At 39.1% G+C, this 72,089-nt stretch overlaps 3 protein-coding genes across 4 annotated transcripts in view; 2 read left to right on the top strand and 1 right to left on the bottom strand.

Annotated features, from left to right (window-relative positions):
• usp10 (ubiquitin specific peptidase 10) overlaps positions 1 to 19,318 on the top strand; it is a 26,154-nt gene extending 6,836 nt beyond the window's left edge. Inside the window, exons 2-15 of one of the 2 annotated variants that reach the window (XM_057335224.1) lie at positions 1,234 to 1,302; positions 1,745 to 1,790; positions 2,119 to 2,178; positions 4,542 to 5,711; positions 7,784 to 7,875; positions 7,988 to 8,097; positions 8,312 to 8,370; positions 10,207 to 10,310; positions 10,917 to 11,016; positions 11,146 to 11,326; positions 12,668 to 12,833; positions 13,678 to 13,822; positions 14,423 to 14,488; positions 16,034 to 19,318. In XM_057335224.1, the coding sequence (XP_057191207.1) occupies positions 1,234 to 1,302; positions 1,745 to 1,790; positions 2,119 to 2,178; positions 4,542 to 5,711; positions 7,784 to 7,875; positions 7,988 to 8,097; positions 8,312 to 8,370; positions 10,207 to 10,310; positions 10,917 to 11,016; positions 11,146 to 11,326; positions 12,668 to 12,833; positions 13,678 to 13,822; positions 14,423 to 14,488; positions 16,034 to 16,221 (2,556 nt within the window). In that variant the 3' untranslated portion in view covers positions 16,222 to 19,318. The remainder of the gene's footprint in view (positions 1 to 1,233; positions 1,303 to 1,744; positions 1,791 to 2,118; positions 2,179 to 4,541; positions 5,712 to 7,783; positions 7,876 to 7,987; positions 8,098 to 8,311; positions 8,371 to 10,206; positions 10,311 to 10,916; positions 11,017 to 11,145; positions 11,327 to 12,667; positions 12,834 to 13,677; positions 13,823 to 14,422; positions 14,489 to 16,033) is intronic. The other variant, XM_057335225.1, reaches the window with a different exon arrangement.
• A 7,009-nt stretch (positions 19,319 to 26,327) lies between these two features.
• Positions 26,328 to 42,956, top strand: crispld2 (cysteine-rich secretory protein LCCL domain containing 2). Its single transcript, XM_057339033.1, has 15 exons — positions 26,328 to 26,497; positions 29,436 to 29,770; positions 31,548 to 31,666; positions 32,198 to 32,312; positions 34,530 to 34,645; positions 35,216 to 35,316; positions 35,396 to 35,548; positions 36,217 to 36,277; positions 36,368 to 36,434; positions 36,518 to 36,648; positions 36,736 to 36,779; positions 37,249 to 37,321; positions 37,397 to 37,472; positions 39,816 to 39,946; positions 41,494 to 42,956. The coding sequence occupies exons 2-15, from the start codon at positions 29,522 to 29,524 to the stop codon at positions 41,543 to 41,545; spliced, it is 1,488 nt and encodes a 495-aa protein (XP_057195016.1). The 5' UTR covers positions 26,328 to 26,497; positions 29,436 to 29,521; the 3' UTR covers positions 41,546 to 42,956.
• Positions 42,957 to 58,706: 15,750 nt separating this feature from the next.
• The window catches only part of hnf4b (hepatic nuclear factor 4, beta), a 16,859-nt gene continuing 3,476 nt past the window's right edge, over positions 58,707 to 72,089 (bottom strand). Inside the window, exons 4-10 of the mRNA XM_057337597.1 lie at positions 70,865 to 70,968; positions 69,973 to 70,122; positions 69,777 to 69,864; positions 69,526 to 69,678; positions 68,797 to 69,060; positions 59,111 to 59,230; positions 58,707 to 58,834 (exon numbers count right to left, since the gene is read on the bottom strand). Coding sequence (XP_057193580.1) covers positions 58,707 to 58,834; positions 59,111 to 59,230; positions 68,797 to 69,060; positions 69,526 to 69,678; positions 69,777 to 69,864; positions 69,973 to 70,122; positions 70,865 to 70,968 — 1,007 coding nt within the window. The remainder of the gene's footprint in view (positions 58,835 to 59,110; positions 59,231 to 68,796; positions 69,061 to 69,525; positions 69,679 to 69,776; positions 69,865 to 69,972; positions 70,123 to 70,864; positions 70,969 to 72,089) is intronic.

The following is a 72,089-nucleotide window of genomic DNA, read 5'->3' as shown; positions in this document are numbered from 1 at the left end:
CCATGATTACATTAAAATCACAATTTTCTTTTAAGTAGTTTTAATTTAAGTACTGTATTAAAGGTAAAAAACATTTAAAAAAATGTGTTTATGAAATACTAGAGTATGAGTTATGCTCTGTATTTTTGGGGGGTATAATGGTATTTCGTAGTACGATATTTCGCGATGCAAAAATGTTACGATGCGCATCGTAGAGAGATGGGGATATTTCACGATATGATGTTTAATTCTATTCGTTCAGAGGTCAAGACGCTACCTACTTTATGCCAGCGCGTCACGTGTACTTCTCACATATGCGGAAGAGAGAAGTCTCTGGGAGAAGGGGAAGCACAAGACACAATCTGTGTCTCCACGTGGTTTACGAAGCATCTTATTTTCCTTCACAATCGCCGGTAAACACGGCAAACTTGAAGCGTGACTGCCGGCAAGTCCCCCCGAAACTTATTACAAAGGCAAGCACAAACATTTTTATATGCCAATGTTTATTTATCCGCTAACGTGAGCTGCTGTATAACGTGATATGCAACATAAAGTAAGCCAAAATAAACTAGCGCTGTTCCGATCAGAGAAGTGACGAAGTGAGTTGTACTGTACATTAAAAGATTAAATGACATGCTAAAGATCAAACCAAGTATGTAACGTGTTTGTCAGACCTATTTATTTCCAAAGAATTCTGACATTTCACCAAATTTTACAGCAGGAGCACACAGCTTAATGTTTTATCATTGTTTCACTTGAACATCCAGCAAATCACATGTAAATGTATCAAATGAACTCTGACAGGCAAGTTATTGTAGCAGTCTTATGTTCAAAAATAAAAACCTTCACGGTACACTCAGTAACTGCCCTCAGGCAGTGTGTTACACATTGGCGAAAGTGAGTGCATGATGGGTCTGTCTTTGGTCGTGCTTTGCCCTGTAAAGTGGGGCATGAGGGATCCATATTGCCATGCTGCATGACTCATCAGTTTCCAAGTTTTGCTTTCACCCATCCTGATGTTGCAATCATGTGGTAGTGATGGCTGCCACGTCCTCATTTACACTCGTGGACAGAGCTTGCATTGTGTTTTATTAAATACAAGTGGGGGGGGGCGCTCAAACGAATGCCAAACAGGTTACCCCAGTTCTGTCTCATGGCATTTTTTTATTATTTGTATCAGACACGCTCAGTCTAATGCTTCGGTAAACCAAGTCTAATGAAATGTATTTCTCTCTCTTTCTTTTTTCTCTGCAGTACATCTTTGGGGAGTTCAGCCCAGATGAGTTCAATCAGTTCTTTGTGACTCCCCGCTGTTATGTTGAGGTAAAAAACGTTACATAAATATGAACATTACTCTATTACACCCTATTAAATTTTACACTGTCTGACATTTGAATATATATATATATATATGTATTTACACTCATGCCATGGGCTACTGGGTGAATCTTACAAAACCTGTTCCTGACATGCATAATTTTTATGTTTTGCATAAACAAAATTAAGCCGACGTGTTTTAGTTTTTTATTGTGATACTTTAGTTATTAAGTACGCAGTGCTTAATATGAAGGATGCATCGTTTTCTGTCCCCTTGACTGTAAGAATTAAACTCTGCCCTTCAACTTCAAAGTACATGTTAGAAAAATTGTCCCTAGGATAGATAACACATTTATATTAATAGATTGTAGAATAAAGGTTTTGCTCCTTCATCTGTATTTTTATTGCCTTCGTGTGATTGAGTGATCTCGTGCACATTTCTTATCAGCTTCCCCCCTTCAATGAAAAAGTCTCCTGCGTCAGTCATCCCTCAGGTAAGATGAAAGCAACATTGCAAGGTAAAAACACCGAATCAGAAATACAGATAAAAAATAGCTCTCAAACATTCCCTCAAACAGTGGTTTTGTATTAATGTATATATGTATGCTTTCATATCACACCTGGAACAGAAAACTCCAAAAAGTCCTATTTATATCACAATGCTTAATGTAAAAGAATGGTCCTCATTTGCCAGTGCGTTGATTGTAGACTTCCTTAGACTACATACCCATCTCTGTAGTCTTAATAATGTGCCCCGAGACAGTATCATATTGTCCTCTCGGGTACTTGTGACCTTCACCCTCATCTGTATCAATTATTTAGGAGGTTACTACACTCCTGCTATGCCTTGCATAACGGAATCATTGAGACGGCAGGTTTGCGGTGAGTGTCCGGTCCACTACACTGCGCCTTATTCTTCTGTTTTGGTTGCAGAACTCAACACACAGATCTTAAACACTGACAACTTTCTAAACCTTAAACCTCCTTTATCAACCTTAAACCCTTACTTCTCATTCCTGCCTGCCCATTTAATCTGTGGCGCTTTGCATGTTTAGGTGCCAGGTTTCTCTCTGGCGCATATGTGCATCTACCTGCAGTGCTTGACAGAGTTAACAGGAGGCTTTTTTCTATGAAACTTCTCTTGCAAAACTCATCAGAGTGGAGTGAATCCAGGAACTGTCTTTTCGAGATGTCTAAACAAAACCTTGCTGAAAAGCAAGGTCTCTTGATGGTCCACAACTGAGTTTGTCCTCCATGCTTTCCTTAAATAAGTCCTCTAAAATGAATACTAACAGAGGAGGTGGTCTTATCTCTTCATTTATCCATTGCTTGGGAGCTTGTGTTCCCGTGATGACTTCTGATTGCTTTGATTTTTGCTGATTACTGGACACTTTTTAGACTCGGATGAATGTCTTATTTGGAGTAATTGTGACTTGCATTCACTAACGCTGTTTTCATTCACTTTAAACTGTCCTTCACTGCTTAAAGTCTGCATAGTTCAATACCACAAATACCGACACGGTGTGTCCAGTCAGATTCTATGGGTCTCATTCATAAAACATGAGCAGAACAAACTTTTGTGTAAATCGTTCGTAAAGTCATTCTAACGTAAATTTTCGGTTTCATTAAAATGTTCGTATTTTCAAAATGTTAGTTGGTACGAAAGAAATCTGCAATCACACCTGCTCCATACCACGTGTAAATTGTGCGTAAAACCAAACGTAACGTTCTGTATTCTTTTAGACATACTGTTGACATTGCATTTTGATGCACTGCGTATCATAATGATATTTCACGAGTCTTTTATTATTTTTTACTTTTTAACTTTGGGTAAAACGCAGAGCTCGTCACTGTCCTTTTTTACACAGCCGTCCAATCACTGTGAACAAGAGGCGGGACAAACACTCCATTGACCAACCATCATACACAACAATGGAGAAGTTAATATTATTACTGCATTTTCATATTCAGTAATATTCTTCAAAATAAGATACTAGTAACAAGTAGGATAACTGTTGCGGATATTTCAAATCACAGCAACCAACCCATCTCCGGGATAACTGGCAGTGCCTCCTAAGCGTTCTCAAGCGCCACCAGCTGGTCGTTTTCAGAAGAGCACCAGGTATTATTTCAGATGGCTAAAAGCGCTTTGGTGGACACAGTTTAACTGATAAATTTATTGGCAAGCATATAGCCTATTAGTCTCTTATGCATTTATGCAACATAATGTAGCCAAACCAGAGAATGAAGTCCAGAGGATTCCAGCATTCCGAAATACATAATTCGCATAGCTGTAATTCACAGTCTGGGATTATGCTAATTGTGAATGAGCGTGCATGCACGCCCTGTTTACGAATGATTGGAATTCATTAACATACACACATTTTACTACTAAATCTGATGTTTACGAAGTATTTGTGAATCCGGAGGAAAGTTTTTGGGTAGGTCTGTTTTACGCGCAAATTACTTGGAATTTACTCATATATTTACGAATGTTTCAAGAATGAGGCCCAATGTGTCCAATGCATGTTTAGCTCTTTCCCCGCTAGCTTTTTAAAAAAAAAAAGTTGCCGGCCAGTGTTTATGAACATTTTAACTAAAATTTGATGGCTCACAGTACGTTTTCTATAATGAATATATGGACAGTCAATATATCAAATGACAGAACAGAGTCTCTGCTTTTAAACAAAAGAAACCGTATCTTCTATCTTCATGTGTTCTTCTTTATCGCCTCTTAAATGTGGGTAGGTTTCTTCAAAAATGCATCATTTTGATTAAAAAGCAGAGATAATTAAAAAAAATTTGACAAAAGACTCCACCCAGATTAGACTCAGAACGATGATTAAAAACAGAAAATATTTACCCAAAAAACAGATAAAATCTATGTTCTAGATTCAGAGATTCTACTTTTTTTTAAAGGTGTGTAACAGCGCCACCTTCTGTACAACAGTTCAAACACCGATTGCGTAATACCTCGTCTTTGGCAGGGAACCATTGATTTTTAAATGACCATATAACTCGTCAATGGCGGGGAAAGAGTTAAAAACTTGATTTTACTATAGCATATTTCATGTTAAGACCTTATGGCTTGTAAACATGAACAAGGGAAAAATGACTAAATTACAGTACATTTCATTTTTTGGTGTACTGTCGCTTTAAGAGAACCTGTTTGTTTAATTGCTTTTTACTCTATAAGAACGCAAACCCACTGTTAACGTCAATCTAACTGATGTCTTGGTCTACAGGAGAGGACTACCAGCATATCGAGTTTGGCGTGGACGAGGTTATGAGTGCGGAGCCAGTGGCTTTGAAAGATCCACTGTACAACGTGTCCAGCACTCTAAATCCTCAGGCTCCTGAGTTCATCTTAGGCTGCCAACCGTCTCAGAAGGCCCTTCCCACAGCCACGCCGGTCACTGACATCCCAGATGGTGAAGAACTGAACTCCCTCTGCTGCGACAACTCCGAAATCTCAGTGCTGGGCGGTCACCAAGCCTGTTCAGACATGGACGGGGTTTCGGGCGGCTTGGGCCAACGAAAGAAAAAGAAAAAACGGCCACCGGGATACTACAACTATTTAGAGGGTTCTGGCAGCAACAGCCCCGGAGTGGTCACAGGTGGAGTTGGGGGTTCGGGTCTGGTAAATGGACACACTTCGAACGCTCCGGACGACATGGTTGGGGAGGTGCTAGCTGAGGCTGAGCTCCTGCCCCCTGCTTCTGTAACATCCACCACATCAACGCCCCAAACCACCCCACTTACCCATCAGAGGACTTGTGATAGCCCTGAGAATTCAACATTGGACTTGACAGACAGAGCTTCTTTGTCTACTTCATCTTCGTCCTCTCAGAGCAGCGGGGTGGCGCATTTTGCCAGGACTGCAGAGCAACATGCAGAATCCCCTGCTTTAGAGAGTCCTGAACTGTTGGGTAATGGAGGGCACAGCCCCTCTCCATCTTCTCCCGTTCCCCCTTCTGCTGCTGTGGCCACACCCACTGTCAACACAATTTCTGCTACTACTGATGAGAGGGAGGCCGAGGGCTCGGGGGAAGCTAATGGACTGCCGGAGACCACCCCGCCTGCTGAAACTGCAGACAGACTCCAAGACTCGTCTGAAACGGGCGATGTGCGGTCGGCTTCCTCTGTCACCCCTCTCCCCGTAGACTCTGAGGTCCAGCCGGTAGTCTTTCCCGCTCCCCCCGCAGCACCTGTGGCCAACCCTCCAAAATCCTGGGCCAGCCTCTTCCACAATGCCAAGCCTCTTCCTGGAGGCCCTCAGGCTTACGTTGAGGTAAAGAGCGTGCCCGCTGTGGTCACGGTCACTCCCGCTGCGTCCGAGTTGCCTGAGAAGGCCACGGAGGTGCATGAGGGTCCTGTTCCTGTGTCTGAAGATCCTATGGCCCCAAAATTGGCAGGTAGTGTATTAAATTGAATGTATTGCACATACCTGTTGTTTCATATGTTTTTTTTCCACTTACATGAGTGTTTCCACGATTGAGTAAGGGTGTTATGCAACAGCCTTTTTGCATCATATTGGTTTCAATTTAAAATGACATGGTGTGTGTTGATGTAACACTCTTGAGCATTTTTAACAGAGGTGTCACTCAACATCCCGCCCTAACTTCCTGTTTTAGTGTTTGGTTTTTTAGGATTAGAACATTAAGACATACATTTTGTGGCAAAGGGAGCAAGGAAAAGAAAAGTGGTACTAGTCTGAATCGTAGAAATATAATTCTCAATTTTGTTAAAAGGACGGTTCACCCCTGAATAAAAATTCTGTCATCATTTACTCACCCTCGAGTTGTTCATAAATTACTATATATAAAATACTCACTTTGTTCTGACAAACACAGAGAAAGATATTTGGAAAAATGCTTGTAGCCAAACAGTTCTTGGCCACTATTGACCTACCATTTTAGAAAAAATTACAATGGTAGTCAAAAGTGCCCCAGAACTGTTTGCTGTCCAACATTCTTCAAAATATCTTCTTTTGTGTTCAACACGACAAAAAAAATTATAAAGTATTTTTTCGTACTATGGGAGTCAATGGGGGGCCAAATCTGTCTGGTTATTAGCATTCTTCCAAATATCTTTCTCTGTGTTCATCAGAACAAAAAAATGTATACACATTTGGAACAACTCGAAGGTGAGTAAATGATGACACAATTATCATTTTTGGGTGAACTATCCCTTTAAAGTGCGCTTTAAATCTGTTGTTTGCATTTCTGTCCACAAGATGGCTGCAGTACCACCGCATTTTGGTGATTTTCAGGCATTGGTCATAAGCCCTGTTTGTGCAGATTGCAGACGCTAACTGGTGTTTTGGGACTTTGCTCGCAATCCGTGTAACGGTCACACTTCCTTATCCTGTCGCTCCAGTTTATCATGACAATGACGCGTGTTTTTTTTGCTTACAGTGAAACCACAAGAAAATATTAGCATACCTTCCCATAAGGATCAATACTTTAATATTGCCGTTACTTACAATACCTCAGAAGTGTTTTCGTGCCTTTCCAGAAGAGCTTGAGAATGCTTGTTCTCAACCATGGAAACACAGCGACTCCCGCCACAGTAAATCTAGCTCTAGGATTCTCCCTTCTCTTCCTAAAATATGAACGATATTGTGCAAGATTGATATTGTGCAAGATTGTTTTTTTAAGGGTAATTGGTGATGACAGTTATTTCCAAATCTCTTGTCATAAATACGTTTTCCTGAGGTTTTGCACAGACTTGCCGTACATTACGATTGAATGCATTATATTGATCTCAAAGGTGTCCTTTCTAGATGTTTCACCTGAGTTATATGTGTGTTTTATTGCATAACAGGAAGAGCGTTGGCTTAATTGATGGCATTTATATGAGTTTATGTCATACGTGGTTCTCTTCAAGACTACTAAGGGGAAGAATCTTGTGAATCTGTTTCTTATTACGTGTATTTTTTTTGTCATTTATTAATCTCCAATGATATAAGAGAGTTGGACAGACTAATCATTGATGAATCTCTGCTCTTGTCATGACCATTGGCTGCCCTTGTTTGAGTCTGATGCGTTTTCTACAGAGAGCTATTATGCATTTTGTTGTGGCCTCACATTGGATTCCTTCCCTTGCTGCTGTTTGGAGGCGTGACATGATAAATGTGACGTGACCTGGTTTAAATGTATACATGTTAGTCTTTTGCACTGTGAATGTTTACAGTCTTCTCTCTGACCCTTAGATGTAGTAGCAAAAACCTTTTTTAATTTATTGAAAATTTTTTCTTATTGAGTAATATATTGAATCCACGTTACCATGGGAGCTGTGACATTATTTCAGTCTCCCTTCCTAGGCGTGGCACAGAAACTCCCCGTTTTGCCCCAAAAAGCTTCATGTGCACCAGTCACGTGATGCACAACGCAAGTGATGGACAACACGTCAGCCGTATTCACTTGTTTCAGACATCATGTTTTATTCTTTCCCAAGCGTGATGCATTTTCTCCCCTTCCATCAGATATAATCGAGAATGTGAAGTTGATACACAAGCCAGTGTCTTTGCAACCACGAGGACTGATAAACAAGGGAAACTGGTGCTATATCAATGCTGTATCCTTTTTCCTGGCCTCAGTTCTTCCAGACTTTGAGTTGGCTTAACGTTACGGAGTTGATCAAGCCCCTCTTGTGTGTTATTTTTTTGTCCTTTAACTCTGAGCTTCAGACCCTGCAGGCCCTCATTGCGTGTCCGCCCATGTATCATCTGATGAAGTATATTCCCCTTTTCAGTGAGGTGCAGAGACCCTGTACATCCACACCCATGATGGATAACTTGTAAGTTTTACATTTCTGTTGATCAAAATTGTATTATCCGTGTGTGTTCCTGCTCTGGAAGTGTGCAGTTTTCATACATGTGCTTTGTGTTATTGTTATTGTTCACAACGCATGCTGTCAAAATGGTTTTAAAACTCGTATATTTTGGTGTATTGTTCATCGCGTGTAATGAAAGATGTGCCCTAATGTTCTCATTTTATCCTCTCTCTTGTAGTATTCGACTTGTAAATGAGTTCAGCAATATGCCGGTTCCTTCCAAGACCAAACAGCAAGGTAAAGTCTCCAGTAACCTTGTGACCCTGGACCACAAAACCAGTCATAAGTAGCACGGGACGGGTTTATTTGTAGCAATAGCCAAAAATACGTTGTATAGGTTAAAACGATCCATTTTTATTGTATGCCAAAAATCAGGGTATTAAGTTAAGATCATGATCCATGAAGATATTTTGTCAATTTCCTACCGTAAATATAGCAACGTCATTTTTGTGAGTGGATGCTGCAAAATCGAGAACAGACTTGGCCGAAAAAAACTCTGTGACGTCAAATGGTTGCAACCTAAACTCGTTCTCTTAACGCTACATCGAAGCACACACGTTTTCTATATATAACAGTAAAATATGAGACGTCAAACGTAAGATCAGATATATACTGTAAATACACAGGGACAGTAGGTGGCGGTATGTCTTCTTGACACAAGCCGGCCATAAAAGAAGAATGTATTCAGTAAGCGTCCGTTCAAGGTAAACATGCATTAAATCATAGCTTTAAACTAGCGTCTTTAAGACAGTTAAGACTATTTAAGACATCGTCATCCACCATTATCGTATACATTATGAGAATATACTGATAAACACAATAATAAGGTGCTTGCGTTTTGGTTATTTATTCTGTATTCGAGCACACGTGAATATTAGCCCCCTTCAGCTAATGACCGAGAGAGAGAAGACCATAGGCTACTGATGTTAATCAACACCAAAAAGTCAAAATCTGGATTAAATGCATTTTATAATGGCTAAAAACATCGTGTATATATTGTATTGTTTCTGACCAACAATATTAAAATGTATGAAAATACAACAAATAGCGTCTTTATTTTCTTTCTTATTTCTTATTATTTTTATATATTTTATATCATACAGCACCTTATATTTACTGAAGAACTGATTAGTGTGTCTGTGTTGAGTGTGGCTGCCTGTGCGTGCAACCATTTTACGTCATCGAAAAAGAACATGGCGGCCTCCTTAGGTTAAATTGAGTATTACATTTAGTTTTTTTTTTTTAAAAGAAATTAAAATATTTGATGCGTTTCTAACGACAAATGCTAGCAGTGCAAGGCTACTACAACGTTTTAAGCCATACATCTCTCTATACCCTGGGTTTCTTTTATGCTTCATAAAACACCTTCCCACCTTTCAGAAGTGCATCGGCTATGTATTCGTGGAAAGTGCAGAATATTTGACAATTAGCATAACAGATTTACAAAACGAAATGGAAAAACGGTGACAATATGCTGCAGAGTTGGTTCAGTTTGTGAGGCGCAGCGCTCAACAAATAAATTCTAGGAAAGGACATGACCGAGCGCATCCTGTACGTTTTCTTTATTTTGTAAAAGCACAATGTTCTGTTTTTAGTGCATGTGTGCAGTTTCGAATGACCTACTCGTTATTAAATATATGCACGCAACAGGTCAGCACGAACGTTTTCCATTAGCGCTTGAGAAGCGGGATCTGCCAAATGAGGAACCGGATCCGGCTTGTTCCGGCACAAATTAAGCCCCGAGTAAACCAATCGAGAGTGTGAAAACAAACCTGTTTCTTTTTAGCAACGGCCTGCTGATGGAAAACTTTTCTTTCAATATTAACATTTTTTGCACCCTCAGATTCCAGATTTTCAAATAGTATCTTTGACAAATGTTGTCCTATCCGAACAAACCATACATCAATGGAAAGCTAATTCAGCTTTGAGATGATGTATACGTCACAGTTTCAGAAAATTGACCCTTATGACTGGTTTTGTGGTCCTGGGACAAGGGATGATGCAGACCAATCAAAATTGTTCCACAAGTATTCCACAGAGCTAAGTGTATTCTTCTGTGCTTCTTTTTGTTAGCTGTTGGAGACAAGATAATGAAAGACGTTAGACCGGGCACTCCGTTTGAACCCACATATATCTACAAACTCCTCACCCTCATCAAATCAAGCCTTTCGGAGAAGGTAAGCGCGATGAAGGTTGAGCTGTTTTTGATAAAGGAATTATAAAGTGGCTCTCCACTCTGGATTGTGGCAGCATGTTTTGTCTGAGCATTCACCACTTCCGGTTTTCGTGGAAAAAAGTAGAAAGTGGTATGTTTGGCTGTCGCAGTTAAGTCATAATGATAGACCGTCTGATGCTTGGCGCACCTTGAAGACATGAACTTCCTGTTCTGTATCTGTCTGCACTTTTACTAATGTTGGGTACTGAACGTCTCACTGAGTCCGAATCCTGTGATGAACGAGATCAAAGCAGAAAGATAAAGCCTTCAGTTATAGCGTTCTTGAGCTCCTAATGAGGCGAGTCTGGGTGCATGGTGGTCTTCCAGACACGGAAGTGTCCGCAACCTGGAAAATGTTTGTGTAATATCCTGTCTACCAAGATGCCTTTATCTGGTCTGTTTAGGAACACCCTGAACATTATTTTAGATAATTATAATTGTAGATATTAGCTCTATGAAGGTGTTTGGATTCAGATAGAGTTGATGAATGTAACGTCTGATGGGACCGTTTGGTTAAATGCTTGCACTTGGCTGTGTTAGTATATGATGTTAACTCTTTGTTTCTCAGGGTCGGCAAGAGGACGCAGAGGAGTACCTGGGTTTCATTCTGAACGGACTGCATGAGGAAATGGTGGCACTGAAGAAGCTCATCTCTCCAGAGGAAGAGAGTATGTTCTTTTCTGATTTCTGCGCTAGTTACAACATAAATCCATCTCTTTAGATTCACAATTTCAGGCGGATTTATGATGACGGAGTTTGCTCAGCATTTGGTTAAAATTCTCTGTGTTCCTGAGCAGAAGATCCCACGCCAAATGGGCCCGAGTCTCAGCCTGGTGTGGAGGAAGACCCTGCTGAGAAGCAGGAAGATGGCAGCGAGGATGAGTGGGAGCAGGTGGGACCCAAAAACAAAACCTCCATCACCCGCCAGGCCGACTTCATCCGCACTCCCATTACCGACATATTCGGCGGCCACATCAGGTAGGCTTGATGGACCTACGTCAGGATTTTGTTGTCAGGTCCTTCCAGATGCTGTAGTGCGTCTTAAAGTGTAATATACACATTTAAATTGGTATTTTTACTTTGTAAAATATAATGTAGCTAGCTATAATAATAGCTTTGTGTATAATGTTCATCTTATGTTCATTTTCAAATGTTTATGTTAACCGTTTTGAAATCGCATGGTGTCTGTGAACCTCAGTTTTATTTAAAAAGACTAGTCGAGGGACTGATGTGGGTTGTGTGACACCATAGTTTAAAAAGCATTTGATATTAATCCAAATGTCGTAGTTAGCACAATTTTAAAAGCCACTACTGTACCGTCATAGCAGTCATGGAGCGGACGCCTGAAGTCTTTGGCACACAAAACCACCGAGATGAACAGATATTCAGCACGTTTGAAAGAAAAATATACTTGTGGGAGAGAAAATTGTGGCACCAGAATTGGGTTTGGCCTTCTGTTTATTGGCTCACACTGCACAGTTCGACATGAGGACTTGGTGAGCGTGGTGCCATCTCCAACCCGTCATGTTGTCCTGATGCTCCTCCAAGCTGTGTGGCCACAGCCATTACAAACAATCCCAAACAGTCTCACTTAAACTCTCCACTGCACAATAACAAGCCCTGCGGCTCCTCACCACCACCGTCATCACCCACCCAGCTAAATTAGGTAGCTGCTGAAAAGCAGACGCCCGAGCATGTGGGGGCGTCAGAACTTAAATGAAGCCTTTTCTCACTCGGTGTGTTTGAGGCTACGGTTTGGCACACATTTTAACCGAGTTTTGGGCGAAAAGTGCTTAAGAGGCGAAGTCACATGGAGGTAAATTTGAATAGCAAAGCACTTGTTTTGCATTTACAGTTTGGGACGGTTATGGTTTAGTTTAAACTGTTTTTGCTCGGTTTCACAGTCAAGGCTTAAGGCTAGTCCCACACTAAAATGAAAGTTTGAGCTGTCTTAACTGATAATAAATGAGCCTGACATATCTTAAAATATATCAGTGCCATTGTTTTGTCTGAAGATGCACACCAGTTTTTATCTACGGCATTTTAATAAAAGCGACTTAAATATCCTAATTTAACTAAGGCATAGTCCTGGGGTTAGGCTAAGCCTTGTCTATGAAACTGGGCCTTAATTTGCTCTTTAGACACCATTTTATTTATTCAAAATAAACCAAAATTGTTATTGAGAAAGAACACAAATTGATGTTCAAAACTGTCATCTTACCTCGGTTCACAATGGTCATAAGCAACTTGATGTAACATGACATTCACTCATAAAAACAGTCGGCCGTTTTAAAGCAGTTTTTTTATTTTCGTGTTTAGATCTGTGGTATACCAGCAAAGCTCAAAAGAGTCGGCAACCCTGCAGCCCTTCTTCACGCTGCAGCTGGACATCCAATCAGAGAAGATCCGCACAGTCCAGGAAGCCCTGGAGATACTGGTGGCGCGAGAGTCCGTTCAGGGCTACACCACAAAGAGCAAACAGGAGGTTTGAATCTTTAACATTATCTGGCCACACTTAAAGGAACGGTTCACCCAAAAATGTTGTCAATATTGTCTTCATTTACTCGCCCTCAAGTTGTTCCAAATTTCTTTGTGAAAGGGTTTCAATGGTAGGAAATTTTGCTTTATAAATGTCTTTGTAATGTTGAAGACAAAAGAAGATATTTTGAAAAATGTTGGAAAGCAAACCGTTCTGGGGCAATTTTGACCATCATTGTAATTTTTCCTACTAAGGGTGTCTTAAAAAGTATTAAAAGTTGATAAATCAATTTACAGAAAATTAAGGCCTTTAAAAAGTAGTAAAAGCGCCTGCAGCAGGCATTTTCAGCCGAGCTCCTGCCGTTTTCAGCCGCGTGAATGTGCCTCGGTGGACACAGCCCCTCACCAAAAGAGCAGCGCGGCGTGCCTCGCGTTTTTGAACATGAAAAGCGCGTTCTGTGTGATCGTACCCTAAGACTGTTTAGTTGTGCTGTCTTCCAATCATTATATAGTAAATGTAAGTTAAAGTGTCGCCAATTTAACCGATTAAAACAAAAAAGTGGCGAATGTCTTGAAAAAGGTCTTAAAAAGTTTTAAATTTAGCTCCATGATTGCTGTATATACCCTGTACTGTGGCAGTCAATGGTGGTCTAGAACTGTTCTGTTACAATCATTCTTCCAAATATTTTTCTCTGTGTTTATCAAAGCAAAGAAATGTATACAGATTTGGAACAACTCAATGGTGAGTAAAATAAAGGCAGAATTTTTCTGTTTTGCTGTTCAGTTGATCCATTATAATTTTGAATTGGTGTAGAGGCAAACATTTTTGTCTGTTGGTCTTCTGTTTTCAGATCGAGATCAGCCGGAGAGTGACTCTTGAAGAGCTTCCTCCAGTGCTGGTTCTTCACCTCAAGAGATTTGTTTTTGAGAAGACCGGTGGATGTCAGAAACTGATCAAGAATATCGATTACCCTGTTGATTTGGAGATCAGTAAAGGTATTGCTTTACTTCACTGAGTGTATTCTGCTCATATCATGTTGCTTTCAAAAGACTCCTGGTTTTCTTCAAAAAGCACCTTGTACATCATCAAATCTTTTGGCGTCCGCGCTGGCATCTTTATCAGCCTCACACAAGCGCACATGCACTGCAGACCCAGTCTGTTTGAGAACTTGTGATCTCTCACCTTGTTCTCCCTCTGAAACCTCTTTGTTTTAATGGATTATTCGAGTCATTACTCTTGAAATGGGATGAGAAATCGTTCCGTGAGCAAGAACCTGCGATCGCCCTAAAATCAACTCCTTGAAGAGACTCAATCGTCCTGGCTAAAATATGTTCCTGACCAAAATAAACAGTAGCAGTAATGAGGGAATAACATGAATGATTATGAATGGTTTCCTGCGGATGAAAGTAGGATGCGTAAATAATCTGGTTAGGAACTGTAAATAACAAAGAACCCACATGTTGCTTAAATGTAGATTGTTTCTTTTGTCTATAAATGCTGGTTCTCTTTTCTCAAAATGAACAAATGGATCATGTTAATAGTTGTTGTTGGCCCGCTGTGAATCTGGTACATTATGATGTGGTGTTTCTCTGCAGACCTCTTGTCACCGGGGGTGCGGGGCAAAACTTTGAAAGGCCAAAGAACCTACAGGCTCTTTGCAGGTATGTTATTTTCTTTTTTTCAAAATACAAAGATCCGCCTGATCGCAAAGGTGTTTTGATCAATGTTTGTTGGCTAATGTCCATGTATGCATTTAGCAGACGCTTGTAATCCAAAACTTGTATTTGTGTATTCATTGAATGTGTTTTATAAACACGATACTCTTGGATTCAAATATCTGAAGTTTTCTTGGCTTACAGACGAGCAGGAAAAACACAGCGTAACTGACCGAGTCATAGTTTTAACGAATGAAATATGGTAAAGATGGTAAGGCTGTGGTTGCTACATGTGCGTTGATGATGCTGAGGAGCAGCATGGCGCAACACTTTCCTGCCCAGCGAGTTGTTATTTGGACCTTTTCCAAAGTCAGTTCGGTACACAATTAGTTCGGTGCTAATTATGTTTATATGAACTTATGATAGGTTTATGTGTAAATACTTTTATGATGACTTCCAGCAAGCTGTCATCAGGAGCTTTACCTTCATTTTTCCAGCACATTCTTTCTTGGAAGGCCCAAGGAGTCTTCACCCCCCAACACACACATGCACACGGCTCACTGACCTGTTCAAACACACATGGTCTTCCTTACGGGCGATCGCCTGCTATTCACCTTTGTCCCACCTCGGGACTGCCTTTCATTTGTTTGTTTTTCTTTCTGGGGGAAAACGGCTCCCTGCTCATCAAAAAGTAGCCCATCCAGCAGCCCCTAGCAACAGTTGCTACACCAGTGACTTTCCCAGAAGTCCCTTTTCCGAGCAGTCTCTCGTGTTTAACCATCTGGTATTAGAGGAAAATAGAAGTGCTGCTGTGAAGGTCTACATTTTTGTATTTAATCGCCTGTGATATGGCACACGAGATGTTTCATCATCCCTGATGGTCTGAATTGAGCTGAAGTCGAAGCCAAGTGCCGACTGAAGTGAAAATGGCCAATTTTATGTAATAAAAACACTTTTGCTTCCAGAACTGTGCATGTGTACTATCCAGTCACGTATCCTGCTGCTGTCACCATTCATTTTAAAGGGATTCTGACACCATGTGTGGCTTTTAGTAGTTTAAAGGGATGGTCCACCCAAAAATGAAAATTCTGTCATCATCGACTCGCCCTCAAGTTGTTCCAAACCTGTATACATTTCTTTGTTCTGATGAACACACGAGGATATTAGGAAAAAATGTAGCAACTGACATTTCTGGGACATCATTGACTACCATAGCAGTTAAGTACATTTCTGTGGATAATCCAGTCAGTTAAATGCTTTGCAGATGGAGGGCACCGAGTCTCTGTTTTTTCTTTTGTAACTTGATGGAACCAAACCAAGGGATACGATTATTCGTAACAAATGAACGAGTCTGGCATCAGTGCAATAGCAGCTTCCCATTATGTAACGCAAGTTCATCACAAAAGACTCAAAAACAGGACAACTTGATAGTTTTTACGAAAACGAGTCCGGACAAGAAATTGCTGTTAAGAGTTGGGATGTATGGTCATGAATCCGTATTGAAATTGTGTATGTCGTTCTTTGAACGCTCCTTTTCGTGTCTTCCTGCAGTCGTCTATCACCATGGGAACAGTGCTACGGGTGGCCACTACACTACAGATGTCTTCCACATCGGTCTGAACGGTTGGCTGCGCATTGATGACCAGGCGGTGAAGATCATCAATCAGCACCAGGTGGTGAAGCAGACTGCTGAGCGCACTGCCTACCTGCTGTACTACCGTCGCGTGGACCTGCTGTAGAAACCACACCCCCACGACACGCACACTCGCGCGCACACACACACGTACATTCAAACACACGTTTACATGCAGACACACGCATACAATCACACACATACCCACGTGTCTCCACAAGAACACTGCCCAACTTTACGACTGTCCTTCCTCCCTCGATCCTGCTATTCCAGAGAGCCAGCTTTTCCGACTTCTTTGTTTATTCTTTTTGTTTGTTTGTTTGTTTGGGGAAGAAGAGGTAAACACAAGAGACGTATCTAAAGACTTGTTTTCCTTGCACGCGCGGCCCGGCACGGGTGCGGAGAGGTTGGGGGGACGCAAGTTAGCATCGGAGAGAACCAGTTTAGACTCACCTGAATCGCTGATAACGTCCACAGCCTCATGTTTGACTGGCTCAGCGAAAGAACTCGAACCGGTTGAGGTCGAAAACGGACGGACTGCTGGGGAACTTCATTCTTTGTTTCTGTTTGATCTACTTTTTTTTTTTATGGCATAGAAAAAAATGATGTGTTTTGCCTTTTAGCGAGGGGAGTCATCGGCCTAATTTGCGACAGTTAAGTGGAGCCCGTTTGATTCTTGACTACAGCATAAGAGGCCCAGCACACCAGCAAGCTACAGAAATCTCAATGTTTCTCCTCACGCAAGACACTCTACTCCGTCACCTCTACCTCCTCTTCTCTCCCCCGTGTTTCGCAATCCCATCAGATCCCTTTAGATCATGGAAACAAGACCTCGGGCGAGAGAAAAGGCGCTGCGGTGTGCTAAAGTGGCGAAAGCAAAATGGGAAAAGCAACAAAAAAATCGCCTTCGTTTGAGAGAACCTCTGTGTGATTTTTGGGTTTAGGATTAGAATGACTATCTTACAATTTTAACGCGCTTTAGAATATAAACGATTAAAAGCTTTGTGCACGCAAACGAATTAAACTGGTTAATAAAAACGCGGATGGGCGTTTCTTGCAGATATTTAAGTTTTAAAAGTATTAACGGAAGGGCAACAATCCGAATCGTGGTGGCGGTCAACTCGCTCGGCTCCCCGGGTGGGGGGGGGGTTTCGCTCGTTCTGTAGGCTTTTATCGGACTCTCTGACACAAACGCGCGCATCCACTTTTATGCTGGTGAGGATATCCCTGTCGTGTAGAATTTCACCATGAACATTAACCCCCGTTTACTTCATGTCTCCTCTGGCCATCGATCATGCTTTCTGTTAGATCGCTTCTGTATCAAAGGAATAACACTCACCCGCCTTCTGCTTTTTGATGTCAGTAGAGGAGCAAGAACCAAGCCACTCCTGCCAAGGAGCTGTCTTGATGCAGGTGCACGATGCGATCTGCATCTCATTCTGCGTGTTAGCCCGCTCTGAGCAGTCAGCCTGTAGTGTACGTGTTGAGGCTCTGTGTGCAGCTCTGAGGATGACATCTCAGAATGAGTGGCAGAAAATGTCTTTTACTCCAGTTAAAACTGTTACCGTGAGGTGACCTCACCTCTGCTTAGGAGTGCCTGAAATGCTACCACAGATGTGCAGAAACAACTAATCATGAATGCGTCTGTTTCAGAAGCATCATCCTCATCGTTAATATTATACCGGATTGTATTTTGTTGATTTTTGGAGTTGATTTTTTGTTTTTTTTTCGTTTCTCAATCCCCTCATTTTTTGTTCTATCTGAATTCATATTTTGAAAGTAAAGTGACCCAAGGTTAAAGCACAATAATGAATAAAGTTATAGAAGTGCTACGTTTGACCATATTTATTTCTTTTAGCCTTTTGTTCTTTTTTTTGTAATTTAAATTCGGATTTCCACACAATAAAGTACCGTTTGACCAGAAGAGTATTTATATCTATTTTGTAACTAATGCAGCAGATTGCTCTTCTTGCTCATGGCCAGGCCCACACAGAACCTATACACAGCATTTTGCATGGAGTATATTTTAAAAGAAATCCTCTTGATGTTTTATGAAGAAGAGTGTGCTACTCTAACACATTTTACGTGTAATTCCATTTATACATTTGAGAAATTTTTCTTCTACACTATAAAACAATCTTTGCTGCCTTAAAATCTGCAAGTCATCTCAACTTTATACAAATTTCAATTTTATACAAAACTGAGGTTATATCTTTTACAAAAACTGTTCAGTTTGATCAGTTGACGTAATGTAAAAAAAACTTTGAAATGCCAAGTTGATTGACTTCAAATTTTAAGTAAGCAAAGATTTTTTGACTGTGTGTACCACTCGGGTGTCATCGAAATTTGACAAACAGTTAATTGGATAACACACACTCGCCGTTATAGAAGGTGATGTAGCTTCCAGGAACCCTATTTTTTTTGTGCTGAGCTCTTTACATGGTCCTGTCTCTGACCCCAATAGTCCATTTCAATGAGCCCCTTTTTTCCTTGCAAGCTCCATCGAGTCTTGCTTTCCATTTTTCTTGCAGAAATTAAAATGTGAGATTTAATGTGTACAAGAGGTTGATTTCTTTTTCTTTTCAGTTGTGTAATGACAATTGCCAAGTCCTGTTTGACCCTATATCCTTATGAACTTTAATTTGGTTATTAATCTGCAGAGAGACATTAGAAGCGCATCCCCCAATTGAAACCAAAGGATACAGACACTGTTGCCTCATCATTGCTACAAGCATTTTTTTTTAGTTTTTAAGCCCCCAAACTTTTGACGGCTTCATACAGTATGCACCAAGAACTTGACCTGATTTCAGTTTCAGCCGCTCTCATCAATGAGGAGCACTAGGAAAATCACCGCTATTCCTCAGTGTTGGTTCAAATGTAATGATTTGATGTATTCAGGTGCATTTGATGCACCCTTCATATCTTGTTCGGTCTTCAAAGTGGAGATCTGAAGGTGTTTGTGTTGATTCAACCCTTAAGACTGTTTTTTTTTCTTTCTTCACTGATGTTGGTCAAGGGAAGTCCTGGTGTATAGCTAAAAAATGATGTCTGTCTCTCTTCATTTTGTGCTTCCTTACCCTTATGTCTGCCGATATCTTGATGCGTTGAGAATTTGAGCTAAAAACTATATGCTGTGTCTCATCCTCGGCCTTCAGCCTTCTACTTTTTGTCAAAATGTTCAAATAAAACATAAACAAATTGTGGCAAGGAGTTATTTGTATAGCAGGTAAGTCTAAAGCGTTTCAGTTTAGGCTGGTCAAACAATCTAGTCTTTCCACGGCACATCGCTTGAGTGTAACCACGAGCAAAAAAAAAAACACCCTCAGCATCCCATTAACATGTATTTTAACCAGAAGAGTTAGAATTTCAGCTTTCTTTTTTAACAGGCGCTGTGTGTTGTATTAAACATTTCTTAATTAGTTCTTATATTCCTCAGTTTGGCCATTCTGCATGGACTTGTGGTTGAGTTGGCTGCCTGCTAGTCCAGTGTTCAGTTTTTGGATTACATGCCCTCGCTGTTTGTTTTTTATAGGAGTGTTATGTCTTTAAGCAAGTGGAACCCCCTCACTCATGGTTATTGAAACGCAGGTTTTGTGTTCCCCTTAAAGGGATAGTTCACCCAAAAATGAAATTTCTTTCATCGTTTACTCAACCTCTTGTAATTTCAAACCTGTGACTTTCTTGTGCAGGAAATAAAAATATATTTTGAAGAAAGTTGGTAACCGAACAGTGCCGGCCATTCACTTTGATTGTATGAACTCAAAACCAACGGAAGTGAAGGGATGCAACGATCTTCAAAATATCTTCCTTTGTGTTCTGCACAGGAAAGGAAGTCATTCAGGTTTGAAATGACAAGAGCCCGAGTAATTGATGACAGAATTTTGGGTGAACTATCACTTGATTTATATGTGGAATTTTACATTTTAATATGTAAAAGGCTGCAATCTTGGGTGGCGAAATTACATTGTAAAAAGAGACTTACATAGAAAAAATCTTTTAACCCTCATGCTTGTTCAAAGCACAAATGCAAGACAAAACACGAAAGATGTTTTGAGAAATTTCTGTGGTTTTGTGTCCATACAATGGAAGTCAATAGGGGGCGATGTTGTTTGGTTTCAACGCTTTTCAAATGTCTTTTGTGTTCTGCAGAAAAAAATAAAGGGGTCATACAGGGTTGGATTGACAAATTTTTGGGTGAACTATTCCTTTAAAGTGAGTTCACCCAAAAATAAAAATTCTGTCATCCTTTACTCACTCTCTTATTATTTCAAATCTGTATGGCTTATTCTGCAAACACAAAAGATATTTTGAAGAATGTTCACTGTGTGTGTTCACAATTCACTTGCACTGGTTTTGTGTCCATACAATAGAAGTGAATGGGTCCAGTGCTGTTCGGTTACCAACTTTCTTCAAAATATCTTATTTTGTGTTCTGTCGAAGAAAGCAACAGTTATAGTTTTGATTTTAGTTTTATTAAAATTTCGAATGAGATTTTATGAGACTTATTTTTTTGTTAACTTTAGTTAGTTTTAGCAATTTTGGTATGTGCTTTTGTCATTTTATAATATATTGGTTTATTTTTAATGTTACTATATAAGATTTATTTTTTTATTATAATTTTACTGCTTTAAACTTCAGTTTATTTTTGAGGCAACGTTTCAATTTTTCCTTTGAGTTAAGTTTTTCCAACAATTTTTAGGTCAATATTTAATTTGACGTCAATGAACCGGAACGTTTTAATTTAGTTGAACTAAAATAACCTTGGAAAGCAATTCATTAAGGTTTGTGGGTGAGTAAATGTTGAGGAAATTTTCATTTTTGGGTGAGCTATCACTTTTAAGATCACCTAAATGTTTAAACGAACCTCTTTTGTTTTAAAGAAATTGATACAAGTGAATGGTTTCCATTGTTAGACAATTGAATTAGCCAGAACATATTTCAAACAAAGTGCCTTTAAGGTCATATTGTACTGATTTCAACATGTTTTTTGTTCAGAAACGATTGTTTACCAAACCACCAAGGTTCTCATAACAGAAAATCTGGGAATATTAATTTTTAAAGTGTTCTGCAAGCCGTAAAAATCATTAAAACATTTATAAAGCATTTTTTCTAGTTATGCTCATTTATAAACATTTCATCAGCAAGAATTGCCCTTTACGAAACCAATGTTTATAAAATAATCATTTTTATATTTTTGTATGTGAACAATTACATTGCATTTTGAATGGAGAGACTTCTGGCGTGTCAAGGTTCCTTTAGCTGTACTTTATATCATGGGTCAAGTTACATTATTGAACCTTGAGTAAAGGCTATTGACTTTATTTATACGGTCCATATATAATTTCTTCCAGTGTTTCATCTCAAGTTATGAGGGACTTTTTGGAAAATTTTGCTGACTTGTAACCTGAATCCTCACCATCACAGTGATGCATTGGGCTCTGATGATCTTATAATGATGTAGTATAACTTCATGGTTATCTTGGCATCTTGAACAACCTTTAAACAAAAGAATGCCATTTAGTACAGCAGAGAGATCCTTTTACATTTTCTTACAACAATAAATTGTCTTTGTGCCTCTGACCATCCCATAATTAGCATTTGCCTGACATGGAGCAGTTCCCCACATTCAGGGTTGGCACGGAATCTGGTTCATTCAAACAAACTGCAGGAAGCAAGTCTGGATTGCACAAGAATGTAAAACGTGTGTCGGCTCAATAGGAACATATTCAAAACGGACAGATTGTTTTTAATGACCATGTTACAGTGTGGATCCTGGCACAGCTCTTTGGTAACATTTAAGATGTTGACTTGAACATTATGTATTTAATATAGTTCACTACCCTGATAGCACACGTACGTACATCTCTGAGACGTCTGCTGTCAGATGTCCTATAGACCTCTAGAAGATGTCTGTAAGATGTGTATGATTCAGAATGGATGTACAACAGCTCTGTCTAAGATGTTTAGCAGATTTTTTTACACGGCAGATGTTTTCCAGATCTTTAGCAGACATCTTAAAGATGTACCTGTGCTATCTGGGTAGTAAACTCAGACTTCTAAGTGGTTTCTTCTTTGGTTAGGTATGGCTAACTTAAAAGAAAATTAAAATGGATTTTAGGTGTTATTTATAGAGTACCTCAAAGATGACGTATTTCTGTATGAAAACCCAGGAAGCGAGTTAGCATTTTAGCACTTCCGGTTGCTTCGCCCCAAAATCAAGGGTTATTTGGTAAATCGCCTGAAATCAGGTCTATGGTTTACAAAATCGCTAAATATTTTCACGTTTTAATCCATGAAATAGAACACAACAGTTATAACCTGCTCGTGACTTTTTAAAACCTTTATTGTGTTTTTAAAACGGCGGTTGCTAACAACTTGCTAAAAGCGACTGGCGGGGACGTTTGACGTCATAAAGATCTCACAAATAATGCAACATGGGCACAAATATCTAAAAATCTAGATGTGGATTAATTTACGGAGTAATTACTTACCAGGGAACACGTTTTTAATAAAGTTTGAAAAAGTTGTCAGAGGCTTGGTGGTGGTGACGTTGATATCGATCGACCGTGGTGTAGTCTGTTTATGTTAGCTTTTTACTTCTGGTGATTTTATTTAGGCGTCAATAATAGCATATATTGTGTTCATCTGTAAAGATTATTTTGTTAGACAAAATGTGTAAACGTCATGAACATTTGTTTATCACAGGTCTTAATTTTTGCGTTCTTCCAAAAGTCTGTGAGAAATGCGTATGCTTTCGGTCGAGGGAACCAGCGCGACGCTAACTTCCGGGTTGGGCTGAAACAATCATTCGAATCCAGTTTAAAAAGGTGCTATAGTATATGAATTATAATTCAGGGTTCGAATATGATTATAGAAAATGATGTTGCCTCAAAATTTTAAGAAACTGAAATGGGCTGCAAAAAATATGGTACTATGATTGATCACATCTCAGTGTGAGGTGCACTGCACAGCACCTTTGAGTGAAAATAGTAAAACATATACACATTGTAACAGTTCTTATAGACCGTCTTCACTACTCTCACTAAATAAACAACTAACGTTAGTAATGAGGACAGTGTACACTCTCATCTCATGCCCACTCACCATCTCGATTTAAGCATCACTTAGTCAAGGTCACACTTTGTGATCTGTGCTGGAATAAACACTGGCAATTGCTTTCTTACATGACAGAATCAGTATTGGTTTAGGGTGTTTGAGTCATGCAGGTTTTCTGTTTGGTATCCTATTTGTGTTCAAAGAAAGATTACGGATTATTGGTGCGAATATTGGATCAATTTGGGACATATTAAGTGGTTTGAGGGACCATGACCTCATGTAAAGCTGAATTCTTGTGTGCAAGTCAGGGCTAGTGCCCTCCAGTGGATACATGAGGTATAAGTATTGGGTAAAAATGTTACATTTATGCATTTTGGCAGACGCTTTTATCCAAAGCGATTTACATTGCATTATCCTATACATTTGTCTCTTAGTATATGCAATCCCCTGGGAGTGAACCCATGACCTTGGCATTGTTAGCGCCACGCTCTAACCACTGAGCAACATGAAAGCTGTTAAACCATATTCAGCTTACATACTGTACAGCATTTACATGACCTAAATAACAGTAGTCTCCTATGTTGTCACATGATGTTACCGTTTGAGTTTAGTTTTTGTCTCAGGAATACAATTATTTTGATGCATTAGTCCAAGTTTGTGTAAAAATGACCACATTCGACTGTCCAGTGAAATGATCATTTTGATGTATGTCCTAATTATTTCTAGTTAATTCATCACACTGGCAGTTGAATAATAACGTAAGCACATTGCATTGTGGGATTAGTTCACCACAGTATTTTGTTAAATACCACAAATAAAAAATAATACAGATACAGTATTTTTAAAAGACACGCAATAGTGAGGTATAAAATAGTGTGGTAGTATGCTATTCTGAAGTACAGGTATGATCCCAGTACAAATCCTTCTCTCATTGACCACATTCACCAATCTGACTTTATAAAATTCTGCCTGTATAACTTACAGAATTAAGTCTTAGCTTAATCGAAAACCAATGGTTTACACGTTGTTATTTTTTGTACCATTTCTGAAAGCCAATGGAGCGAAATCGTGATGTAGTCAAAGGTCCCGAGAAGCCAGTACAAACACCATGAACAAGCACCAAGGACACCTCTTCGGCTGTTCTGTTGACTCTTAAGAAAAGTACAGCCAGCCAAAGAACACTCGCTGTGTTTAAACTGTTGAGTTTACTGAAAGTTTCTCTGGTGACGCAAGGAGGGATGCGCTGGTCCCCATATCTCCTCTCTCATAAAAAACCCAACATGATGTTTAATATGCTAATGGCTGAGCCACAAACTAAGCTATAAATCTCTAGATTATGGCTTTCCTTTTTCATCGCTTTGCACTGCTGTTGTGTTTGGACTTCAGGGTGTCACAGCTCGGTTTTCATGTAAAAAAGGGATTCAAGTACGTAAGTTTGGTTTAGAAAAAGGTAGTTAGAAGCTGTTAGGTCAGCAAAATTCTGCCTGTCAAATGATGCAAGACTTGTTCAAGCTTGTAATGCAATGTGGTGCAAGTGTTTAATTTAATGAGAAATAAATATCTGTAATTCAGCAACATTTATTACATATTATTAGTGTTATCTATCTTTCATGCAGCACATCGCAATAATATGGAAATGAGTTTTTAATGTGTAGAAAACATGGTTTGCTAGGATAAAATCTGAGATTAAATTGATAACAGCTAAATAAAAGACTTCCTAAACTGTCCTGTCAGCACTTTATTTTGGATTTAGAGTTGCCAGACAGTTACTAATCCTATTCTGGTTCCTATGAACCAAAATTGCACACCCTTGTGTAAAGTATCTAAACCCTATATTGTCTGCACTGAAGATGTGAAATATTTAGTGGTGGGCGCGCATCAAGAAATCCGTCTTGCTCAGCCTTTTCAAACACACCAGACTTCTTTGCTGATGGTCACATCTACTTGTTGAACTCTACAACAAGGCCATTTCAAAGTGCCATCATTCTAAAATTAAGCTACTTGTGTCCTTTATCGACACTTTTGGGAACTGGTTGCGGTAAACCAAAGGGTACAAATAGAGGCAAAAATCTTGAGTTGAATGTGGTCTAAATTCAATGACTGAATGGTTAAGAGGGTTGCAGATTTAGCCTGGGTTAAACTATCACTTTTTAGGGGACAACTAATTTGGGACTAAAGGTTGGTGTACTGCAAATTAAGAATGATTAGAATGGATGTAAGCGGGGTTGAATGGTTAAACTTGAAGACTGCAGTCAATGTGTTAATTTTTTATGCTAAAAACATTTAGAAAATTGAGGATTGTTTTTCTTTCCACCTATGCTGCAGAAAGGGCCCAAATTGTATTGCTTTAAGTCAAGGCTTTTCAATATATTTTTTTGTAACAGGATGGAAATCATCATGATCTCACAGGGTTGATGTGAATAAATTAGTAATCATAATGTTTGTGTTGAAATTACCACGATTACCACAGTTTAACCATGGCATCTCCCAAAAAATATTTGTTAATAAACTTTTACTTTAATAAAATCATGGCTTTACAGGGCATTGCTTTAATAAAACGGTTGTTTCACATATCTACCAAGGTTTCATAAAACACATTTTTTAAATATTGATAAAACATTATTCTTCCGCCAAGCAATGTAGTCCTTAAAGTGGTTGCTGAGTGCGTAGTAATACTAATGTATGTAAGGTGGTCACAGATGCATGTTTTGGCCTCGTGGAATCGTTTTATGGCATTTAAAACAAATTTTAAATGAAATATGATTAAACAATATAATAGCGAATAAAGTTTGTGCTTATACACTATTGTATTCGTATTTTAATCGTCGCTTCAAAAATAGACAACGTGGTAAGAGATTAAATTCTAGTCAGAGTCTCCTATAAAACTACATTAAACGTAAATTAATTTGAATTCATTCATTGACGGCTCAAAATACACGTTGCACAACTATATTACTCATCCGCAAACATTTACATCATTTACAGCGTTGTGAAACCCGAGGTGTGGTTTAATTGCGATGATTTACGTCCTTTGCGTTTTCATTTTGACATCGTTCGTCAGCGCGTGCGCTCGAGTTGTGCCAAGAACGTAACCTCCATCCGTCCTCCTCCTCTTCACATAGATCTCCTCCTCTATAAAAGGAGCTGAGCTGACTCCACAGACTCAGTCCGAACCGAGTCTCCACAGCTCGTCCGGGAGCGCTGCCAAACAGGCACAAATATTCGCACTTGTTTGACTTTGAAGGAATCTATTCCAGCTGAGAAGATCCTGCAGCTCCTGTAACCTCTGGTGTAGCCTACCTCTGGAAGAAGACATCTCTATCTAGGTATACTGTGTTCCAGTCTCTGTATTAAAAAGTGACTAATGATTCCTAATCTACATGTATGTTATTTTAATGCATTGCACTTAGATGAATTAAAGTTGGTTATTTGGGTTATAGTCCATTGATAGTAGTGAGCAGACATACTGATACAATACATTAAATGCACTTCAAGTCACTTCGGATAAGAGCATGTGCCAAATGCATTAATGTAAACGTGCAATATGATGTTCTGTTTTTATTAGATGAGGGCTTCATGTGATGTTGCCAAGATGTATGAAGTGGCAATGCATGCACATTATGAGATGGTTTTGGACAGAAGTTTCTGAGGAATAATTAGCATTTTATTTGCAATGCAACATGCATTCACCTGCCAAGCTGCCATGTAAACCCAGTATTAGCAGCTATACTTGCAGCGTGTTGCACAGGAAAAGACACGGTGTGCAGAACATCGCCATTTAACTGATCTACTGGTAACATTTTGGCTTATGTTGACCAGGTGCCCGGCTGGCATTTTCTTTGCTGCTTTACCTGGCATGACAGTATTCAATTCGGGAGAGGGGTGAGATGTTACTAAATGTGAGAGAAAGCAGAAAGGAAGAATGAGGAGAGAGAGACAGAGAGAGAGAGAGAGAGAGTGAGAGCAAGGCAGCTAGAACTAAAGCAATGCATGTGTTTACTCAGACTGGGTGTCAAAGCTCCACAGAGAGAGAGAGAGAGAGAGCGAGCGAGAGAGACTTCATGTGTTGTAGGTCCTTATATGTCCTTATAGCATGATTATTCTGAGGCATATCATTTCACATGTTTGAGACATTTCCACATAATCTGTAGGCTCTAAACAGATACTTGGATAGCAACAGTAAATTATTTTGCTCTTGTATTTAATTCTCAGATGGTCTCAGCTGACTTGGCTCAGGACTCAATTGTTTTAAAATGATAGTTCACCCCAAAATGAAAATACTTTCATCATTTACTCACTCTTTTGTCATTTCATACCTGTATGACTTTCTTTTTTCTGCAGAACACAAAAGAAGATATTTTGAAGAATGATGTTATACGGCACCTATTTACTTGCATTGGTTTTGTGTCGATACAATAGAAGTAAATGGCTGCCAGCACTGTTTGGTTACCAACTTTCTTTTCTTTTTCTGTGTTCTGCGGAAGAAAGTCATACAGGTTTGAAATGACAAGAGGGTGAGAAAATGATGACAGAATTTTCATTTTAGGGTGAACTATCCCTTTAAAGTCTGCATCTCCAGCCCCCTCTCTCCATCAGTGTTGGGTGTAACTAGTTACTAAGTAATTAGTTACTGTAATTTAATTACTTTACCCTTGTAAAAGTAAAGTAAGGGTTTACTCTTATTTCTTCTGTAATTTAATTACAGTTACTTCTGATGTAATTAAACTAAATATTGTGTGTAATATATGTGTGTGCAATAGTGGAATTGACATCAAAATTTAAAGTCTAACTTCAAAATCCGTGCTTTAATATATTTTCTCACATTTGTAATACTACTTTATGTAAGGATATAGAAAGTAATAAGTAGTAAGTAATTAAATACTTATTGGAGAGAGTAATTTGTACAGTAATCTAATTACACTATTGAATATGTAATTAGTAACTAGTAATTAATTACTTTTTCAGAGTAACTTGCCCAACACTGCTCTCCATGTTACTAATGAATTATTTTTATCCTACTGTCACCACAGAAAAGTAAGTTGATAAACAAATTTGATAAACAAAATTCACTGTGTGGATCGAACAAAAGCCTGCTGGATGTCCAACCATGACATCTAATTAGAGAAGATCAGATCAGGCTTAATGCTCCTTCTGTTGAGTTTTAAATGAAAATTTCAAAGGGATTTTTCGTGGAAGGCTTTGATAAACGAAATATTTTTTTTTTCTTAGAAATGGAGTCTTTGGTGACAAACATTAAATATTTGATGTAGAGGACTGTAATAAATTACATATTAAATCAATGTATTTTTTTTGTATATTTACCTTATTACTTTAATGTAAAAATGTATGCATGCATTTTTAAATGGTAAAATGCAAAATTATTTTTTTTCCTCTTGATTTTGGGGTTGAGAAGCGACATGGGTGTGATTTGCCCAAAAAGGGACAAGCATCAGTTTAAAGGGGCTGTTCACCCCAAAATGAAAATTTTGTCTTCATTTACTTACCTTCGAGTTGTTCCAAATCTGTGTATGTGTCTTTGTTCTGATGAACACAGAAAGATATTTGGAAGAATGCTTGTAACCAAACAGTTCTTGGACCCCACTGACTACCATAGTAGGAAAGATTACTTTATAATGTCTTTGTTCTGTTGAACACAAAGATATTTTGAAGACTGTAGGAAAGCAAACTTTTGACTACCATTGTAATTTTTCCTACTGTGGTAGTCAATGGTGGCAAAGAACTGTTTGGTTACAAGCATTCATCCAAATATCTTTCTCTGTGTTCAACCAAACAAAACAAAAAAATGTATACAGGTTTAGACTAGAGAGTAAGTAATTTATGACAGAACTTTCATTTTTGGGTGAACTGTCCCTTTAATAAAGAAGCTACTGTATTACATTTTTGCATTTTCTAGATGCTTTTATCCAAAGTGACTCACAGTGCATTCAGTCTATACTATATGTGTTTTCCCTGGGTTCGAACCCCTGACATTTGCATTGCTAGCGCAATGCTTAGACTTCAGTAACACTAAAAACATCCAAACTAGTCTCCTTTAGACTTTTCCTATTTTTGTTCTTGCCTTCTGTTTGTGTTGAGCTATTTTTGGTGTATGTAATGTCAACATTGAGACGTACAAATGAAATGTCTTTTCAAAGCACTCATAGTGTTTATCTCGGTGACAACACACACATGTGTTTACTATCCGGTGTTTGCTAATACAACTCTTCCAACACTTACGCTCATGGAAACCATATTTCCTTCCAGATTTTTCAGAACAGAAGCCTGAAGACACGCTCTCACAAGGCTGTCCACTGTAGTCCGTCTCTGAACCCGTCCACACCGCTGTTGCCATGCTTAAACTCGTTCCCCTTGCATTGCTATTCCTGAGTGCCAGGTTGGCAACTTCCCTCTTCCTGCCTGACTCCCCGGAGCTGAGGCGATTAATGCAACGTTACCAGGATGAGTCCAATGGCACAAATGCAGATGCACATTCACGCACCCGCAGAGCCATCCCGTGGTCCGATCGCGAGGAGATTTTGCAGCTACACAATAAGCTGAGGGGTGAAGTGTACCCCACTGCATCAAACATGGAGTACATGGTAAGAGCGCTTTTTGACTCTCTTTGCCCCTCTAAAACCATACTATGTTGTGTTTCAAATTGCATTGAACCAATAGGCATGTACCCAATACAAAGACTCACCTTCATGTCATACAAAAAAACCTGTATATGACTCTGTCTTGTGTGGATCACAAAAGAAGATATTTTGAGAAATGTCTCTGTCGTTTTGGTATCCATACAATGGACGTCAATGGGGGCCAACGTTGTTTGGCTACCAACATTCTTCAAAAAAATGTTCTTTTGAGGTCTGCAGAAGAAAGATATAGTCATACAAGTTTGGAATGATGTGAGGGTGATTAAACGATGAAAGAATTTCAGTTTTTGGGTGAAATATCCCTAATCTAGCTGCTAATGTAAGTAGTAGTCTTACTAAATCTGGTTGAATAGAGGTGTTTATTTATGGGTTTAGCCTGCAGAATAAGCAATGCTTTTATATCGACCTCACACAAAACCTGAGCTTTAATCTGCAAAGTTAATGACACTAATTTATACAAATTGCATTTTGTGTTAGCTGCGGTCATCGTTTTTCTGCCGCAGTAAATATTTTAAGGTGGTTTAATTGCCAGCTCTTACTGCTTTTATGGAAAGAAATGTGTTTATTTTACAAGTGTAGTCCTGTTTGGAAATGATGAACTCATTGGGGGTGAGAGGGGGAGGGGGGAGAGTCGTGGTGAGATGTCTGTTTAATGTGGAGACAATTATTCTGACACTTACAGGTAGAGAACAGAGTCCGAGATTAGTGACATTACTGTTTATATAGACATATTTGAAAATAAATGCCCTTGATAGTCAAGCTGCTTTTAAAGGTGCTGTGTGTAATTTTTGGGAGGATCTATTGACAGAAATGCAATATAATGTACTGTACATAACTATGTATTCAGAGATGTATAAAGACCTTTCATAATGAACCGTTATGTATTTACTACCTTAGAATGATCTATTTCTATCTACATATACCGCGGGTCCCCTCACATGGAATTCGCCATGTTGTTTCTACAGTAGCCCTAAACGGACAAACTGCTCTACAGAGCGTGTTTCGTAAATATGTCATCTCCTTCCGCAAAAATCAAAAACGGACGACATCTTAGTCCTGTGTCGGCCACCGTAGTGCTTTGAAAGGCAGGGGTGGAGTGAGCCGTTAGTTGCAATTAACAATCTCACCGCTAGATGCCGCTAAATTTCATACGTTGGTCCTTTAAGATTTAAAGAGTCTCCAGCTTAGACCGTAATTATGTCACGTTGCATTTTCAAAGATGCACAGAGAAAAGGAAAGATACATATTGGAAAGATACATAGAGCAGTCTTGTTAATGTAGTTGAGTTGGTGCCTTTGAGAGGAACAAGTAAAGGTTTGAAAATTTAGCGAGGTTGTAGTATGTGTAAGCGCTTGTACCCATCATGCAGTTGGAAATTTACTGAGAGCTCCATGGAGGTGAAAACTAGTGTTCTGTGGAGTGAATGAGTGTGTGAATGGCCTTTTCCCTCCCGTAAGGGGGGGAAATAGGCTGGGGAAATTTGTTTCATTTAACCCTGATTGCCGGGGATTTACAATGGATGCCAGCCAAGCTCTGAGGTGCGTGCCTGAAGCCAATGTTTTAGTTGTATTGGGCCTCATTCCCAGTAGCTACCATAGTGAACACCGAGAGCAAGGGGACGGCTTAAGGAATGTTTTGTTAAAGTATCTACGCAAATGTTTGAAAATGTTGAACCTGGTGTGTGAGGCAGTGCTATATTGATGTTTTTTGTTTGTATGACCAGGTATGGGATGATGAACTGGAGAAGTCAGCAACTTATTGGGCGGAACAGTGCCAATGGGAACATGGGCCCCAAGATCTTCTTATGTCCATTGGGCAGAATCTGGCTGTACACTGGGGCAGGTACACTTTGAGTGCACACACATTTTCCACACGAAGACAGAGGTTTCCCAAAGTCACTGAAAACCTATGGAAAAAATTTTTAAATTGCGATTTTCAGTTTTGAAACACTAATGAAAAGCTGCAATATCTCATTTGTGGGCAAGTAAAATGGCACCTTACCCCAATTCACGATGCTGAATTTATAATAACAAATAACAAAAATGGAAAATGTCCATTTGAACTTCAGCACACGTAAAGATAAGTATGTAAAGTAACTTTTTATGTTTTAAGCAGAGAGGCAAAAGTTGTGTATTGCAGCTTTAATGCAATATTTGACAGTATTGAGAATGTACATTTTTGTGAAGACCCTTAATGCTCCACTAAGACATTTTGCTAAAAGATGTATCTTAAAAACACTGTAATGTGTGAAAACATCTGGCAAAATGTAAATGCATAAATAATCTACTAAACACTGAGTTCACACATGATGTACTTTCCTCTCTATGTTTACATAGTTCAATACTCATAATCTTATGATTCTGTGTCTCATAGGTACCGCTCACCTGCTTACCACGTGCAGGCCTGGTATGACGAAGTGAAGGACTACACATACCCACATGAGTTCCCCGAACACTGCTCTGGACCCATGTGCACTCATTACACCCAGGTGGGTGAGAGAGACCAGTTGTACAGACAGCTTATGAACGATTATCCCTGTTGGAGTGAATCATGCTTTATTATACGCCATTCTTGACTTTGTTCATGAAAAAACATTGCGTGCAAAGGTGTGCACGTGTTAGCTTACTGTACCAGCCGTGTTTAACAAGTAGCATGTGTGACCTGCAGGTACACCTTAAAAAGCGCCCTTAAAATGTAGCATGTGGAATGCAGACCTGACCACTGGTGTTCATTAGCATTGCATGCGGGCTCAACCAGAGCATGTATACGTGTATTATACACAGGGCCCTAAAACGTATTTGACCACTTTTGGAGCTCTTAAAAAGCAAATCTTTCAAAAACAATTGAAACAATTGTAAACTTAGTGGAACGTGTCCATAGCATCATTTGTTTAGAGGTCCAGTGTGTAATTTTTTGGAGGATCTATTGACAGAAATGCAATATAATATACATTACTATGTCTTCAGAGGTGTATAAAGGCCTTTCATGATGAATGTTTTTATTACTTTAGAATGAACTATTTCTGTCTACATACATCGCGGGTCCCCTTACATGGAATTCGTCATGTTGTTTCTACAGTAGCCCTAAACTGACAAACTGCTCCACAGAGCGCGTTTCATAAATACGTGATCTCCTTCGGCGAAGAAGTGAAAACGTGACAACATCTTAATCCTGTGTCAGCCACCGTAGTGCTTCGAAAGTAAGGGGGAGGGGTGGAGCGAGCAGTTGGTTGCAATTTGCAACCTCACCACTAGATGCTATATTTCATACACTGTACCTTTAAGTGCCCAACAGTGCCATGCATACTTAAGTGCCCTGCAGTGCCCAACGATCCCTCAGGTGATCTACTTTAATTTTAACCCTAGCGTTGTGTCCGGTTTGACGGGAGAGGAAGCTATATCGAAGCGGATTACTTTGCTGAATCACCGTCCCGTGGCCGACACCGCCTGTGGCCTCGGCACAGGAAGCACATTCCTGAGAGAGTATTTGAGCGCAGAAGGGAAATAGAGGCTCTGCCCGTGCTCTACAGGACTGGATGCAAACCCACTGTATGTATAAAAAACGGCCTGAATAAGCACTTCCTTTTCATTTCGCAGTCAAACGGTTTGGCCCGCGCAGACGGTCGCACTCGGTGAACCCTATTGTGCGGGAGGGTTTCGACCACGACTGCGTGCAGGCATTACTTGTTTGTGTGGATAAGAGTGGATGAAACGCACACGTTTTTCAGGAAACTACCCCGGTCACACTTGAGGTGCTTCTCCTTCCGCCCTGCGGGGCAGAATGAAAGAGAACGGTCTTTATTTACTGCCCCCATGGTCCCATCAATCTACCGCTGGTGCCCCAGCGTGAAGATCACTTCCTGTTGCGCAACACTTCCTCCTCAGAGGGCAGTCAGTGGGGATGAAAGTCTCTTAAGCTGTGTCTGAAATCGCCCCCTGTCTCCTATATAGTGCACCGTATCGGTGTGTCCACCATTTTGTAGTGTTGTCCTAATTCTGAGTAAACAACTCGTTACCTACATTTGTTCATTGCTTTTTACCCACAACGCATTCTGATTTTGAGTGTATGTACACTCGCTCACTCAAATTTCCCATGATACAATGCGAATCAACCGTCTGATTAGTATCAGCTGGAGGAGAGTGACCATTAATGCCACGAATGTACATTTATACACTTGTGTTTGTTCTTGTTGATGGTTATTTTCTACCTTTTGAGACTAAACAGATGAAATGAATGTTATATATACTGTAGTAATGTTTTATTTTAAATATATTAAGTAATTTTGTTAAACGTAATCAATGTAATAGTAAATAAACGTGTCAAACATTTGTTTTATTCTCTTTATTAAAAACTAATAGCCTATAATGAACGTGACAAATAATGTAAAAATGAACTATACCATTTTACAAAACAATCCATAAAGCCACACAGGTGTAATATAAGCGTTATGACGAATGTCCGTGACAGCACTGTCAGACGCAGGATATATTACGTCAGTGTCTGAAATGTTTCACTAATTTTCATTCACTTCTTCCCCATATAGTGAACAAGTGAGCGAATTCAGACGCAGCTTTAGACTTTCAACTACAGCAAAGAGATTTGCAGCGTTTATGTATACGAAAGAAATATAAGTTTGTTTTGTTGGGTGTGTGCAATGATATTAGTGATGCACGTCATTAATAATAATGAATGTATTTTTTTCCAGCTGGTCTGGGCCACAACCAATCGAGTGGGCTGCGCTGTACACACGTGCCCACGTATGAACGTATGGGGGGAGACCTGGGAGAATGCCATCTCTCTTGTTTGCAACTACTCACCCAAGTAAGATCATGACCTCTTTGTGTTGACTATTCTGTATAGTGCACAAAAAAGAAACTCTGTCGTCATTTATTCAGCCTCATGTCGTTCAAAACGTGTATTTTGAGAAATGTGTCTGTGGTTTTGTGTCTATACAATGGAAGTCAATGGTGTGCCGTGTTATTTGGTTACCAGCATTCTTCATAATATCTCCTTTTGTGTTCTTCAGAAGAAATGCATGCAGGTTTGATATGTGGGTGAATAAATGCTGAACTTTAATAATTTTCATTTTTGGGTGAACTATCCCTTTAAAACCAGATGCTGTGGAACTAAACATTTTGAAATTGAAGCTGGTATCCCCAAACACTGAGGCTTTGAAGTTCCGTTTTACAGGAACAAGTAAACGAACATTTTAGAAAACGAAAACACGGACAGAATTTGCTGTCCTTTTCCAGGCTAATGATTTAATTTGGCAATCAGGGATTGTTTACTTAAATCAGTCTTGAAAGTGTGTGAAGAGCATTTGAGTGATGGGAGTTTTTTGAAGCTTTGCAGTAATTTCCAAAGTCACGTTGAACCTGTTCCCTCTTCTAGGGGAAACTGGATCGGGGAAGCCCCATACCAACTTGGCCGTCCTTGCTCTCAATGCCCACCAAGTTATGGAGGAGTCTGCAGGAACAATCTCTGTTATAAGGGTGAGGATTGATAAAGATCATTTAACAACACAATTAATACAAGTCTATGTTTAATTCATAAGTTTTGTTTTATGTTTAGGAGACTCTGAACGTCAGGAGACTCGAGATATGAATGAGGTGGAGAAGCCCCAGGAGCCAGTACAGCCTCAGACTCCTCAAATTAAACAACAATCCAAACCTAAGAGACCTGTAAACTCCAAACCCTCCTTGTCTACAAGCACCACCTATCTAGGTGAGTGACAACCTTTCAATTCAGATCACAATTTTCATAGGATGTATAATTTTCACTACTATATTTAAAAATAATTGTTAGATATCAGTTTCCACACAGAAGGATGACTGAATTGGTAACAAATATACATTATGCCATTACAGTATGTGTTTTTTAGGGCTGTCAACCGATTAATCGCCAGATTAAAAGTTTGTGTTTGCGTAATATTTGTCTGTGTACTGTGCATATTAGTTTTGTATTTATAAACACATGCACATACATGCATATTATGTTTAAGAAAAATATCAAATATAAAAATTAATAAACGTTTATATATAATTTAAATTATTGGTAAATCTAAATAAACACATCTAAACATTTCCTAAATATATATATACATGTATGTGTATGTTTTTGTGTTTATAAATACAAAATATAAAATGCACAGTACACATACATATATTATGTAAACACAACTTTTATTCTGGTTATGATTAATCGACAGCCCTGCAATGCCAGTTGAGCTACAAGAACACTTTTATGCAATTCTATATATTTTTTATCATTTGTTTTTCAATTTAATGTTTTTTAATATTTTGTTATTATTTATTTTTATTTTCTTACTAATAAAGCAACAATTTCTTTGGTGTCTATTCAAAAATGAATACTTCTTGTTACTGTCCTCGCAGCCAAAAATATAAAGTGTGAGACGAAAATGAGGGACAAATGTAAAGGAGCAACCTGTAACAGGTCAGTAAAAAAGGAATTTGTGGTTTTCATTAAAGATTTGAAGACAAAACTTCAGTATTTTTATCATGATAACATTTTTTTCGTTTATAGGTACAACTGCCCGGCCAACTGCATGGACAGAAGAGGAAAAGTGTGGGGCACACTTTACTATGATGTAGTACGTATACCACTGAGATCTAACAGACTTTCATAACCTTATTATGTAAATGTATTTTTTAATTGCAAACGGTTTTTTTGTAGCAATCAAGTATTTGTCGTGCTGCTATTCATCATGGTGTAATTGACAATAATGGAGGCCTCGTGGACACCACAAGAAAAGATAACATGCCATTCTTCGTAAAAGCAAACAGAAATGGCATTGAGTCCCTGAGGTGAGCTGAATATTGTGATTCTGTTGTCATTATAGTTCTCTTTGTCCATAATTTCAGTTGTTCACTCTTATCTGTGTGCTTTTTTAGTAAATATAAACCTGGAAATGCATTCATGGTATCCAAAGTGGAAGGTAAGTGAAATCATAAAACATATTGGTCTTGTGTATGTTGATCTTTATCACATGCGAATGAAGAGTTCGTCTGCAAAAACAGATAACTCGGATTGAAAAAAGTCAAAAATCATGTTTTTTATTCTGCATTCCAGGTCATATCAATCAAACTGCAGTTGGGTCGTTTTGATTAAGCAATAAAAACTCAAAAAACACAGCTGACTAACACAATAAAAACAGGATAACTTAATAAAAAACATAATTTTTGAAAATGTATAAAAATGGAGTTATCTGTTTTTGCACATAAACTCTTTAAATCGTCCCCTTGTCCTGATGAAAGTTTTCAAAAAATAATCCGTAAATAATGTCTTCTTCATTTTAAGAATTTATTCAGCATCATTTTGAAAATTTTTCACCACTCTTACAGTGGACACGAGTCATGCAACCAAACACTTTTGAAGCTGACCAATGGTTTATTTTCCCTATTTAGAGCAATCCATAGATTGCTACACGACAGTGGCTGAGATTTGTTCCTTCAAGATGTCCTCCTCCTATTGTCCAAGGTACAAATCAATCTTTTCAAATACTTAGTTTCTTCAATCAAGTCGTCATACTAACAAAGTTCTGCCTCTCTTCAGAGTTTCCTGCCCTGCGAACTGCATAAATGAACCTTCATATTGGGCTCCAGTGGTTGGCACAAACATCTACGCTGACGTGAGTATAAGCTATATACTCTTATTAGCTGATCAATGTGTGTTTTATTAAGTTTGAGGATGATGGACCTCCAGACACAGTGTGGAACACCCCTGGGCATGATAAGGACTCCCATCCAGATAGTGTCCAAGCTCAACCCTGCTTAGCTTCAATGGGACAGCGAGAAAGAACTGCAGAATTTTAGTCACTGTGAGCAACTTCAAGAGCTGAGAGACAGTAAATGAGGGAGAACAGACCATTGCAGTCAAGCACTTGCGAGTGCTAAAGTGAGCATGTTGCACTTGCGGTAAGGGTCAACCGCGAGATTCGTCTGTGCAAGTTGTAGAGGAGATGGACATTGTCGCCACTAATTTCTCTCCTAGTGTGTAAACTGACCGCAGAACAGCAGATGTGTACGTGGACCCGAAGAGTTCAATTGCATTGCCTCATGCATACTTGAGGTCAGGGGTTGGCCTCAGAGACTACTTAACTGTTTAGGGAACAGCTTAGAGAGATGAAGTTTACTTCTGATACTCACATAGTTCTTGATTCTTATTGGTTCACATACGATTCATGTACAGTCAGTCGATTATTTTCACCAAATAAACCCTGGTTATGTAAGGTGGTTATGTCTAAAGGTGTATGGCTGCAGAATGGGCCGAGTATGAACTCAGCCGAACTTGTTGCCTTTCGGTCCTCTTGTCTTGTTTCGACTGAGTACCTGCACAGCTGGCTTCAGATCAGAGCGCTAATTAACTCTCAATATTCTGTGGTTTATATTTAGTATTTTATAAAGGTAGCCTTTGTTTAAAAGTTTGCTTATAATAACGGAACTGGATGAGCGGCACCCAGGCGTGTGCTATGAGCTGTGGGGTTTCATTACTGTTGGTCCAGGTGAGGGACCGCAGGGGGAACCCGGGGTAATACTTCAGTTCGAGATGGAGGGAGACTTGGATTGTGTTATGGACTAAGAGAAGCAAAAAATGTAGCCCTTTTCAGCAATGAAAGCATAGAAAGTGCATGTGTGCCCATGTCCTGGTCATGAACGCTAAGGTCGTCTGACGAAAGAATTCAGGCCAACTTGCTTTTCTGGAGCTCTTGAGCTGTGGCTTTCTCTGGTGTGTACTGCAGACTAAGAAGTGATGTCATTTGTCTGGGCTGCTTTAGACTGTTCACATATCAGTGGTGCTTGCTAAGACGTTATTTCTAAGTTCGGGATTGAAACAAACCTTGACTTTCAAATAGAGATGCACCGATACAAAATTTCTCCACCGATACCGATTACACAGTGTAAGAAGTTTTAGTTTCGCCCGACCTTTTTAAAGTTCTTGTACAATTCTGTGGTGCTAATTATTGTGGTAATATTTATTTTCATGTAGCATCAATGTCTTATTGTATATTTAGCTCAAGTAAACTTTAAGCTTATATAATTAATTACGATATATCGGCATATGGCGGATAAACAAAAACTGTAAAAATTTTCACATATTTAAAAAATAAATTTCCAATTGTCACTGTCAGAAAATTCTAGAAATTTCTGTAGCAAAGGGAAGGTGGTACAAAGCCATGATGGGTGACTAGGTTAAGACAAAAACAATCAAATGTACACTTCTGAAGTTTTGGACGAGTCATTTTTAGTAACTGTTATGTTAAACTGTTGTTTTGAGCGCAGTGTTATGCCAGTATCTTGTCATTTCTGCGCACCAGTAATAATACCGCAATGTATAAATGTGTGAAAATATTTTTTCGTTTTTTTGTGGTAAAAAAATTATGTGATTTTGTCCATTACATATAATGTATTACATTGTGTTATTCAGAGGGATATCTGCTGATACCGATTCTAAAGATTAAATTAATATTTCTTAACTTTCTGAATGTTATTAATTCATGTAATGACTATCAATATTGAACATCAAACTGGTGATGTTTCTAAACATTTTCTATATACAAAGCACAAATTCATTGCATTTTCCTGTCCTCTTTTGATTGACAGGATATAACGGCCCTGATCATGGGCTGTTTTTAAACTATCGGCCGATGGTGTGAAAATTTGAAAGCTTTTATCGACCAATACCGATTATTGGCCGATATAGCGATGCATCTCTACTTTTAAGGATCTCTACTTTTTACTTGGTAACCACTCAATACTACTGTTCGCAGGAACATTCATCACTTTTTGTAAATCTGTGGTGGGGTTTGTTTTGTTTTGCATCCAAATGCACAATCTATGTATGAATGACCTCTAGCATGAAGGTCAGTCGGATGTAGGCCAATGTAATAGAAGTGCACATGAATGCCCCTTTCTAAGAACTAAAAGGGAAAGCATGTCGACTAAAGAATACCCTTTTGTTTCCATGTGTCCAGGGTTCCAGTGTCTGTCGAGCAGCTATCCACGCCGGAGTGATCAAAGCTAGTGGGGGCTATGTAGATGTCCTGGCTCTGGACAAGAGGAAAAGTTACACTGGGACCATGAAGAACGGCATCCAATCTGAGAGGTACACGTCCTGTATCTCGATTCACCTTTGCTCTTCCTTCCTTAGCTTTCCTCCAATAACCCAGATTCGAAAATCGCCATGATTGAACTCTACGAGGGCCAAATCTGTCCGTGGCACGTCAGCGGTTGAAGAGTGATGGTGTGGTTTCTCATTGAGGGTGGACCACACGGGGACTCTTTGCTTACTCTAGACGAGCACTTCAATGCTGCGTGCAAACTGCTTATATAGACGAAATTCGCTCCAGTGTAATGAAATCTCTTGAATTAAAAACCATCTTCGACTAAATTGATCCCTGGCTTTTATCAAGTTGCCGGCCTTGACTGCTCGATGGGCGAATCTTAGTAAAGTCATTCACAAAGGGCTTAAAGAGATTTTCTCATGCTAGTCACACGATGGGGGAAAGGGGGGGTGGCTAGTTGTGTTAACTTTTCTGTATTAACAGGAATTGCTCTATTTTACCAATGGATGGAAAAGTTGTCAGTGACTGACTTAGTGGTTCCATGCAAGGGTAATTACAGCACGACTGAAGCCAACGGAAGCAGTTTTATTCCGACACGTCCCAATACACCACCACCTGAAGGCCGGTCTGATTCAGAATAAATAGAGAGAACGGCCAGGCCAAAAAAAGTGGTCCAAAATTGTGGAAGGAATAAGTTGAATGGAATGAAAACATGAAACAATGAGTTGGTTTGAATGTCCGTTTCCAGAACTGCTCTGAATAAAATAATTTTTAAGGTTGATTGGAGAGTTTCGACACATTTTATGATTTATCAAGATAATACGAAGCATTACATTACAAGACCAGTTACAAAGGCAATATAATGTCACAATAAACAGTCTTTACTTGGAGTTTAATAAGTGATTGTCAAAAAAAAAAAATCTGTAGTCTCTGAAAGGCTTTAGCCTATATCAGATGAGTCATCGCAAAATGGAAATTGCGATTTTTCTTTTATGCCAAAAATGATTAGGGTATAAAGTTAAGATAATGTTTTTTTATGCATTTGGCAGACGCTTTTATCCAAAGCGACTTACATTGCATTGTACTATACATTTGTTTCTGACTATGTGCAATCCCCTGGGATCGAACCCATAACCTTGGGTTCCATAAAGATATTTTGTAAATGTCCTACCATAAATATATCAAAACTTTATGGATGTAGCAAAATAGTGAAGAAAAATGCGAACAACTTTGCATCCTCAGATTCCATATTTTCAAATAGTTGTATCTCGGCCAATTTTGTTCTATACTAACAAACCATACATCAATGGAAAGCTTATTTATTCAGCTTTCAGATAATGTATTAATCTCAATTTCAAAAATTGACCCGTTTTGTGGTCCAGGTTGACAATTATTAAAATAAGTTAATAAATAAGTTGTATATATCATTATAAATCAACGGTTTGTATGCTTACTTAGTATTTCTGTTAGAGAGGCCTTTTAGTTGCACTGACACATTGCAAATCCCTATTGTTTTCTTTCTTTTATATTTTTTTCTTAAATTTTTATTTTATTTTTATTCTAATCTATTTTTTCTCTGTCTTTTTAGTAAAACCAATACAGAAGGTGGTTCGTTCCGTGTCTTCGCTGTTAGAGAGTGAGTCTCTCGTCCATTTCTGCAAAAGCAAAGCACTCCTGATGGCTCTCAAAAAGCAGAATGTGTCAATGTGGAACGCAACCTCTCATCAAGAGACACCTACATAAGACCAAAGGACCAGTTAAACTTTCCTTTCTTACTGTTGGTCTATTCAGAGCGTTTCCAAAAGTTTGATCTGTTTGTGTGTAATATTTTTTGATGCAGTGGGGTAGAGATAATATAACAGCGGCGCTGGTTTGATCATCGTTTCAGTCCGTTTATATTTTAAATAATATCTTACTCAAATTTTATAATAAAATAAATGCAAATTTCTCACGTCTATACAAAGAATTGATAATGATTACACTGTGTTTAATCTGTAAGTAGATTTGTTTAATTTCTCTTCGCTGTCATGTTAAAGTTATTTTGGTTCTTTTTTCGTAACGGTGATAGTTGAATGTGATGTGTGCAGTAGGTGGGATCTGTTGAATCTGCAGCGGGCAGACAGATGCTATGCAGAGTAATGGAAAAGGGAAGGAGTCAGACCTCCAAAGAAGAGAGATCTATCCTTTATAATGCAAGTGAGCCGTCCAGATTCAACAATGCTCAGACATTATAGTTAAGGTGCAAAAACATTGCAACAATGTTCAGTCCCGGCAGATTGTGGAGGCACTGGGTACAAGTTTACTCATCTGTCATTACGGTACCTACGTTTTTTTGTTATTTATTTTATGCCTTTTAACCCCTTTTTTGGAACTGCAAATTGTGTGGTACAGAATCAAATATTTATGAATGTGACACGATATGCCCAATTGAAATGAAACGTCTTTTAATGTGTAACATGTTCCTGTTTGGTTAAATGCTGTATAGAAACCCCATTTGTGTTTCATTTCATATCTTGTTTAAACCACTTTTATTCTGCAAAGTAATAGAAAGGTACTCAAGCTGAAAGCAGGAACAATAGCGCATCGGTGAGATAAGGGCCTGCTAGAAAAAAACTTTTTTGAAGTGTAATTTTTTAGTTGGATAAAGTCTAGGATTTAGCACAATGTAACCTTTTGTGTGACCCTTTCGAAGGCCTCCTCTTGCTGCTTTTATTCTTTATTTTGCCTTTTTCCCTGTATTTCCTGTATTTCTAATCCATTAAATTGGTTACCTCAGTCCTGTTGCAGCATTACATTTTAGGATTATTGTGTTTAGTAAATGTTTGTATACCTTTTGAAAATGGTATTTGTAAATATTCAGGTTTATTTTTTGTTTCAAGTCGGTGTTTTAAAAGTATGAATGTGAACGGTACGTGCTTTTTTAAACTAGAAAATTGTGTTTGCACAAGAATATAAAAATGTATAATTTTAAAACAATTTCTGCCTTTCGCTTCATGTATAAATATATTTATTTGGGCCAATGAGTTTTATACTGCCTAATAAAAAGAAAATCTTCAATGTCGTTTTTCAATCATTCCAAATGACCACGTGAAATGGGAACCGTATCAACAAAAATATCAAAACTCTCATAGACCACCCAAACACTCTTCCTGCACCACAGATACATTATTAATTTTTTGCAAACATGCATAGTATTATACAGATCTCAGGTTTACAGCTGGTCAGAATTGCTGGGGTATGATGCAATATGTTATGAAAGGGATTCTTGGCACAGATACAAACACCTGAAAGCAAGTCGTTTGTTGGAAGAAAGATACACTTGAAAGAACCCTCTCAAAATCCGAACCAAACTGTTCTTAGAAGGAATGACTGTTGGGTTCCTTGCCAGACCATATCCTCAGTCTTTGAGTATGGATCATCTAAACATACTGAGATGTGTATTCATGCTCAAAATCACAGTGTTTGTTCAACGTATGTCCAATACTGATGTCTACTGATGTCTTTGCACATCAAATCCGTCCTTTAATCATGATTTCCTGATCGGGACAGGAAGGATCACTTTAGGTGTACTGTAACAGTAACTAAACACTGACCAGAAGCTCTTTTAATTTCACAACTTACTGCTTACGCACACAGACCCGTGTTTACTCAACAGCTGTTCTGGAATGGTTTAAGATTTCCTGTAAAAGACATGCACTCACGAGAGATTACAAATTCTAGTCTTAGTGTAGATTATGTCTGGTCAATTCTGACCCTCCAGGACCAAATCTGACTAGTCCAGGCTTCATATGTGAATGTAACTGTTATGTTCAGCTGATATGTGGGATGTTAGTTCATTGACATCCTCTGGTGGTTGAGCTTATACCAGTATGACTTCACCTCCTGCTGCTTGTTTAGAATTCCATCCGCAATGCAGTCAGTCATACATGTATATAGAAATCAGCATCAAGGCTTTAAGGACTTTGCCGAGGGAAAGATGACCTATAGTGTCAACATCATTCCAATTAACCAATCAGATTTAGTTGACAGCCAATGTGGTGTTTACACTTATAACCAGGGTTAGGCATTTCTACACCATTGCTATTCATCTATCATTTCTCTCTCATTTTAGGCATAGGTTTTGGTTTGGGTTGGGGTTGTTTTTTTACAGAAATCCAGATTCAGAATCAGAACATCTCTCACTTGGCAAAATCGAAAAAAAATCGAAAATCACAAGAGTGATATTCTAGTAATGACACAGAACTTGTAAGTCGCTCTGGGTAAAAGTGTCTGCCAATTTCCATATTCTGTTCAAAGAGATGAAGCGTTAAAGTAAAGAAAATTCTGTTACAAACTGTATTTACAAACTGTAAAAAAAAAACTTAAAAACTCAAATTAGCTTTATGAATCAATAAAATTTAAATGATATTGAACTGACTTAAAAATCTAGTTGTATTTTACAGCTGGATTTTTTTAAAGTCAGTTCAATATAATTAAGTTCAATTGATTTATAAAGCTAATTTTATGTAACTTCAACATTTAAGGCAGCTGAAATTGGTGTTATTTTTGTTACAGTGCAGTATTCACCATCTTGTCATTTCAAACCTGTGTGACTTTCTTTCTTCTGCAGAACAAAAAAGAAGATATTTGGGAGAATGTTGGTAAACTATTGTATAGACACGAAACCAATGCAAGTCAATGAGTACTGCCGTTGCGCGGTTACCAACATTCTTCCAAATATCTGTCGTGTTTTGCAGGAGAATGAAAGTCATACAGGTTTAAAATGACAAGAGGGAGAGTAAATGATGACAGAAAAAAGGGGGTTAAATATACAAACACACACCTGTTCCATACTCAAATGACCAACCTCTAACTGTCAGATTTTCCACAATCTTACCCTGTTTATATTTATATTCAAAAGTATTTTATCTTTCCCTAGCTTTAACTTTGGTTCTTCTTGTAAACATGGCTTTGTAGACTGTGCTTAAATTTAGCTCACTGACCAAATGTTAAATGCTCTCTGATTTGAATAAAAGCGTTTGCTTCGTGAATAAATGTAAATGTATGTCCCCTTATTCATTATAGAAATATATGTGACAGATCCCTTTTCTTTCACTCTATCTGCAGTGCCCTACTTTTATCTACCATGACGGGTTGAAACAAGAATCCAGATACTTTTTAAAGACACATGCAATTATTTTATCCATTTTATGTCTTGACACTTGGAAAATGTCTCAGGATGACTCACGGGCTTCATTTATTTCACGTGTTTTGTTAATCAGCTCGCCGCTTTGCATGGTGGAAACTATCTAGCCGAACGTCTGTGTATGTAAGCAGAACAAGTCTGTTCGTAGCTTTGGTCACTTTAAGATCACAGAACTCAATGACATTTAGAAATCCTGCAGGAAACAAGAGCCCGCTAGATTTTACTGTATGCGTGCGAGAGAGAAAGAGTTGAGTTATAGCAGGACTTGCATCTGTTTACATGAAGCTTCTTAGATAAGGAGCGTTTGATGGCCAAGCCTGTGCTTATTTTCAAAAACCGAAACAGTCTAAAAACGCGTAGGTTAATTTATAACCCAATGGTTGGTTCTGTGCATATTTTACCCAACCATGAGTTGAAAACAACCCATAAAATAAAAACAATATATAACCCATAAAAACTAAATATAATGTTTTTTGTAATTAAAACAAAAACCAAACTGCATAATATATGCAAACTTGAAAGGTTTTGTTTTTAATATACAGCCGCAGAAAAAATGAATAGATGATTTTTTATTCCAAATCAGCATTTCTAGATGTATTGTGGCCGTTCCGGTCCAGTGTCTGTTGAATTTCAATAAAACCAAACCTCAGGAGTGACATAAAGTCATCCAACAGCAATGTAAAAGACTGACAGCATGACAAGACACATGAAAACTGTGATAAAAATTCAGGTTATATTCTCCTAAATACATTACTGTTGTATGCTTAAAAGTGAATATGAACGTGTTTGTTTACAGTATTTGAGGTCTGAAAAAATACAGAGCATCTTTTCTGTTATTTTGACCTGTTTCTCCAGTTTTCATTTTCTGAAAATAAATGCAAATAGAAACAATATTTTTATTTGAAATTTGGGAGAAATATTAGTAGTTCACAGAATGAAACAAAAATGTCCATTTTACCAAAACACATACCTAAAATCAGAAAAACAGTCTCTGAAATGGTCTCTTATTTTTTTCTGCGGCTGTATATAAAAAACAAGATTGATGGTTTGGCAGTGAGAAAGTGAGAAAGACCAGATCTAACATTAGGAAAACCACTAGATTAAGATTAAAGAGAATAGATGAGATCTGGAGAATGAGAGGATGGATGGAAAGGTCAGGTAATGGTTGAGAACGTGCTAATGGAAATTAACTTTGTGAATCATTCTTTCTGGTAAAAACCAGGTCATGTGGGATGAGATACATCAGCACAATATTCCGAACATGGTTAGTTAAATTCTCGGGAAAGAGATTCAACTGTTTCTTTAATTTTGTGACGCTCTCAGGAGGTCTGGTGAAGTTCAAGCTTGGTTCACCAGAAAGGAGCATAGATCGAAGGTTCTGGAAAAGCGGTATTATGAAATGACAACGGTGACAGAATTGTATATTTAAGACCAAACGCAGACTGCGATTTGAATGACTTTGGGTCATTCTCAGCTGTGAATTACTCCAAATAATGTCTGTGGTTTATAGTTACTTTTTGAAAGACACATTTTCCTAAGATTTGCATTTCTCATTTAACCACAGGTTTAGCGTACACGACCCACGCTGCTTTTAAAGGGTTAAACCAACAAGAGATGTTTTTGTACCAGTGATGGTCTGGTGGCTTGTTCTTAGGTGCTGTTTGATAGATGTCAGGCCTTTTATTGCCACCATATGCTCTTAAGATCCTCAGAAGATTATGTTGGCGTCTGCAGGATTGACTGTAAGAGATCTTTGGTATGGGTTTCTTTTAAGGCCCATTATAGTGTGTGTAGAATTATAGTCAATGTAAAAAATGATAGCTGTGCCTTGAAATCCTTATAAATGTCTGTATTAGCCACCTCACAATCTTCAAAGAATGCACATCATAGTACGTAAGTGCCCTAAACATAGTATGTAAGGCAAGTATTATTTGTGTGTTGAGTTTTAAAAATTCTCACGCTTAGTGTATGACATCACTGTTCAATGATTCATGAGAAATACCCTCTTTTTCATGACTTTATAATATTCCAAGAATTATCATCAAATGTTCTCATATCACCGATTGTGCACTCGTGACGTGGTCTGTGCAGCGTAGCGCCTCTTGCCAACACAAATGCCACTCGGTTGAGCTAATGTGCTCTGTTATATTTTTGATAAGCTTGCAATGTTTGCGAAACCACGGCACATGCGTAATACAGTGATCGGAAAGGTTTCTCTCCCAGACCGGAGGGACCAAAGTTTACTTGCTCTCCATAGACCTTCTGCGCTGTCATCTTTAAGGTTTGGTTCATTTTCAAAACACCTGAAACATCACTGATGTATTTAACAAGTTTAACTCCATACCAAATTTGTATTGAGGAGTGTGGTTTGATTTACAGTAGGATCGCTCCCTCCCTATTCAAGTGGCTTCAAACACACAGAACATGGTTTTCCATTCCCTCAAGCTGTAATTTACTCATTTTAACCGTGTAGGCGGTGGATTGTTTTATTTGTTCAACAGCATATAGTTAGATAAAGCAAATGACTTCAAGAGGTGAAACTGGAGTCGTCTCACCGAACCATAAATTATCTTTATATATGGTGTGTTTTGACGTCTGTGGCCTTGTTTTGGTCGTTGCAGACGTTGGTTCTTAAAGGGGCTCAAGCGCCACAACTTTGTTGATTCATATTTCTAATTCCCTGGGGAACAAAACCCACCCATCTGACATGGGCAGAGAGTCACTGAACGGGCTGCTGACGTACAGGCACAAAGGAGGAGCCAACGGCTGCGCTTCCAGCCAAAATTTGCCTTCTTGGACTAAGCAACATGTTCAGCCAGAGAGAAGAAACACGGGACAGACGGCAGTTCGCACTAAACATTCATATCTAACATACGCCGTGGAACGAATCTGAGACGTTTCCCCATCCTTGCCCCCTTTGAATTTTGATTTACTCGTGTTCCACAGAAAGCTTTATTTTTCCACAACAGTAAGTCCCGGTTATCAGTTCTCTGGAGAGAGATGAGGATGCTTGCAGTAAATCCTCTTTGCTGGCTCTAGGACAGGGTGTGCTGACATTCATCTTTTACTGCTTTAGATTGGACCGAGATTTAGTATTCTTGTTTTTATTTTGGAAGAGAAACAAAAATAACAGATATGTGTTTTTGTGGAATGTGTGTTTTTCTGGGTTGACGATTTTGTCTGAATCTGTGCGATGTGAATCATACATAAATAAAAAAGCAAAAACAAAGCTCCTCACCTAAACCTAACGTCACTGGGGTGAAAGCTGATAATACCACAAGTTACGCATTAGATCATATAAATACAGGTGTATAGCCACCTTGCGTAATAGTTCTGAGATAGTGTTGGCATGACACAAGCATGTGTTTGCTATGTGCCGTGTGTTTCCAGTACGTTGTGTTATTCGTGTCATGTCCAGCTTTTTCGCCTGTTCCTGTTTCCCGCTGTTTCGTCCATTAGTAAGTGTTAGTTTAGTTAATCCTTGTCTAAGTTTTTGTGAGTCCAGTGTTTAGTCAGGTTACGTCCCTGTTACTTGTTTGATTTTCTTATTGTATTGAGTTTTTCCCCATCGTGGGTTTTTGTTTTGTGTTTTATATATATTAAAGTCTTGTGTTAACCCCTTCACTGCCTGCCTGCATTTGGGTTCTTCCACATCACCAGTCGTGACAGAATGACCGAACCCAAACGAACCCAGCAGGCGGCTCTCAAGGACGGCAAGGCGTTGTCTCCCCGATCCGGCCTAGCCCACTTGCTACTGGGGTTCCGTCAGGGGAGTTTTGGGGACCGGGAGTTCGCCAGAGCATTCTCGGCGGTGGCTGAGGCGACTGGGTTCAATGACGCGGAGTTGAAGACGATCTTCAACTGCTGCCTCACCCGGCGCCTCACACCGCCGGAGAAGAGGCTGCTGGCTCCTCTCGGGTTCTCGGATATGGTCAGGTACGTGGCCAACCGGGATGATCCCGGGAGTGGGGTTCCATTTGGAACTTCCGCTCCACGGTCGAGCCTCCCGGGGGGTCTCGTCCTGGCTGCCGCTGCCCGGGGGGACTCAGTACCCTCTGGCTGGAGCTCCACGGTTCTCGGTTCTCCTGGCGGCGACCGTGGCGAGTGGGGAGGGAAGGACTCGGGGACGACGTCTGGGGGTTCCCCCAACGCTGAACTACCTCCGGTCCCCACGGGTTCGCCAAAGATGGCTGCAGACCCGGCGGTGCGGAGAAGGAGGAAGGAGCGTCACGGGGGAACGTGCTGTCCAGTGCAGCCGGCGTCCAGTCCGGTGTCCAGTCGGGTGTCCAGTCCTGTGTCCAGTCTTGTGTCCAGGCCCACTTGCTACTTGGTCCTGTAGCAGAGCCATGACAAAGTCTTTGGTTATGTGTGGAGAGAAACATATTATTGTCCATTTGACAATAGTGTACGTTCTCTCCAGTGTCTTGTCATTGACCCCATTCCTCTCGTTTCCTCGTTATCCTTCCCTGAGTGTTTCATTACCCACACCTGCCCCATGTCGTTATCCCTCGTTTGTCTTACCCTATATAATACCCTCATGTTTCATTGTCCTGTGTTCGGTCATTGTATGTGTTTGCTATGTGCCGTGTGTTTCCAGTACGTTGTGTTATTCGTGTCATGTCCAGCTTTTTCGCCTGTTCCTGTTTCCCGCTGTTTCGTCCATTAGTAAGTGTTAGTTTAGTTAATCCTTGTCTAAGTTTTTGTGAGTCCAGTGTTTAGTCAGGTTACGTCCCTGTTACTTGTTTGATTTTCTTATTGTATTGAGTTTTTCCCCATCGTGGGTTTTTGTTTTGTGTTTTATATATATTAAAGTCTTGTGTTAACCCCTTCACTGCCTGCCTGCATTTGGGTTCTTCCACATCACCAGTCGTGACAGAAACAAACAAAAAAATATATGTACTGTGCATGTGCAAACAATATGTATCATTTGAACAAGAAAGGCTTTTATGTATTAACTATGTTCGCATATTTATTCTATATTATTTTATGTTAATTCTTAGTAGCAATTTGGTCTTTAAGAACCTAGCTGAAACAGCCTGAGTGGAAAAGTACTCTCCTCGCCTGTGGCCTCTTTGCTGGTGCACATTTCTTCCTCTGGGGTTGCTCTGTATGTAATCAGGTGTGCTGAAGACCTCAAGTGAAGCCAAAGTATCATGCCAAGACTCACCCCCTAAACTGCCTCATCAGGTGTGAGAGCGTGTACGTGCAGAAGAGATTGAGAATATGAGCTGGAGGTTGCAGGAAGGTTATTCATCTTCAAATTCACTACATTGATGAATCAGTAAATGTATTAGAAATGTAGTGCATAAAGCTACAGATTTGGCCATGTACTAGTACAGTATATGATATTTCAAGCAAATAGGATTTTTTATTGTTTGCTCACTTTCATGTCGTTCCGAACCTGTATGTGTTTCTTTCTTCTGCAGAACACAAAAGAAGATATTTTGAAGAATGTTGGCAACCAAAAACATTACCACCCTAACCCCCATGGACTTCCATTTTATTGCCACAAAACATCACCTTTCGTCTGCTCAGAAGAAAGAAAGTTTTACAGGTTTGGATTGACAAAATGATGTAAGAATTTTCATTTTGGGTGAACTGTTCTTTTAAAGGTGATGTGTGTAATTTTTTGGAGGATCTACTGGCAGAAATGCAATATTACTATGTCTTCAGAGGTGTATTAAGGCCTTACATAATGAAGCGTTATGTTTTTATTACTTTAAAATGAGCTATTTCTGTAATCTACATACACCACGGGTCCCCTTGCATGGAATTCACCATGTTGTTGAAATGGACAAACTGCTCTACAGAGCGCATTTCATAAATACGTAATCTCCTTCGGCAAAGAAGCAAAAACGTGACGACATCTTAGTCCTGTGTCAGCCACCGTAGTGCTTCGAAAGGGAAGGGGGAGTGAGCCGTTGGTTGCAATTCCCAACCTCACCGCTAGATGCCGCTAAATTTCATACACTGGACCTTTAAGGCTCAATCATCATTTTGCATTCACGTGTGTCTGCCAACACAAATGTTACAAAATTGACTGCACATATAAAATGCATACTTTATATGCACAGTAAATCATGTTGGGTAAAAGTGTCTGCCAAGTCCATACATTAAGTGCATAAACGGTGTTGTGAATGGCCTGGTGAAAACATTAGGAAGACACTGAACACACGTTCTAGCCATGTCGGATCAAACATAACTGCCCCTGTGTTGCCAATAACACTGCTCTGTTTTTATAATTTATAGTGTTCCTCTGGACAAACTGGCCAAAAGACATATTCATTCAAGGAACACAGTCAAATGGGACGTCCAAAGATGTGTTCGAGAATTTCTTCTCTGAAGCAGCATTGACAATGCACTTGAGACACTCTAAGTAGGCTGTGATAGTTGCACACAGTGTGTGAAATCTGGAGTTACAGTACGTGCTGTGATGTGCGTATTGCCAGTTCCATCTCATAAAATCTCAGACACATATATAATTAGAAAAAGCTCTTTAAGACAGATAGTTTTAGCTATTGTTAAAACCGGATGTGCATTAAAGGAATGGAATGACAAGGGATTAAATGAGGATAATAAACTATTACCATCTTGTTATTTGTACTAATATAATCACAAAATGTTTCTCTCTCATTCACATTCACTCTCTCAGCTCACTTGGATAAAAGCATTATTTTATGATATCAAAGCTCAAGTATTTCTCACATTTTGGTTTTAATGACTAATAATCAACTCAGGACATTATCATAAACACATGTTGCTTTACTTCTTCATTTATGCTGTATATACAAGTAATCACATTTGTTTTCTCCATTCAACCCATTTTGGGTTTGCTTAATAAAAACAAAAATGTTTTTTTAAATTAAAGAGTAGCAATTATGCTGTCTGTTTATATAACTAAGCTAACGAAAAACAGATTACAGCTACCTGTTTTCTCATCCAATAACAGGCAAGAATGATATTTCACCACTTTTCCCCTTTAAAGGAGCAATATGGAGATTTTAGCGGCGTCTAGTGGTGAGGTAACGAATTGCAACTAACGGCTCACTCCACCCCTCTCTTTCATAGCACTACCGCGGCTCTCACAGAACGAAGATGTTGTCGTGTTTTCGCTTCTTTGCTGAAGGAGATAACTTATTTACGAAACACGCTCTGTAGAGCAGTTTGTCCGTTTAGAGCTTCTGTAGAAACAACATGGTGAATTTCATGTAAGGGGACCTGCGGTGTATGTAGAAATCATTCTAAGGTAATAAAAACATAACGCTTCATTATGCAAGGTCTTTATACACCTCTGTATAGTTATGTATATTATATAGACATGTATCACGGCCACGGGGAGGACAGAGAACCCAGACAGCAGGCAAAGGGTTAATAGAGGTTTTATTTAAACACACAAAAACCCACGATGGGGAAACGCGATTAACAAAACAGAACTCAAACTAAACTTCCCACAAGGGGGCAAAAACAAACAAGGTCCAAAAATGATAAATAATAAGTCCAAGACACGGCTGGGCACAGAAAACAGGAAAAAAGGTCATCCAAAAACATCCAGGAGGGTAACGCAGGGTAAGGTATGACAATGAACCGACAAGGGACAATGAGAACTGGGGCTACAAATAGGGAACACTAATAAAGAGGGAAGTTAACAAGGGGCAGGTGAGGAGAATCAACACTAACGGGAAGATTGCATGGGGCAGGTGAGGGGAATGAAACACTAATGGGACAATGACGAGGCAACAAAGGGGTGGGGCCAAAGCACGAGACAAGAAGACACGTGGCGCAATGTCATAACAAAAAGCCATGTGTCTCCACACAAGACATAACACACACACAAGACATGGTACTGTCATGACCCTGTCCACAAAACTAGGAAACTCTGGACAAGAGGGACCGGATCATGACAGTTATGTATGTTAAATTGCATTTCTGTCAATAAATCCTCCAAAAAAATGACACACTGGACCTTTAAAACAACATTCTTTTTTTGCTGTTTAATGTGGGTCATAACTGTGGGCATGCTTCAGTTAAGCAAACGGCTTTCCTGTCATAAATTCATTTTACAGTAGAAGATGCTGTCAGTTATGACAGGAGCCAGACAAGGACGGCAAAAACGGCTACCCTGCCATTATAAACAGAGAGAAGAGTCTTGTTGTGTTTTGAAGTCTTTTGCCTTTATTATTTCTTCAGTGCAAACATCATCCTTTGAATTTACTGCTCTAAGTCTAGAAAGGTGGCTTTCATTTGTCATCACATGACATTGTTATTTAGGTCCCTGCACAAAATGTTACATTAATTCAGAGATCTACATTTTAAAGTTGACTTTCACAAAGTGATATTTGTGTTATTGTGGGCTGGGTGTTAAGAATGAAGGATATCTTCAGAGCAGAGCTGTTTATGACATGGTTCAGCAGAGTTTAATAAAAGGCAAACCAGGCTACAACTTAACCATTCTGTCTTTGTCTGTGTGCTCTGGTCCCTGTCTTTTCCTGGCACCAGCAGAGACTCATGATAGTGTCCAAGTCCACTATGGTTTCTGTGGTTCTGGGCTGCTTGACTTCGGGTCATCTTTTAACATCTCTCTAGCTTGGCATCTTCTGCTAGCCACGGTGACTGTACTCTCACCGCTGTGATGTCAGTGTGTAGTCTTTAATATGACGGGCTTTAGGAGGCCTAACCATCCACATTGTCTTTGATTGAAGTATACAGAAAGAGACACATCAATTTTCCCAGCTGTCTCTTAAACCATGTGTTGTTTTAACTTTTGGGAAATTGTTTTGATGTACTCACTTCTATATAGAAGCTAAACACTATTTATAGGTCTATTAAATTGAAGCCAGATTTTACTGTCCAAGTGTAGAATGAGTGAAATTTTTCAGCAATGTGGCATCTGACACCAAGAAAAATCTATAAAATAAAATTATATAACTTCAATGAGGATTCATGAAAAGTTCAATATTACTATATGAAATGCACTAGCTTCTACTCAATAAATCTTTTTTATTTTACTTTACTTTAATTTACTGTAAAACATCGTAATGATCTCATGGTCCTCCATTCACGCAGAACAAACAGCCCTTTCTGATGAATATGACTGATTTAGTATGTAACACAGTTCAGAAAGGAAACTAAAGATGGGAAGGGTGATGCCAGATTTATTATGAATCAATAATTAAATTAGATAAGAAAGTCTTAAAATAAACTTGCATTGTTATGCAACAAATTGTCTTTAAAGGACAATAAATGAAAAGGTGCACATTGCTTTTCTGTTCATATTTTCTATAAAAGGTTACATTTACATACCATTTATTCTCTAAATTAACATTTTTTTCAGGGTTGAAAATATCTAAAACACACTAAATGAAAATTTCAGAATAAAATAAAGCCAAGCAACAAACACACAAATATGCACAGTAATGCTCTTACATTAAAGTGCTTCATATAAAACCAACACATAGGCTACATAACAAACCCCCAGAATACATGCTTTATCAGCCACCACAGGTTTTACAAATTTTTTTTTTAAATGAGCAAAATAGTCTGTTTCTAATCTAATCTCCCAAACATTTTTTGGCTTTAAAATATTATCTACGTACATGCTGTGAGCCTTCTGCGAACACCTGGATAAAGATGCAAAAGCCAGGACAGATGACTCAATCCAGTTAAGTACAGCACGACAGCTGAAGATGTACACAAGCCGAAGATGGATCGTGTGTCCAAAGTTTTCCACAAGCACAGTTGCTTTTGATCTCCATTTTGATTAACAATCAGCATTTGTTGGAACTACTGAAACAAGATATGTGTTTGTCTTTTGCCCTTTAGTCCCCCTGAAACATCTGCACATATAAATTTATCTGCACCTTTCAGCTACTGGAATAGGAACTTACTGAAATTGGTTTCATGTAAACTCAGAATAAACATAAATGAGTTATGTAACTTAAATTACACAGTTGGTTAGAAAAGCCCAAGCACATCCCATTCGGATACTGTGTAAACAATTAATCTAAAATATACTGTAACTGTACTATCCCAAAGATATTTAAATGAGGCAGAAAATATTTTTTCAGTATTTTGATGTTTAAAATTTGAACCTTTTTAATCACATTTAAATGATTTATATTTGTATATTATGTAATGTATATTCTTTACTTGTTTTTTTATTGAGCTACTGACTAATGTCTGGTTGATTCATGACCATTAGTTCATACGGATAGTCATTAACAGTCTGGGTCTAACACTTTTATTGAAGAAATATGACACACATGGCCTGTGTGATATGGGAATTTTGGTGTGAAAACAGGAAATTGAGAAATAGGGGAAGCTGTCTAGTCAGCCTCCCTAATTTCTTTGCAATTACGATATGAAAACTTCAATACTATTACAGGTGTCTTTCAAAGACCAATCTGAAAATACTGCAATAAACTGTATTTTCTTTTCAATTAACCTTTGTTTGCTAAAATAATGAACACGCAAGTAAATAATAAGTTTTGTTCTTTTACCTTGTACCAGTTGTAAGTCATTTTGGACAAAATTACATTTTAAGTAATTAAGCTGTTTTGTACTTATTTCAAGAGCTGTTCATTAACATTTTAATATCCATGTGATATCAAAAGTAATAATGTCACTGACTTGTTACAAGTTGTACATCCAAATAAAAAGCAACCTTACAGGTCTTAAAGACGCATGCCTTTGAGTCAATAAGTGCGACGGGCTCTCTGAAAGACCCGATTTGTGCTTAAGTAGACTGTGTGGTTTGTCATTTATTCACTCCTTTTTCCGATGACAGCAAAGACGGACTAAAGCAGCATGGAAAAGGCCAGAGCACTGAGAAAGAGTGAAAAGCAGCCAGCTGGATAGTTCTTGGAGAATGATGAACAGCTTTTCAGCACCGGTCAGCCGCCCTGAAGAAGAGAGAGATCTCTATTTCCTTGAATCAAAGCTGTGGTTTATTCTTAGAAAAACACAAAATAAACCAAGACAATAAAAGATAAACTATTTTATTCCACCGTTGTACTCAAGTAGGGCACGCAATAATACGATGATTTGGATAGGCCTATTTAAGAAAGGCATATATAGCCTAAGTTAAACTGAATGGTTTGGATTCATTGCTTGATATTCATTGCTTCATTGACAGGCTTGATATTGAAGATCCAAATTATTTCTGCCTGAGGGTCTAGTGCACTTTATTAGTGTTAAAATATAGCCTATACGTTTGAAGTGGAATGACAATAGTATATATGCAAGTACAATATTCGTACTCATCATGGTAGCACAACTGGGAAGGTCTAATTAGGCCTATCCATTATTTATCCATAATTGTATTACGTAGAATTCTTTTAATTTAAGTTACATATTTATTCATAACCGTTCATTGTAGAAAAAAATATGCAGGCGTTGATGATAAAGTTAAATAAAGTAAAAAAAAACTATTCAGCTCAAATTAGATATAAGCAAACTTGCAGAGCCTCCCCAGAACTCCACCCATGTGCTCTACGTATGACGCACTTCCGGCCTGTCGCCACCGCACCACCAGTCACTTCACTTGAAGTAAGCAAAATGGTTTCTAGTCTGCTTCTGCTCTGCTTGTTTTGCATCTATATTCGTTGGCCAAGAATGAATATAAACGAACTTAGTGGACACACTTTATATAAAACTCAGTAGTTTAATTAAGTAATCTTTTGATGTCACACCTATGTAAAACTCAAGTAGGTTGGGATGACTAGGGCTGTCATTTAACATGCATTGTTCCTATTAACTTATACATTCTTTTAATAATACTCCAATTCAATCTTATATTGTGGTGTCTTTGACTTTCAATAAGACTTGTCTCTAGAGGTAAACATTAAATAGTTTGAACTTGACGCAATTGAATTGGAGCATATAGTTCGCTAGTTACGCTTTGTTTTGCTTAGTGTATGGCTTCATGAAATCATTGTTTTGCCTATAAGAGGTCGAGAGACAAAAGAGGTCTTGTTGAATACGGGTTAACAAGCTGTTTTTAGTTTTGACAGATATCGCTGTGGCTACTGTTGCCAAGGGTGCAAATGTTTCTTCTTCCATTACTGTATTAATGTATGGACTGACCCACTCTCTGTGCTGTTCAGATGATGAGTCAGGTAGAACCATTACGGGTGTTCATTTTAACATGCTCTTTGGCCATGTGTGCGCAAAATGTTTTTTCAGCCGATACGCTTTGGTTGCTATAATACGGAATATGCCCGGAAGTAATGTGTGTGTTACTAGTATTTGATTTTGCTGATTGTTTTCTGGATATGAAAATGTAAACACCTAAGCGATATCAATGTTAGCAAATAATATTAACTCCAAAGCAGCGATCTTGCGTACAATAAGCATGTCGATTGGTCGGTGTGGTATTTGCCCCGCCTCTCATTAACTGTAATTGGACGGCTAAGTAGAAAGTGACTTTGACGAGCGTCGCAGTTTAGCTAAAATTGAAAATATAGGCCTATGTATGGTTTAACATTTCGATTTAGTTCTAAATGTTGTTGTATTTTGTTCCAACGTGTGTGTAGGTTAAAAACAGCTATTTAAATGCTAATATTTCTTGCTAAAGTGGGTTGCTCATAAAATGTGTATAAAGTCCTTTACAAGCTGTACAAATTATTTTTTAATTCTTTGTATGGTGTAAACACAGCTTTCAAATCGCCTCATACCTTGTTGTAAATGTATAACCCGGTCAGACAAGAAAAAGGTCTTAAATCATATAAAGGAAAAGCATTTTACTGCATTTGCATTGCCGTCAAGAGGTAAGCATAGGCAGTCTGAATAGGCGTCGGTAGGCGTTCGGCGCCCTCTGGTGTTTGTTTGTGTTAATGCATTGTTTTGTGTTAATGCATTGTTTTGTGTTACGGTTGAGACTTTTTGAGAGTGGAAATGCTATTTATCCTGTAGGATTAGGAAAATATTAGCATAAGACAAATTTCGAAATCAAAGAAAATATCTCGATAAAGAAATTCTTAATGTTAAATATAAGTCTAAAATAAGCAACAATACAAAAAAAGTATATTCCTCTGTTTACTGTTTTTTTAACGAGTGAGATAGATTTTATTTATGGCACACTATATTTAGGCAAACAGACCATTCCTCAGTGATATTTTAAAAAGTGAAGAAATCAGACAGTCTTTTGTAAACATATAGTCAAACCGTTCCTGATCACATGTGACGTGGTATCAGATTGAACCATGAACCCATGATATTTGTTGTATTTTGATGTTTATGCACGCTCCCCTGCCATGTCACCACCATCCAATAAATTAGACAATCATCAACCAGTGATCTCATTAGGAAGTATTTTATATTGCGTAAAAACTTTATTGTCTGTTAATTTTTCACTCAATGTAAAATATTCACACTGTTAGGGCATCACACAACCTTCTTTATGTGTAATTAAATGTATTGCTTAGATTGAAATATTTGAAATGTTTTACAGTTTAAATAAAGTTGAATTTCATTTCTATTGTGTACATAACAGTGGGTTTCTATTTTTAGTGTCTGTCTGCACATGTGTATATCAGTGTTGGTGAGTGTGTTGGGTTTACAGTATACCGTAGGACATTTTCCAGTGTGTGTATGTGACTGTCACTGTTCAGTAACTGTGGTTAAAGGCATGTGTGGACAGTTGGGATGGCGAGACTGTTGGCCATTTCTCTTGGCATGTCTGCCAGTTGTCCATGTGTGAAGACCTCAGGCACAGCATGTGTGGGTAGCAAAGGCTCTTCGGGTAGAGCTGTTGGGGTCAAAACAGAACAGGCAAAAAGTTACATTAATAATAAAACGTCTTTTAAACTAAGTACATTTACATAATGCATTTGGCAGATGCTTTTATCAAGGGTGACTTACAGTGCATTCAATCTATACATTTTATCAGCACTGTATGTGTGATCCCTGAGATTGAACCCATGACCTTTCCATTGCTCAACAAAGTGAGCATTAGGAACACAAAAAAGCTCAAACTCTGTTCCTTTAAACTGACAGTTTGGCTATGTGAGCTCTGATTACTCACAGGAGGGTACTGGGAGGATGACTGAGGTGAAGTTGGGCATTGTGATATGCTCTGGCAGAATCTCTCTGGTGAGAACCGGCTCTGTTGGTATGGTGAATATAAGTGGGTCGTGATTTGAGTCTACAGAGAGGCAGAAAGAGATAAACACACTCACTTACTTGCAATACCATTATTCCACTTTCAACCAGTTCAGACCTTAACTGTAGGAAAGTCAGAGAGAGAGCCTCAACTCAAAGGACTGATGTTGAGTCTTATCTTAAACCTGAGAGCTTAGAGACTGACGGACTCTGGACTGAGATCTCATGTGGAATGTTAACCAGCTCTGATTTCACTAAAGTTTATGCTGGAGAAAGTCTGATTCTACATGAGGTTCAGGACTACCTACACCTTGCCTACAGGCTTGCCTACACCTAAGACTTTATATACTGACCCTTAACCAGCTGTATGGAAACCCAAAATATTGCTCAAAGATGGCTCTTTCGTAGCTCAGGAGGGTCATCTCACATGTTTCTTTTAAGAAGTTCATGGGATAAATAATGATTAATGATAAATTATTTGCTTTTGATGTACAGAAAGATAATGTGGCTCCTTGCATAGTTTGTTAATGACTTTTTGTTACAGACTTTGATATGTTTGATATGCACTAGAGGTGTCAAGGTATATTGTGGTAGGCTATATTGCAGAACTATTATGTGCTTATATTATGTGCTGCTAGACCTTAGTGCTGCATTCGACACCATTGACCACAGACTCGAAAATTACATTGGCATTAAGGGAATAGCTTTGAAATGGTTTAAATCTTATTTATCCGACCGTTTTCAATTTGTAGCAATAAACAATGAGGTGTCACGCAAATCGCAAGTCCAGTACGGTGTACCACAGGGCTCAGTCTTAGGGCCTCTGCTCTTCGCATTATACATGGAGAAGGGAGTTCGCATTTTGCAGCAGAAGTCAACAGAAGTGTGTAAGTGTAATTGATTAATATTGTCTTATTGAGTTTAAACGCAGTGTCGTTGCTTTGTTTACTACCGCCGTGTCACGTGTCGAAGTCACGTTTGTTCTCGTGCTGATTTCGCTTGTTATTGTGAGATTTTGAAGGTGTGTCCAACGCCAGGTAGGGTATTTAAACTGTGCTCTCGGCCCAGTTAGTGGGAGAAGCATTTTGCAGCAGAAGTCAACAGAAGGGTGTAAGTGTAATTGATTAATATTGTCTTATTGAGTTTAAATGCAGTATCGTTGCTTTGTTTACTACTGCCGTGTCACGTGTCGAAGTTGCGTTTGTTCTCATGCTCATTTTGAAGGCGTGTCCTGCTGAATTAAATTGCGTGATTAAAACGGGTATTTAAGTGCGATTAACCACCGCGTGCAGCCCTCATCGCGTGAAGACCGAAGAGCGTAAAGAACAGCGACTCTACCTGTGCGACTCCACCGAGCAAGGACACCGACAAGGCACTTGAGTATTACGTTTTTGCACTTCGACTATTGCACTTTATTTATTCGTTTCTTGTCATTTGTTTTGTATATTCCTTGTTTCCCCGCTTGAGTTTGGTAGTAACTGCCAATCTGCTGTAAACAAAGCAGATTTCATCACAGCTATTGCTAAACATTCTGGTCTTTCTCTTTTAGCACTTACTGAAACCTGGATCAAGCCAGAGGACAGTGCCACACCGGCTGCCCTCTCTAATAACTACACTTTCTCCCACAGCCCACTCATATCAGGGAGGGGTGGAGGAACCGGTCTACTTATCCCTAACGACTGGAAATTTAAACAGCTGGCACCCTCATGTGACAACATCTCATTCGAGTCACATGCTGTTACTGTAATCCACCCTGTTAAAACTCATGTTATAGTTATCTATCGTCCCCCAGTTCAGCTTGGACATTTCTTGGAGGAGTTGGACACGCTTCTGTCATCCTTCCCCGAGGATGGTACTCCTCTGGTGGTTCTTGGAGACTTCAATATCCACCTTGAAAAACCGCAGGCTGCCGACTTCAACAACCTGACTGCATCATTTGACCTCAAGCGAGTCCCCACTTCAGCAACTCATAAGTCTGGTAATCAACTAGATCTTATCTACACACGCTACTACTCCACTCATCACTCCCAGGTCACCTCGCTGCACATGTCAGATCATTTCCTCATCGACCTAACTTCCCCAGACACTACACATGCCTCCCCACTGGTCACATTCCGACGCAACCTAAGTACACTCTCTCCCTCCCGCTTATCCTCTGCGATCTCCGCCACGCTCCCTCCCTCCGAACAGCTCTCTCTCTTGGATACTATCACCGACACTCTTTGCTCCACACTTACCTCCTGCTTAGACAGCTTATGCCCCCTTACATCTAGGCCATCTTGTGCATCCCCTTCTGCCCCCTGGTTATCTGATGTTCTCCGCGAGCATCGCGCCTCTATCAGTCTCTCCTCTCTTCTTTCTCTGCTGATGTCTCCTTTGCGAAAACTCAGTACTACCATGCTAAAATCAACAACTCGCCTGACTCTCGTACTCTCTTTAAAACCTTCTCTGCTCTTCTTTGCCTGCCTTCCCCCTCACCTGCATCGGACTTAACAGCTGATGATTTTGCTTTTTCTTCGTAAAGAAAACTACCACCATCAGCAGTCACTTTTCTGCGCCGCTGCCTCTTGATCACGCCCAAACCCCCGACATATGCTCGCTCCCCTCTTTCTCCCTCCTATCTGAAGATGATGTTTCCAAGGTCATGTCTTCGAACCACCCAATGACCTGCCCGCTAGATCCCATCCCCACTCATCTCCTCCAGGCCATCTCTCCATCGGTTGTTCCCACTCTGACCCACATTATCAACTCGTCTCTCACCATTGGTACATTTCCCGCAGTCTTCAAAGAAGCCTGCGTTACCCCACTACTGAAGAAACCCACTCTTAATCCTGCACTGTTAGATGACTACAGACCGGTATCTCTCCTCCCCTGCATTGCTAAAACTCTTGAGCGTGTTGTATGTAACCAGCTCTCCTCCTTTCTCACACAGAACAACCTCCTGGACAGCAACCAGTCAGGTTTCAAGAGCAGTCATTCCACTGAGACTGCGCTCCTCTCTGTCATTGAAGCCCTGAGACTGGCAAGGGCCACCTCAAACTCATCCTACTGGATCTATCTGCCGCCTTTGACACCATTAACCACCACATCCTCCTGTCGACCCTCAAGGCTATGGGCGTCTCCGGAATGGTGCTACAATGGTTCAGGTCTTACCTCTCAGGTAGGCCATTTAGAGTATCCTGGAGAGGTGAGGTCTCTGAGTCCCAACATCTCGATACAGGGGTGCCTCAGGGCTCAGTGCTTGGGCCGTTGCTCTTTTCTGTATACATGACATCCCTTGGCTCTGTCAGTCGGAAACATGGCTTTTCCTATCACTGCTATGCGGATGATACACAACTCCACCTGTCATTTCAGCCTGATGATCCGACTGTTTCTGCACGCATTTCAGCATGCCTGAGTGACATTTCACTTTGAATGAAGGACCATCACCTGCAGCTGAACCTTGCTAAAACAGAACTGCTTGTAATCCCGTCCGACCCTAAGATCTTCCACAACTTCTCCATTCAACTGGGCTCATCAACCATCACATCTTCCAGAATGGCCAGAAACCTGGGAGTGGTGATCGATGATCAGCTAAACTTCACAGATCAGGTTGCCAGCACAACGAACAACGTCTTGTGGTGCCATCCCCAAAAGGTAAAAAATCGTTCTCACGAACCTTCTCTGGATCGGTTCCACATTTGTGGAATGATCTGCCTGCTGCTACAAGATCAGCAGATTCTGTGGCCATCTTTAAGAATCGTCTGAAAACACATATCTTTCGTCAGCACCTGACCGATCATTTCTGATTTCTATATCTTTTCTACTCTATCTGTATATATATAAAAAAAACTTAGCTCTGTACACTGTAGTAGGCTTTGTGAGACATGTTTTATTGGACTTCTACTTTTTGTTTTCCTAATGTTGACCCAATTGCTTCCATTGTTTTTCCAACTTGTAAGTCGCTTTGGATAAAAGCGTCTGTTAAATGACTAAATGTAAATGGACATGTTACCTCTAGGAGATATAATAAAGCGACACGGAGTTAGCTTTCACTGTTATGCTGATGTTACTCAACTTTATATTTCCTCGAAGCCTCATGAAACACAGCAGTTCCATCGAATAATGAGTAACAACTTTTTAGCAGTCGTGGCCTAATGGTTAGAGAATCGGACTCGTGACCAGAAGGTTGCCGGTTCGATCCTTAGGGCCGGCGGGTAATGACTGAGGTGCCCTTGAGCAAGGCACCTTACCCCTACTTGCGTGTTCACTAATCTCTGGATGGGTTAAATGCAAAGGTCACATTTCGGGTATGGGTCACCATACTTGACAAATAGGTCACTTCACTGCACTTCACTTCACTTTATTACTGAACTTGGACAAAACAGAAGTGTTACTTACTGGATCGAAAACCGCCATACGTAACAACCAAGAATACTGCTCAACTATTGACGGATGTTCCATAAAACCCTCATTGTCAGCTAAGAATCTTGGCGTTCTATTTGATAGTAATCTATCATTTGAGAGCCACGTCGCCAACACCTGTAAAATTGCATTTTTCCATTTTAAGAATATATCTGAGCTACATCATATGCTGTCAATGTCAGATGCAGAGAAGTTAATTCATGCATTCATGACACCAAGACTAGATTACTGTAATGCACTGTTAGGTGGTTGCCCTGCAGGCTTATTACAAAAACTCCAACTGGTCCAAAACGCGGCAGCTCAAGTTCTTACACTCGAGAACTCGAACATATTAGCCCGGTTCTGTCAACCTTGCACTGGTTACCTATAAAGCATCGCATTAACTTTAAAATCTTGCTTATTACCTATAAAGCCCTACATGGTTTAGCTCCTCAGTACTTAAGTGAACTCCTCTTGTATTACAGTCCTTCACGTGCATTACGCTCTCAGGCGTCCTGTCAGTTGGTAATACCTAGAATTTCAAAATCAAGTGATCCTTTTCCTATCTAGCGCGTAAACTTTGGAATAGTCTTCCCTGCACTGTCCGGGAGGCAGACACACTCTGTCAGTTTAAATCTAGACTAAAGACGCATCTTTTTAATCTTGCATACACTAATACACTACACTTCCATAATATAAATCCTCTGAGGGTTTAGGCTGCATTAGTTAGATCAACCGGAACCAGAAACACAACTGATGTACTTGTTGCATCAAAGAGTGCAGAACAGTACTCTACTCTCAGCCAGTCTTGTCTCATTGTTCCAAGGTTACCACAGCGAGCAGGATGCAGTTCATGCCCAGACCTGATGGTAGAGCGGAGAATTGGAAGCGGCGACCTGACAAGAGCTGAGATGATAGAGCTGGATAAAGAAGGACGCGGTGACTTGACACATCTTCACTACAAAATTTAAAATGCTATTAGATTATTAATGATAATCTTAAACTATTATTTACCTTATTAGTAAGTTTATTTATTTTTATTTAGCCTTGTTGTGCAAGCACTGTCGAGCTTGTGCAGAGGCAGCAGCTTTTGCCAGAGGGGAACTGGAATCCCCTGGTTGGGCCTGGGTTCTCCTGAGGTTTTTTTTCTCAGTTTTGGGTCTCCACCGCCACCGTTTGCATACTGTTTTGCCTGGCCGGGGGGCTGCTTTAGAATTTTAAAGTTTTACTTAATTAATATTGCATATAGGAATTTATAGTCTGTTTAATATTTAACCTGTGTTTCTCTCTCCTTTATCTTAAACGTGTGCTTTCACTGTGCGTGCGTGCTTGTCTGTGTGTGTGTGTGCGTGCTTGTCTGTGTGTGTGTGTGTGCTTGCTTGTCTGTGTGTGTGTGCGTGCGCGTCCGTGTGTCTGCATGTCCGTGTGTGTGTCTATGTCTATGTGTGTTAGTACGTGTGCATATTGTGTGTGTGGAGTGTTTTGTATGTGGGTATGTCTGTCTTCTGTGTTCTCACCTTTTTCTTGTTTTTACAGGTATAACTTTAATTGTTTTGCTTATAGTCAATATGTCTCATGTACAGCTGCTTTGTAACAATGAAAATTGTAAAAAGCGCTATATAAATTGAGTTGAGTTGAGATGAGATGTGTTAGTTTTTTTACGTTATGACGTCTCTTTAATCCTGTTCGGTTAAGCTGCCATAACCTGAACTGCATTAATATATATGATGTATATATATTTTGATTTTGTGCTTAAAGTTTAAGTTTTAAGTTTAACACTTATTTTGTGTTTAAAGATCGGGTAACATGCTATTTCATGCATTCTGACTTCGTTACACTGTTGAATGTGCTGGCTTCTCATGCTTAACATGGTCAACTTGTTAAAAAACGAGTTGGACTTATGAGGTAGTATTTCTGTGCTTGATACACTCCCCCAGCACTCCAACTTTTTTCGGAAAGTTTTTTTTATTAACTTTTCGTAACAGGGATCCTATTCCTTTTATTGGGCAAGTCTCCCAGAAAAGCACGCCCATGGCAAGGCGAAAGAAAGAGCCTGCCCACGTGCCAATAGGAAGACCCGCTTATCAAGATTGGCTGCGCTGCATCAAGATTGGCTGCGCTTTGGGCCTGCAGTTGCAGCTCGTTACTCTTGCGGTAGTGAGAGAAGTTGAGGTGTGTTTGTTTGTTCAAGGCATTTTAGTGATGGATGACATATAAACATGGCTATAACGTGGATTTGGAGATCGTTTGAAACTGATAGATGGCGCGGTCAAAAAAACACGAAGGAATGCGATGATGTATTGTGTGCTCGTGCTATAGTTCCGTCCCCCCTGCCTGCCTCCAGCAGCTCGTCTTTTTCTGGAAATAATCGTACAGCTGTGTCTCTCTTATAAATTTGATCAAACTAAATACTCTTTGGAGATACGACATATGCAGTACTACTGTATAGGTACTCAAGATTAATATGAGATTGGCAGAAACTGCGTGTGTCCTACTTTAAAAAGATCTCTCATGGGGTTTAGCTTTCTTAGATGTTTTCTTAATTTGATTTTCATTTTCAAAAATCATGTTTTTTTTATTGTGCATTCCAATTAATATCAATCGAACAGCAGTTCGTTTGTTTTGATTTAAGCCATAATAACTGAACAAATACAGTTAAATAACACAATAAAACAATAAAAACATGATTACATTCCATTTTGGAACCAAACTCTTCAAATATTCATTAATTATGCTCAATCCTATAGGTACTGCAAAAATGTTAATGAAAATTGTTTTGGGAATTAATCCGTTATTTAAATTAGATTTACATTTTTTTTTTCATTTGACAAATTTTAATTTGTGAATATATTATACCTTAATGAATATATTGTGAATCCAGTGAAATTTTTTTAGAGGATTTTGAGCACAAATATTTACTTGTCACTTTGATGGACTAAGTTTCAACATTTCTCTCATCGTCTATTTTTTTCCGTCATGTTTGGTTTATTTATTATATAAACACCATTCCTTTTGTGTAGACTTGATATGTATTGAGACAGTCTCAGTTTGTGCCCTATTTATTCCCATTTTTCCCCCTATTGCTGTCTAGAAGAAGTAACTATCAAAGTATACTGTAGTTTATTGTTGTTCTCTCCTCCCAGGTTAAAAAAGGGGAAAATAAAAAAAGCTGCGGAAAAATTAAGAGACCATTTCAAAAAACCTTTTCTGTTTTTCTGAATTTACCATAGGCATATGTTTAGGTAAAATTATTATTTTTGTTATATTTAACAAAAATATTGTTTCTATTTGCATTTATTTGCAGAAAAGATGCCCTGTCTGTATTTTTTCAGACCTCAAATACGGCAAAGAAAGCAAGTTCATATTCACATTTTAGCAATACAACAGTAATATTTGAAGAGTTTGGTTCCAAAACGCGATAAACGCCAATATAAAAAAAAGAGTTTCCGACAAAATCAGTATTGTATCAGGTCAGTATTGAAAAGTCACTTTTTAATTTTACGCAAAATGCGATATCCGCTGTGTTATTCTGTCATGTTTTCTCCCTTTTTTTTCCAAACCGCAATATACGCCAGTGTCACTTCTCTGCAGAATGCGATATATCCGCTCAACCAATCACAGCGCACCATTCCACGCATTGTAAACAGTAATGGCGGCGCTCTGAATACGGTAGGCTCCTAGTTTCCCTGATCTACTTTGTACTTTGTGTTCAACAAACAAACAAAAAAATGAATAATTTTGACAGCATTGATGAACCTGTGCTGGTTTCTGCGGTGGGGAAGAAACGTAAGACATCGAAATCTAATCATTTACGTGAGGAGATTAAGAAGATGAGGCACTAATTTATAGCATTAAAAAGATGATCCGTTGAATTCATTTTAGGAGCGATGACTGATTGAATGTGTTTTTAGTCGAGTGCCTGTATGTAAGATTAGTATTGTATTGAGTTCAGAGGCTGTCATATGTGGATCAACTCACTTTGTTGTGTATTTTCAACAGTTTCAATATGAAAAATAACTTCTATATTGATTCAATGGATTTATTGCATTTTGAATTTTTTTATGGATTTATTGCATTTTGGGGGAAAATGATCAGTTTTTGTCATGCATCTTTTCAAATCAAAATCTGGATTTGAATTTTTTATGTTTTTAGAACCTAAAGATGCTATGTGAAACTTTGAAACAGAAAATAGTGGTTTTCATCTTTGTAAAGAAAACACATTTTTACTCAAATGAATCAAGATGGATTTATAGCATTTTGGAACCAAACTCTTCATTTGTACATGTATTTAGAAAAAGTTAAAATAATATTTTTATATGATAACCTAGATTTTTAACACAGTTTTCATGTGTCTGGTGATTCTGTCAGTCTTTCACATTGCTGTTGGATGACTTTGTCACTCCTGACGTTTGATTTTGGTAAAATTCAACAGACACTGGACTGGAATGACCACAATACATCTAGAATGCTGATTAAATTAATATTTGGAATGGTCTCTTTCTTTTTTTCAGTGCCTTGTTTATTAAGTACAAACTTAATGTGTGAAAATAGAGCACTTTAAGTACACTATACTAAGGCCCAATCCCAATTCTACCCCTTACCCCTACACTTTCCCCACGTGAAGGGGTAGGAGTGTCTCAATTCTCTTTTGGTTGGAGGGGTAGGGGTAAGGGGAAGGGCCAGATAGCCCTTCAAACGAAGATTTTTCGGGACCTCACTTCAAACGAAGGGCTAAGAGAAATTTCCAACATGGCTGCTCACTCGAGCAAGCAGACCCACATGTAAGTCATTTTTGCCATTAATAAGGATTTTTATGACAATTTTTCATTTTATGTATGTTACATTCAATCTTGTGTTTGTATTTACGGTGGTTCTTTTAATGTTTGCAAAAAAAATCGCTAAAGTTTGCTAGCGGACAGCAATGATTGCACGATATTAGAAAATATATTTTTATGTCATATACCCGGTGCATCGGCGCATGTCCTCTGACGTAACGTTAGGAGCTAGCAACGACGTATGATGACGTATACCAGTGTAGTAGTGGTGTCCCATTTCATAGCGGAAAATTTGTAACCCTTCCCCTTGCCACTTTGTTTCAAGGGGCAAGGGGCGAGGGGTAGGCGAAGGGGTAGAAAATAGAATTGGGATTGGGCCTAAGTGTCACTGTACCTGAGTTATGGGACAGAAACAATTTTAAGAGGATTTAGCCATGGCAGATCTTTGTACCTGAGACATGCAGTGATTCCGATCCTCTGGCTGCCTCTTCTCCAAGAAGCATCTCCATAAGCAGGCTGTCCACGTTGGCTTTGCCCAGCAGACGCATTAACTGCAGCTGTTCCACCATCTGCCAGGCCACACTCTGAAGAGTGGTCAGCAACAACAGAAGCTCTCCGAACCGCCCTCGCTGCTCGCTCGTGGCCTCATCCAGGAGCAGCTGGGCCTGAAATCGCAACTGGCGCACCGCCTGGGCGCACTGCAGTCCTGGACAATCTAAAACATAGAGAGGGTTCAGTGGCATGGGCATACAAAAAGAAATCTTTGCTTGAGGAGGGATTTACCGTATCACATTTATCAGAGATAACGTTCATCATATAATGTATGGAAAGGATAACTAAGATCACAGCTTTGTTTGTGTGTCTTTGCGTTTTTGTGCACGGTTGTCTGCGTGTGTATATTTGTCTAAGATGCAATCTCAGACAGACATTTACACTCGTTGGACAGATGTCTGGTCTCACTGACCTACCTGGCCCCGGTGTTATAATCAAGACACGAGGCCAACAAGCAGTAAAGTCTACAACGGTTTTCCAGATATTAATAGATCCCCATAAAGCAGCATGAAACTAAAGACAGTACAACCAAATCGTGCCAGGAACAAGGAGAAGAGCACCTGGCACAGATGGCGTGTTGTGCCAGGAGTGAACCACCGAGACCGGGTCTCGATGATCCCTGACTCACCTGGAGCAAAGAACACGATGGTTTTGAGGCAGACAAATTCAGTGTCTGTGATGCTTAGCTCTTTCAGAGGTCTCACCAGCTCCTCCAAGACACGAGTCGCTAGTTTAGACATCTCCTGCTCGATGCCTCTTACAGGAATGATGAAGTCATTTCCTGCAAAAAGACAATATACTGTCAGATCTGGGTTTCTTATAGCTTCAGTAGTCTATATAGATTTAAAAGTGGCTTGATATTTCACTGTATTTCTTTACCAAGCAGAATGACGTCATTGTAGGGCAGCGAACGACGAGTGACCCCTAAGATGAGGTGCTCTGCTGAGTGAGCTCTTAACAGTGCCACCTGTGCACAGATATGAACAGACAGACAGCGTGAGGCTCTTATCGCCCACATCAAACAGAAAATCAATAGCAAATGATCAAACAAGTCCAAGTTCAGGTGTAGACCTACCCTGTCATCCACGGAAAGCTCGCAGAATTCAGGGATGCGCTTCGCCCATTCCACTAGGAGGAGGAGCTGCTCTTTCATAGATTCACACACGTCTCCTACGTTGGCTATCTTCTTAGCATTGATGTTCCTCATAGGGTTAGTAGAGGGATGCTGTAGAAAACACAATGACTGAGACCATTATAGGACTATTATATATATATATATAGGCTATTATATAAGAGCTTTAAAGGCTTGTACTAGCGGTTAATTGAAAAGATGTGGCAGTGGTTAATGGTTATCTCTGGCTAGCACTTATTTACACGTCTTAGCTGATTTTGTTGTGGATGTTACTGCACTGAAAGGAGCATCTAAATTGGGAGTAGTGTAGAAAGTATGTGGAAATCTGGTGGAAAACACTTGAGTTTGTTTTCTGGCTCATCTGTCAATCATACAGTTTATTCTTGTATATTGCTTACAGTATGCATGTCATTTGGATGCGTGTCAGTTTGTTTGACACCTTTCTGGCACAAATGTTTATTAACCTATTTAATCAGACTTGAAAACAGACTTTAGAAAATGAATAGTTCCAGCCCAGGATGCTGCTTGGCGAATGTTTGTTTATTTACAACCTTTTCACTGACCCACTATTGGTATCGTTCATAGCTTATCGTTTTTGTTTGTGGTTTTGAAGCATGTCATGTTTACATGTCAGGGACTAATGTTTATGGAAGGGTTGCTAATAATAATTTTTACTAACTTGAAAAATAACAACACCCTTCAACTGTGACTGTATTCAAACAGTCTAGTACAGCTTCTGGCGCCTTATAGCTCTAAAGAAATTAAAATGACTTGAGGAAACAATTATGAGTATTATCTAAAAGGTATGAACAGTGGATGTTGAAAGTAAGTTTACCTGATGTGTGCAGGCCTCAGCCTGCATTAACACATCGATGGTGAGGGTCCCCACTCCTTGAGCTTCTCTGCGACTGCTTATACGGTCTCGCTCATTCTGGACAGCTGTAAGACGCAAGGAAATGTCAGTGAATCTTTATTACTGCTTCAGTTAACCTGATGGGTTTCCAGATAAAAGGGGTTTGAACGTCTGAGCTGGTGTGTTGTTTGAGATATTACGCATGATTTTTTTTTCGGCTGTGTGATGTCATTCTCCACCCCATGTTGTTCATATTGTATCATTTGCGTCAATATGTTTATGTCTCATCTAAGAAAGAATTATATTTCAATTCAATTTAATTATATATAATTAATGATATTACTATAAGTAAAATTTATTTTTAATATTTTATTTTTATTTTTTTATCTATTTTTTATTTATAAATGTATTACATTTTATTTTATAATTTGCATTGTTGCAAAGCATCTTTACATGCATTTAGTCAGTAGTTATTGTAGTAAGAGGTATAATTATGAAAAATAAGGAAAACAGAATACATGATGATATTATTGCACATTTTCTCATTATAAAACATTAGTTTGTAATCGTACATTTACATTCATAGTACTAGTATGTGATGTGTATGTACATTTTTTCATGGGAAGTATATTAATATTACCCACTGTAAAAATAATTGTCTATCTGTAATCAGTTGTAATCAGTTTCTATGCATAAAGATGACTTAATTTATGGCATTATATTCGAAGGCTTATACTTACAATAGTACTTTATAGAAAGAAAATGCATTAAAATGGTATATCATTTAGAGACTATGAAACATTAAGCGAATTAGCACAAAGTTAATCCGTCAAATTACGCTACTGATTCAAGAATGTTATCTTATTAGAGCGTCTGGTTGGGCCTTTCTGAAAGGACTGTGATATGGCAAATATTTTGTTGCATTTAAAAGCAACAAAGCTTAATATCTGTGATGGCAAGCCATCTGTGCACCTGTCAGTGTCTCCCTGGGCAACAGAGATCAGAGGAAAGCAAGCAGGGTAGCACAATCAAAAACACCTGTTGCCTGATGCATCTCATTGGAGGAGATGATAAAATGAGTGTCAGTGTTTTGTTGGCACATTTTGGGAATTGTAAAAGATTTATTTTGTCATAGGGCAGAATTGGCATCTTTGGATGTTATTGTGTGACATATTTCCTGATGGCTGCTTCATTGCTGATTGATGAT

This window comes from Triplophysa rosa, linkage group LG1 (assembly GCF_024868665.1).
Source record: "Triplophysa rosa linkage group LG1, Trosa_1v2, whole genome shotgun sequence".
In the NCBI taxonomy this organism is placed as follows: domain Eukaryota; kingdom Metazoa; phylum Chordata; class Actinopteri; order Cypriniformes; family Nemacheilidae; genus Triplophysa; species Triplophysa rosa.
The sequence above is the reverse complement of the archived record's forward strand: the minus strand, read 5'-3'. Positions and strand labels throughout refer to the sequence as shown.

Excerpts from the sequence above, each read along its gene's own strand:
- crispld2 (XM_057339033.1), top strand. The coding sequence starts at position 29,522 with ATGCTTAAACTCGTTCCCCTTGCATTGCTATTCCTGAGTGCCAGGTTG. Across the intron at positions 35,549-36,216 it reads TACAAGCACCACCTATCTAG|CCAAAAATATAAAGTGTGAG; the intron begins GTGAGTGACAAC and ends CTGTCCTCGCAG. Across the intron at positions 36,435-36,517 it reads GCACACTTTACTATGATGTA|CAATCAAGTATTTGTCGTGC; the intron begins GTACGTATACCA and ends GTTTTTTTGTAG.